The following is a 72,089-nucleotide window of genomic DNA, read 5'->3' on the forward strand; positions in this document are numbered from 1 at the left end:
AGAAGATCACCATAAATTGGCTGGTACGCTAAGCACCATTTGTCGCACTCTGCATATCGACTGTTGACAGGACTGGTACGGAATGCCCGACAAGACAGGCGAAGCCCTAAGTGAAGCACTGAGTCGAGCATTTTAAGTGGTGGTTTTGTGGCTAAGCCATACACAACACTTCCGTAGTCCAACCGTGACCCTACCAACGCGGCATAAAGTCGAAGCAAAAGTTGTTTGTCTGCACCTTATGATTGGTCAGATAAGCTTTTCAGAATATTCATTGTTTTGAGGCATTTTTGTTTGAGTCGTTTTATGTGAGGGATGAATGTGAGTTTCTCGTCAAGCACCACACCCAAGAACTCGGGTTCTTTTTTTAATCGAATTGAATCACCAAAGAGTTTTACGTCAGGATCGGGAAGGATGCCCCACCTTTTTGAGAATACAGCGTTGGTACTTTTAGAAAGGTTAAGTTAAAATTCATTTTTATATGCCCAGCGGGAAAGTTTGTTTACCCGAAGCTAAACCGAATGTTCACAAATAGATATGTTTTATGATTTAAAAGATATTTGAACATCATATACATACATCATGCAGTGCCGTATTAACAAAATTCGGGGCCCGGGGCTAACCGATTCCGTGTGGCCGAATAATGACAAGAATGCTGTTTTTTTCGTGTTTTTTCAGCTCACATTTTACGTTCACTAGTAAGCGATATAAAATGCACATCACTTTTATTTGTACGGTTGCTTTGGGAGAGTAATCTGTGTGCGTGATTCCTATTAATATTTCACGGTTATTACCTGACGTACAGGCTGGTTTGTTTCAATAGTCAGTTCATCACAAATTCACAGTTAATCGAATTGCTGTTGTGGCATGCAGAATTAGCCAGAAAATAGAAAACTATTTTCTTCAAAACAAGAAACATTTTTTTAAGCAGTCAAGCATGAAGTTAGAAACGCAAAAAGACACAAGCAAAAACGTAGGTACAGCCTCACCTTTCAACCCAGAAATAACCGTCGAATCAAACACAACGATTTCAGTATTAAAGCAATGTTTGCATTTCAATACAGCAGCGCAAAGCAATCATGTCCAACGCACTGTCTACATAAACACAACAGAAATCACGCGTGCTATACAGAACTCTCGCAATTATGCGTCAGACACAGGCCACATTTACACGGGCTCGCAGGCCGCACGCCGACAACTTCTCTGCAACCAACAAAATACAGAGAAATGCCTCAAAAATACTCAACAAATTCCTCGCTACATTCCAAATGTGCTACAAGGTGACCTGGATTGGGTACCTAAGCCCCACCTAAATCAGGGCGCACATGCACTCTCCCAGGCGTTAAACCACCGGGCGCCTGAGCATGCAGAGCAACCGTGAAATGATGAAGCAGTTGACACCGGACACCTGCTACGGACAACCATTCAAAACCGAGAAGTACCCAGCACTACACAAAACACTCACGCGCCGAGAACACCTGCATATACTAAGGCAGATTCAGACAAACATTCTACCCGCTGTGCAGCTCACGCACCGATTCCATCCATTACCAGGACCCCAGATGCCTCGAGCTGTGGTGACAACCCCAACATTTATCATACTCTCTAACGGGATGGCCACACACAACCCCAAACTTCACCCATATCCAATGCTACACCCTCTTTAGGCTGGCCGACTCCAGTGCGGAAGCGCAAACAGCATTGATTGAATGCGGAGAGATGGCCCGGTTGACTATCTCGGGAGCTCCTCACTAGGGGTTACTTTTACTTAAGGAAATCACGCTACTTTCTTCTTCTTCTTCACTACATCACTCATGACAAAATGGGAACAGAGCGACATTCCTCCTGCAGCACATTGACCAAAAACAATCAAGCGAGAGATACTAGAACTATATAAGTTAAACCATAGAAATTATAACATTCAAAATTTCATCCTAAACAGGCAAGCCACAGAAAGAGAGAGAGAGAGAACAGCTTTATTAAGATTCCTGCAGTAACCCGTACCCACCCTCTTCGGATGGAGTCTTTGGTCGACGATGCCGGACGTCTTCTTAGCAGGGAGAGTCGCTCCCGGTGGGCTTCGGCCTACTCGGGTTCCCCCTTTCTGCCTCCGTCTTGTCCGGTCGCTGCCGCTGGACCGCCGGTAGAAACTGCTGGACGGCCTTGCGTTGCACGTCGTACTTGTTGGATCTCTTCGCCTCCTCTATGTGGGAAGGGAGAACGTCGACATTGCTGGCATTGTTCGCGCTTATGCAGTCTTTCAGGATGTGGGCCAGCGTGGCCCGCTCCTTTCCGCACAGTCTGCAGACATCAGTCAAGTACACCTTCGGCAACAGGTATTTGGCTAGCACTGCGGTAATCACTGAGTTTGTCTCTAGTTGACGGAGCACTACCGCCTCTTCCCTAGTCAGCCCGGGGTGAGGCAGGGCCATCGTTCGCCTTCCTATTCTATACCATGTGATCACCTCACTGTAACTGGTCATGGTGTCCTTGTCAGGGCAATCCACTTCGTCGGCGACCGTCGTTCCGGTGGCAAAGATGGCGAGTGCCACCACCACTTCCTCAGCTACATTTTAAACGCCTATATTTGTTACTCTTTAGGCAGTCTCAGAATAGGGGAACACGGCGTTAGGTTGCTTTAGAAAATTTTGGGTGTATTGCGAACGGCGCTCGGAATGTACAAGGTTATAATCCGCGGTCGTCGTAGTTGATCAGGTGTATCGGGAAACGAGCGGAGGGTTTCGCTTAGGCCATGTTCATCCACGGACTTGCTGCATGAGAAAGCGACGCAAGGAGTGCAAGCTCCTCTTCGGACCAGCACTGGGGAGGGCAAACTTTCTGCAACAGTCTGATTGAATAATTTTATTTGAATAATTTTGTTTGAATAATTTTGACCACCTGAGGACCTCTAACGTGCGCCAAAATCTCGTTCACACGGGCGTTTTTGGTTTTCGCCTCCATGAGAAAAGCGGCCGCACTATTTTGGCAAAATAGCGTGCTCGCTAATCGCGTACCAAAACAAATTAAGCCATCTTCCCGTTGGGGAACACTGAGTATTATGCGAAAGCCATGGGGTCGACGGACGTTCTTATTAGCTTTCAGTTCGTCGTTTCCGTTGAAGGTCAGCTTCGCGCGCCTTTGTTGAATCTGTAGGTTCTCGACGCAGTTTAAATGAGCGAACGACATACGACGCGTTCGTATTAAATCCCCCGTCTCGGATTGTAGCGCAGTAGGAAGAGCGCCACGTACTTCCAGTTGCAGCCAGGAAGTCGTGGGATCGAAACCGGGCATAGCCTAAATATTTATTTTTATAGTGAGCTGCGAAGACGTCAGCCGAAATGCTGACGGTTCTGAAGAGACGCGCATGCGCAGTAGAGTGTGGACGGCGGAGAAGAAAGGGAGGGATACAGCCCGGACCATAGGATTCTCCGCATCTAAAATTCCGAGGATGGTTTGGGTGCTGCTCATGCGCAGCATGGTGCCCCAAGAGCCTGAAGAGACCAACAGCGTTTGGCTCATATTCTAAAACACTGTTATATCATCTGAAAGTCGTCTTCATCGGTCCCTTAGAGTACGTGCTTGATCTCGTCGGCCGCACTTACATGTGTCCCTCGTTGGCACTAGTCCACGACGTATTTTATATCATTTGTAAAATTGTCGAAAATTGTGGCACCGGCTGTCGAAAGCGTTGCCAGATGCAAAGTTTTACGGAATTATGGGTGACCAAAGCTTTCTGTAAAATATGTCTTAAACCCTTAAGACCGCTGCAAGTTGGCTTTGTCATCGCGCTAAAAGGTTTTAGCTACAGCCGTAAGGTAGAAGATAACATGGTTAATCTTCATAGCATACTTAAATTTCTTCTATGTTTTGACCCTATTATACGAGGTGAACTGATCCTTGAAGTCGTGATCATCACTACCCCGGAAGATGTTGTCGTCTGCCTCGAGAAATGCGCTGTAGCAGACGGCAGGCAACCAAAGGTAGAGTTACAGGCCCTCACTGGGCATGTTGCAGCGTTAGACGTTCCCAGCATGACAGTTCCCCTTCAAAATATTTCACAAGGCAGTATCACCATCATAATCATCAGCCTGTCTACGCCTAATGCAGGGGCAAAGGCCTCTCCCATAGATCTCCAACTATTCCAGCCCTTTGCTAACTGGGACCGATACATCCCCGCAAACACTTTAAGCCCATCTGCCCACTGCACTTTCTGCTTCCCCCTGCCACGCTTGCCTTCTCTAGGGATCATCTCTGTTACCCTTAAAGACCAACGGTAACCTCGCATCCACATAACATGCCCTGCCCACGCTCCTTTTTTCTTCTGAATGTCCCCTAATATGTCCATATCATCCGTTTTTCCTTGACCCAAACCGCTCTCTTGTATATTATCCTTACACCTATAACTCTTCCGTTCCGTTACTTGCTAATCGTGCTGAAGATAATTCTTTGGTGCCAAGAATTTTATTACTTTGCTTAAGCATGTGAGAAGGCGTGTGTGATCTAAAAGTAATCCCGTCATCACAAATATGAAAGCAACAAAAATATTTGGTTGATTAGGACGGACACTTGGACACACTGGGCACTGGGGGCCCATAGATCACTTGAAAAAGAGAGATAATTTGATAACCATTATTTATGGTTGAAATGAAGACAACGACGTAAAGATTGTATTGATATCATCTTCAATAACAACAAGAATACGCTATTTCGGTTTCCTGTCACTAGCCCACTGAGCCACCCGAGCTCGACGCAAGTTGGCACGCCTAAACAATATTTTTTAGCACACGGAAGTACGTGCCATCTTGTCTTTTAGCTTTCGAATGTCCGGGATTATTTGTCGGTGGATAGATTGTGTTGAATGTCGAAACAACGAGAAAGTGCGCGGTCAAAATAATATTGTTTGAGTTGTTGCTCCTGCGCAAGACTGGGCATGAAAGCGCTAAGTTGAACCCTTTTATTGAGCCTCAAGTTTGTGCCCTGTGAGTGAGTACCGGTGCGATGCAGCTTCTATGCTTTTTGCTTTTCTGGCTTATTAAAACAATGTCATGTATCTAATTCAAGACAAACAATGCAATATCATAATAACACGAATAAACTAATTCGTATTAGCGATGGCAATGATGATTAGTTGTTCCGAAGAGATCTGTACAGATCTGAGCAACTGATACAGATTTGAGCAACTATACAGATTTAAGCACTATACATATTCGAGCAACGCTAAGGTGATACTGAACAAGGGAGTAATTCACCCCAGTGAGACGTCCGGACAGTTACGACAGTAGAAATAAAGAAGGCTTTGTAAGAAACGCATGAGCAAAGAAAGTAGTAATGATCACTTAACAGCTGACATGTTGAAGAATGATGGGCTGTGTTACTAGAAATACTGCAATCCCGTATACATCATGCCTAAAGACAGTGACTGTACCGGATTGAATTGCAAAATTACAGGCCGATCAGCTTACTGTCAATCGTCTACAGGGTACTTACCAAGGTAATCGCTAACGCAATTTCAGCCACCCTGAACGTCTTCGTAAAGGCCATTCAAAAACGGATGATATAAACAAGATCAAGCAGGCGAAAGGCAAACAGCGCTGACTCAACGGTTATGTATTGCCTTCATTTATTATGAGAAAGCGTTTCACTATGTTGAAACCTCAGCAGCCATTCAGGCATTGAGGAAGCAGCGTGCCGATGTAGCATTACGTAAAAATACTAAAGGATATCTACTACGGGTGCGCAGCTACCATAGTCCCTTCAATGTGATTATAGCAATCATAAATCATTAAAACGAGAATAACGATGTTGCTTGCGCATACAAAGAATGGCAGCCTACCATGGTCTCAGAAGAGGAAGGTGAGAAACACTTCAGTATGAGTATATATATGTATATATATATAAATATATAAAAATATATACACAAAAAATAAAAGTACGCTCTTTGGAGACTTTATTTTCAATGGTTCGACCTACGACAGGTCTTCCGGAGGAATCGTATATATATATATATATATATATATATATATATATATATATATATATATATATATATATATATATATATATATATATATATATATATATATATATGTATATATGTATATCTTATTATATATAGGTCGGCTGTCTACAACGTCAAAGGAGGCATAGGGGTGTGGTTAGGCTCTTTTTTTACTACGGTTAATGAAGTTAACATTTTTTTAGATATACAGTAGAATTATTGTTCACTTGCGACATTCCTGGCAGACCCATAGTTTCGAATAACAATACCCCAACCGAAGTACTATCTCTGTTTCTGAATCATTACTTATCCGACATTCCGGCCCTTCTTTCTTCCTTCGTTCAGGACACCCCCCACTTCCTCCGCATAATAGAAGAGATAAATAAGGGTGTGCACCTAACCAGTACAAACCTCCTTGTTACTCTTGTCGTTGCCGTATTGTATAAAAACATTCCTTTCGTCGAAGGAATCGAAGCTATTTCAAAAGCTGTATCAGTGAACCCTCACCAACATGAGCCAGAATTTTACATAACTTTGTCAAAATTAGTTTTAACTCATACATTTTGAATTTGACTCGTCCTACTTTTTGCAAGTTTTTGGAACCAGCATGGGTACTCCACTCGCGCCAACCTATGCGAACATTTTCAAGGGGCAACTTGAAGCCACCCTATTAAGCTATTGGCCACATAAACCTGAGGTTTACTTCCGCTACATAAACGACATCTTCATGATTTGGGAACACGGTCGCGCGACTCTAGAAACGTTTACATCTCATCTCATTTCTTCGCATCCGACTAATATTTCTCCTGCCAGTATTCTGAAAAAGGAGTGAACTTCCTAGATACTACCGTAATTAAAGACAACGGCAAACTTAAAACCCCGGTTTTAGAACACCAACAGACATGCAGCAGTACCTAGATTATAAAAGCGATCACCCTGGACACTGCAAGCAAGGGATCTTTGTTTGACAAGTCACCTGCTTACAAGAGTATGCATTAGTGACAGTGACTACGTAGAGCACATAGACGAACTTAAGCCCACCCTTATGAACAGAAACCACCACAAAAGTTCGCTCGATCAGGCGTACCGACGTGCGTCTAATCTCAAAAGGGATGGCGTACTCAACAACAGCATCAAAACGAAAGCGCCAGGCCGCCTGCTTTAATAATTAAATTTTCAAACGCCTTCAAAATGTAAACAATATACTGCTGAAGTACTACCCCATTTCAGCCAGTAACGACCGACCTAAAAAGACTTTCACGGAAGCACCAAGGGTTACCTAACGGAGAAACAGGAATCAAAAAGATATTTTAGTGCATGCTAAAACAGGACCTTCAAAGCAACCAGTCATAGCCAGCTGCTCCCGTCCCAGATGCAAGACTTGTAGGCACCTTCAGACGGACCGTATTGTAAAACGAACAGCCAGTAATTATGCCCACAAGATTAATTAAAGTTTTACGTGCACTTCATCCAACATTGTGTATATGTTGGAATTTTAAATGTGGCACATACAGTATATAGGCGAAACAGCCTATATGAGCCTACGTGTTAATGGTCACCGGGAAGATACTCTTAGCAAATCTTCCATAGCTGTATCACAGCGTTTGAACCAATCATGCCGCAATTTTGATGACCTTAAGTTGTATATACTTCAGTCAAACTTTAAAGTCTCCTATGGACAGGAAATACCGAGAATCCTATTTAATTCACAAAATCAAATCCATCGAATCTGCTGGAAGTAATGCGTAAATGGGGCAACTTGGAATCCTTGCAATATTCACCGGGATACAGGATTAGGCATTGCCTTCCATATACCCTATGCAAAGACTATGAGCGCTCCCTCTGCTCTTTAACTGGTAACCTGATTCCTTTTGTTTTCATTTGTGAGCTTCCAGCTAACATGCGCCCGCATACCTCGAACCTTTGCTTTTGGAATTCCATTTTATTTCTTCTATTTTTCTTTTTTTGCTCCGCTTTGTCTTGTGCTCAGTACGTAACTCTAACCTTACCTTTTGTTTTTTAGTTTCTTGGACAGGCCTGTTCCCAGAATGTTGCCATGGGCGACACGTGCAATTTTAATTGTTGGGTTATAGCTTTTTTTTTGTGATTGGGTTTGTGTGGTTTCCCTCCCTGTTTTTTGCTGTCTTTTTTACTTTTATGTTTTTTTTCCTATACCTAGCTATTCCCCTCCCCTTCTCTACCTTCTCTTTTAACATGGGGCTTGCAGATAGTTTCTGATAAGGACCCCAATGTCACAACCTGGTCTGCTTCCAGCGGTTCTCAGAACCTTTCGATTTGCCGTACGGCGGTTCAACAAACACCCTCTTATCCTTTCTGTCCAAAAATTCCAGGAATATCAACCCACCGCCTGACTTCGCTATGACCTACCTCGCAGCTCTAACTATACAACCTTCTTTCCCCCTCAATATCTCCCTCGACATACTCCCAAACCAATCCGATTTCTCAATTTCACTTACTTTTTTCCTTCCCTTCTTTCACCTGGGGACCTATCCTTATATAAACCGTGCCAGCCAGGCGAGAGATTGCCCTCACGAAAGCAAGTCTCTTTTCTGAAACGTAGGCAACAATCGTGCTTTTACTTTGTTCGAAGTTTTGCTTTTCTTGTGTTCTCTACCATTTTCAAAGTTCCTCTGCTCCCTGTATATATATATATATATATATATATATATATATATATATATATATATATATATATATATATATATATATATATATATATATATATATATATATATATATATATATATATATATACATATATACTTATATATATATAGTGTAAAGGAGATATTTGAGAGCATGGTTCCGCGAGACCAGACGCCCAGCGTTCTTATGCTTCTTCTTCTTCTTACACCGATGCACCGCATACCCGCAAAGGCGGATAACGCTGCATTAGTTCGACTTGCTCTGAGGCGTCCGCTCATGCTCCTTCGTTACAATAAATATATAGCGAATAAGGGTCTTTGAAGCTGGTCACCAAGTAGAAATCATACTTTGGGGTCCGTGTGGTAGCTTTAGACCTCTGCCAACGTTTCGACAAGGGGACTTGTCTTTTTCAAGGCATCATTTCAAAATGAGAGAAGGGGCAGACGAAAAAAAAGGATACCTAGAAATCATAGCCACTTCCACTTCCACTCAGCCTAAGAGCCTCTTCCACTTTTCTCATTTTTTCTCTGCCGACCAAACATGATCTTATTCTACAAACTCTCCCTTCACTTGACCTACCCTCACGCTCGCTACAATTTCCGTACATAAATAAAACCCTAGCACCAACGTATTCTGTGCTTTGACGAAAGGAAGTCATCTTCCTAAAGCAACAGTAAACATTTAGGTAATGTTTTTCTCGTGTGTCTGTGTATCTACTTGCCTTATATATATGTGTGTATAAAAATATATATATATATATATATATATATATATATATATATATATATATATATATATATATATATATATATATATATATATATATATATAGGAAATGAGGGCTCCATGAAATAAGACAGAAAATAAGGGTTGGCAGTCAAGAAAACCTCGGATATATGTGTATATTATACAGAAACAAGGATTTGCAGTCAAGAAAGCCTCGGAAACTTCGCACCAGACCGGTATTCTGGAGGTCGTGGGTTCGGATCCCAACTGGCGGGCATTTTTTTCTCCACTTTCTTTATTTCTGAATTCTTTATCTGTTTCAACGCCATACCACATCCTCCCCCTTGCTTTCCGAGGTTTTCTTTACTGCCAATCCTTATATCTGTCTTATTACAACGAGCCCATCATTTGCTATTCTGATTCGCGACATGCATAGCGAGGGCTTCCTTTCTGACACTCTTGGTGCCATACGGAGCTTAAGAGGGCTCAACGCTGGTCGACCACACTCGACATGTCGTAAACACTCGATTCACGGCACTGGGGTTAAAAAAAAGGTTCCTTTCACCCTGAGAAGTCGGAATGGTTCTGGCTACCGCTCCCAAGTGCAGGAAAAAAATTGCATTCACATAAATAGCCCATAAAGTGGAGAGGACGATCACACCGCCAGTAGCCTAGTGGTCATCGCACCAGACCGGTATTCTGGAGGTCGTGGGTTCGGATCCCACCTGGCGGGCATATTTTCTCTACTTTCTTCTTAAATTGTTTATCTGTTTCAATGACCTACCACATCCTCCCCCTTGCTGTCCGAGGTTGTCTTGACTGCCAATCCTTATTTCTGTCTTATTACAACGAGTCCCTCATTTCCTATATATATTTTAAACATATATACATAAATATAGTAAGAGTCGGACACAAAGCAACAACAATGACAAGGTTCTCTTACATAGCGGCAAAGGGACGAGCCTTCACCAGAGTACAGTTGCATGATTTCGCTGTCACAAACATTTGAAATGCGTTTCTTACATACCTTTGCAGAAAACTGCGAGAAGGAGCGGGTTATGTTTCAGAAGTGGAGAGTATGCATGCAGTCAGGCTATGCCTAACTTACCACAACAACACAACGACGATAAAGGGGAAAGATATAGAGAGAGTGAGTGACAGAGAGTGAGAGAGCAGAGAGAGAGAGAAACAAAAAAATGGAGGGAAAAATGAGAGCTAAAACGTCATTAGAGATGTACAGGTCCAAGAAATTCAACAGCAGAAAGGAATATTTCTACGATAATTCACAAGGGAGTGCTTTGCATTTTTGAGACTAGAGCAGGTTGCCTGCAAACTAAAAGCTTTGTGGGGAAGTATTCAAAAAATGATGGAGTATGCGTGGTCTGCGGAAAAGAAACAGAAACTATGCGGCACATAGTTCTAGAATGTGAGGGTATCCATCCGACTTCCAGATGAATATTCAACTTCCAGAAGCGCTAGGACTTAAGCGTATCACAGAGGAAGTTACTTCAAGGCTGTCGGGGGGACGAAAAGAAGATTAGAATGCTGGAGGACGAAGAGTAGAGAGGGGAATATTGCCTAAAACAGTTACCACCTGTAAGAGAAAAAAATGTATTTTGTGCCTATTAAATTTTGTACCTGCCCAAGCAGATCTAGTCGGTGCCGTATTAACGAAGTTGGAGGCCCAGTGACAACCGAGTCCATGGGGCCCCAATAAAGACAAGAATGCTATCTTTTTTCGTGTTTTTTTTCCTCACATTTTACGTTCGCTAGTAAGTGATATAAAATGCACATCACTTTTATTGTTCTGGGTGCTTCGGGAGAGTAAATTGTGTGCGTGATTTAAATTAATATTTGACGGTTATTACCTGACGTAAACGCTGGTTTGTTTTAATAGTCAGTTCTTCACAATTTTACAGTTAATCAAATTGCTGCGGTGGCACGCAGAATTGGCAAAAAAACAAAAAATAATTTTCTTCAAAACAAGAAACATTTTATTAAGCAGTCAAGCATCAAGTTATAAACGCAAAAAAGACATCAGCGAAAACGTATGTACAGCCTCACCCTTTGAACCCAGAAATAACCGTCGAACCAAACACAATGATTTCAGTTTTTAAGGAATAATTGCATTTCAATACAGCAGCGCAAAGCAATCATGTCCAACTCACTGTCGACATAAATACAATTGAAATCGTGCGTGCTCAAAAGTGAAGTGAAGTGAAGTGAAGTGAAGTTTATTTCGTTTTCATAGAAAAGAGGGGACCGAGGCAAAAGGCGGTTAAGCCTGACGAGGCCTCGGTACCCTAAGCCTGTAAGTAGTACAGATGCAAACGCAAAAACACTTAATACATAGAATGGGCAGCAATCAAAATACAAAAGTAATATATAAGCAGTAACACTAACTAGAATACAAAACATGTGCACAATCATGGGCAAATAAAAATTGATACTTGTACGAGTTCAATTTCGTACATACGGATGAAATAAAGTAAATCATTCGACTTAAGTACTTGTGTGAAAACGATAAAACAATAGATATATACACCTACATCCATGTACACACGTACATACACATACGCACATATATCAAAGACGGTAAGCTGCATTTTTACATTAGAATTTCACCTTCAATCAAATGCTGTTTGGTCTTTTTTTTAACATGTTTCCGGACAGAAAAAAATTCATCAGGAAAGGAGAATTTGTTTAGCGCATTGGGTACTTGACAACTCAGTTTTTGTTCACCGTAATTTGTTCGCGTTCGCGGAACTCTTAATTTTACTACGCGAAGATTGTAACCTGTGTTGCTATCAGGAACAGAGTACAAGCGATTCTGGTGAATGTATTGAAGAAGCCGCAGATAATACACTTGGTCGGCTTTTAATATGGAGTGTTTTACAAACAATGGTTGCGTGCGTAAGTTTCGTGGTGCACCATGATATCCCTCAATAGCCCGCAAGGCTCTTTTTTGCAGGTCAAGTAATTTTTGGTAATTGGAAGACGTGGTCGTACCCCAAACAAGATTACCATAAGAAAGTCTTGAAAAAAACAGGGCATTATACAAAAACACTTTTAACAAAACAGGCAAACAGCCAACAATTCAATTTTACTTAGTTCAGAAGTAAGTTTGGAAATATGAACAGACCACAAAAGATTTTCATTAAACCACACACCAAGAAATTTGCTACACTGTCATAATGAATATGTATACAATTAGTTTCCACAGTTTTAATGGGCTTAAAAATAATATAAAAGAACTCTCGCAATTATGCGTCAGACCCAGTCCCCATTTACACAGGCTCGCAGGTCGCACGCCGAAAACTTCTCTGCAACCTAAAAAATACACAGAGATGCCTCAAAAATGCCTCAAAAATACTAAAAGTCCTCGCTACATTCCAAACGTGCTACAAGGTGACCTGGGTTAGGTACCTAAGCCCCATCTAAATCAGGGTGCACACGCACTCTCCCAGGCGTTAAACCACCAGGCGCCTGAGCATGCATAGCAACCGTGAAATGAAGAAGCAGTTGACACAGGACACCTGCTACGGACAACCATTCAAACAGAGAAGTACCCAGCACTACACAAAACACTCACGCGACGAGAACCCCTGCATGTACTAAGGCAGATTCAGACAAACATTCTACCCACTGTGCAGCTCACGCACCGATTCCATCCATTATCAGGACCCCCAGGTGTCCAGAGCTGCGGTGACAACCCCAACATGTATCATACTCTCTACTGAATGGGCACACAGAACCCCAAACTTCGCCCATATTCAATGCAACACCCTCTTCAGGCTGGCCGACTTCAGTGCGGAAGCGCAAAGGGCATTGATTGAATGCGGAGAGATGGCCCGGTTGACTATCTCGGGAGCTCTCACTAGGGGTTGCTTTTACTTAAGAAAATAACGCTACTTTCTTCTTCTTCTTCACTACATCACTAGTGACAAAATGGGAACAGAGTGACATTCCTCCCGTAGCACATTGACCAAAAACAATCAAGCGAGACATACTAGAAATATATAAGGTAAACCATAAAAAATATAACAATTAAAATTTCATCTTAAACAAGCAAGCCAGAAAAACTAGAAACAATGAACGCTTGAACAAACGCCACATTTAAAATGGCATCTTGCGGCTTTTCAGACTCGCAAAGTCATTATTGGCCTCATCAAAAGAAATGTCTTTCAAGAGGTCCCTTTTCTATTGACAGGATAGATAAAAAATTCAGCTTCCTCTCCCCGAGAGTGGACCGCAAGCAATTTAATCAAAGACAATTTTGAAAAAGAACACTCAGTCTCGCAGTTAGTCGCAGGAATGGTTATTCATAACCTAAGAGTAATGGAGACATTTGGAAAAACGCATACAATGTCTTGTTCCCCTAACATTTTCAGCAGACTACTCGCTCCACTATCATGGCAGCTGAAACTCTCCACGTAGTGAAAAAACTGGACTAGTTTAGGGGGAAAAATCGAGTCGAGATCGCGTTTGTAAGAGTCCACTAATACACTTGCTTGCTTAATTATATGGACATCACCATGAGCTTCCCTGAGAAGCGCTAAACAGAGGAAACTCTCGCAGAGGATGGGGTACGCAGATTTTCTAGCCTGTAATGCTGCGCTTAGTTGTCGATAATTACATTCAACGTCTCTATTTGGAAGTTTTTGCTGCCACATGTCCTGTCGTCTTCCGTAGAAATAGATCGAGTGCGTTCACACTAAAAACTCTTCATTAATCTCAATGCCTTTGCCCTTGCGATCGCAGGGATCGCAGGGACAAATTGCGATTGCAGGGACCTCACGAATGCTTCTGAAGAACTCATACAATTTACAGCCGTTGACAGGTCTAGACCAGGTTTCTGGAGGGCAAGATTCGCCTTGTCGAACCGCTCCAAAACCTCAAGCCACAATGTTGCCATGAATGCCGTTTCCAGCTTGGAAACCTTCTTTAGAAGAGACTAGGCTTCAATGCGGGTGTCAGAAGTCTCTGCCTCCCCGTACGCCAGTGTATGGAGACAAGTCTCGATGCATCTGAATTTGGCAACAATTTGGTTGCACGAATCTGCATGCCGTGACCACCTAGTGTTTCACAGGCTTTTCAAAACAGAAGGTTGTCCCCCTTGGTCGAGGCTATTGAGAAAGCAGCTCCAGCGCTTCGGCGATGCAGAAAAGAAAGCATATAGCTTCTGCGTTAGGCTGAAGAACTTCACTGCTTCAACACAGCAGTCTACGCTCCACCCTCCAACCAAGTTTAACAAGTGGGCACAGCACGGCACATAAACCGCCAACGGGATTTTATCCTTTATGTGAGCTTAAAGGCCCTTGTATTTCGTTGACATGTTTCTTGCATTGTCATAAGATTGACCCCGGCAGTTGTCAAGAGAAATACCGTTTTCATCAAGAATACATAACACGGTCGAGGCCACAAGGTCACCAGTATGCGATTCGATGGGAACAAATCCGAGGAATCTCTCATATACATTCCCTTCCAAGCAGTACCGAAGCACAACAGATAGCTGGTCCACATGGGCAATATCGGGTGTCGAATCTACAATTAAAGAACATTAGTTGGCCCGATGTACCTCTTCAACAACGCTCTTTCTGACCGTCTGCCCATCATGTCCACATACTCATCGCAGATTGTTTTCGAAAGATAGGAAGGGTGACGTTTACCCTTGTTTCCATGGCGCGCAATGTGATCGCTTAAAAACAGGTATAACTCTGCGATTACCTCAACGATTCCTAAGCAGTTACCGTTTCTGGAGGAACCAAATAAATCACCATTGCTTCTCAGCGCCAGCCCTCGCTCTGCCAGCAGCTTTAAACTGCCACGACGCACTTTAGTACCTCTCTCACGTCAGCTTTCTGAGTGGCAAATTGCAAGGCCACTCCTTTGTCGATAGTTTCTGCAGCAGCCGACCGGGCTAGCCAAGTAACTACAGAATTTCGGTGCTCAAGGCCATTTTCATGCGCTCGTGTTTTTTTCTTCCGCCTTTTTCCAGTCGGAAAAGCCATGGGTAGCAAAAGAGCTGCGGCTGCTTGATGCCGAGAACAATTTACACATTATGCAATATACGCATCTTTTCGACTGCGAGTACAAAATCCAGTGTCGCTCAAATGACTCCCCATTTGGAACCTTTTTCACAAAAAGTTTGGAAGACAGGTACCGTTTCTAGCCGGTGTATTGTCTCTCTGAAGCAGAAAAACATTCTGAACGAATTTGAAAGTACTGTGGGCCCTTCTCGACGCATATGGATTGAAATTTTCTGGAGATATGTGCGGGCCACATGGCCGGATCACCGTCAATGCAGGCAAATCCTACCTTGGGACTTCGTGGAGTTTCTCCGGGGCGCTCGTCGGCCGTAACTAGAGGAGGTTCCGATGCTTGGGGGGAAAGTTCACTTGCATGGGCCGCATCGGGCATCTGGGTCGTTGTTTGCAGAGCATATATGCAGCTTGTAGAACACTCCGGCACATGAGGACCTGCGGCTGCAAGGGATGCTGGGACAGTTGCTCGACGCTGGCGGTAGAGGAGTTCTCTTCTGTCTGTGGCTCACGTTCACACAATGGAGGAAGCGCACAAGGCATCTCAAATGCACTGTCTTCCTCGACAGTCTCTCCTACATGGCCGATAGAGCTCGAAGTTGAAGGCTCTTCGAAGTCACTCTTACCGCATTCTGCAGATCACGCTACCTTATCCTCCCGTGGTGACAACTCAGTGAAACTTTTGAAGTAATTAGTCAACTTTGGCATCTTTTTACTACTCTCTTTTCGCTCTATCTTTTGTCTTGTCTTGGATGCGCCACTCGCATACTTGCGGCCTGACATGTTCCTTTCGATCACATATACCTTTCAAAAAATGGCGTGCATCGTTATATAAGCAGCGTTTCCAGATTCAAATATGCAGTTAATTTGATTGGTGCTGACAGATGAGCTAAACCCGAAAACCCGACACTATGGTTTTGACCCGCAAAACCACGCCTCAAAAGGGGCGTCCAAGAAGGAGCAAAACTCCTTTTCAATATTATTCACATATGACCACTGATTGGCTACAAGAAACAATCTTAAACGTGTCTACACATGCGGTCAGGTGACCGAACACACTATCTCTCCCTTGGATCTCATAGTACGTTTCCCCTTTCACAAGTTACCACAACCAACAAGCCAAAACAAAAATAGCTGCCACAGTAAGTCCCTCACCGCGCTGAGCGGTCAAGCCATTAGCTTCAGTGGGCGGCACCTGCACAAAGCAGTAATGTCGAGAGCCGTCTTCCCGCGGGTAACATCCGGCTCTGTCCTCGCTTCCCGCATCGCTTTTGTCACCACGAAAAAAGGCCGCTAGGGGGCCCGAGCATGCACACGCATTCCACAACGGCTCGCAGTACTTTTGGCCATAAAACTGGATTATCAATATCCAAGACATCGTGGGTTGCACCCGGCAAACCAGCAAGGCTTCCGGTTCATCTGGGTACCAGCTACAAGGCCGTCGGAGCACCCAGCAGCCAAATAACAACGGCTGAAGACTCTGCCACATCCGCCCAGTAGCTAGGCCTAACCAGGCCTGGCGCGCCACCGACGCACTCGCCACCGCACGCCGGCGGGCCAGCTGCGGATCGCCACAGCTTCTGGGCCAGTACTATGGAAAATATCGTCGACGGTGAAGACATCGACCCGGCGGACCTAACCCAGCCTGGCTGGATAGCAGTACGCCAGAAACAACAAGCCCACCAGACTGCTGAGCAGAGTGTCATGCTGGCAAGTGCACAGCAAGGCCCATCGCGCTCTCTGCGAAACGGCAAGAAACGCCAGGCTCGGCGCCAGCCTCCGGCGGAACCTCTTCCCACTACTGACATCAAAATAATCCTGCGTCCGAGTGGCGGCCTGGCACTTACATCGGTCGCTCTAGCTACGCTAGCGGACATAATTCAAACACAGGCAGGACTGGGCCCTAACAATGAAGACCAAGTCCGCATACAGCAGCTATCCAACTTTATAATCATAAGCACTCCAACCGAAGAACGTGCTATGGAATACGCAAGCATAACTTCTCTCACGCTGAAGGGGAAGCAGTACGAGATTGCTGCGCACGTTGCCGCACCAGCGAACACAGTGATAGGAGTAATATTCAATATACCGGATGACGACACCCCGGAGCAGGTCCTCAACAGCGTCTGCCAGTACAACCCCGGCCTGAAGATACTGGACGCTCGGCGTCTCAATAACTCCAACATCGCTCAGATACTATTCGACGGTACCAAAGTCCCCTACTGGCTGCGCTACCGTGCATCTACCTATCGCTGCAAGCCGTTCCGCAGAAAGTCTGAGGCGTGCGCAGCGTGCTGGCAGCCAGGACACCGTCGCGATGTGTGCCCCAACGCACAAGCGTCTCCTCGCTGCCCTGTATGTGGGACTGTAAACGCGACCAAAAATCATTCGTGTATGCCGAAATGCATCCTGTGCGCCGGACCGCACCCAACAGGGGCTGTGGACTGCCCTAAGCGATATCAACCGCGCCGTAAGCCCGTCACCTACGCCCAAGCTGCGTCCCAAGCTCAAGATCCCAACAAGGACCCCTTCCCAGCCCTCCCAAACGCCGCACACCGTGACCCCAAGGGGCCTTCCGCAGGCAAACGAAACCATTCGAAAGAGTTCCAGCAGCAAGGGCCTCCTCAAGACAGCCGGAAAACACAGGTGAGCTGCCAAAGCGCACCTCCCAGCAGCTCGCTACAATGTTCCTCTCTTCCCCTCCCCATTCGCAACCCCCCAAACAGACATCCTAAAAGAGTTGCAATCGATTCGCGCCGAGATCAACTTATTGCGGCAAGAAAATGCTGCACTTAAACGTGAGAACCTCCTACTAAAACAGGCAACCTCCCCTCAGACAGATGTATCTGAGAACTCCACGCCACCGCCGCCAAAACGGAGGGCAACATCTGACGCTCCTGTCGCCCCAAAAGAATCTTCGAACATGGAGGAACGCCTAGCCTCCTTCGAAAATACGTGTAGATAGGCTCTCTCCGAGCAAAAAGAGGAGTACATTAACCTCCATCAAACCCTCATGAGCAATCAGGTTGCCATGCAGGCTACAATCGAAGCTATGCGAACCGCAATGCAAAATTACTTTCAGGGAATGACAACCACTTTCAACGCCCCTGTAGCTACTCAAGTAATCCCGCAACCAATGTATGATCAGGCGAATGGCCAAGCACAGTGAAACCCTCAAAGTCTGGCAGTGGAATTGCCGCGGTTTCGGCAGGAAACGTTCCAACCTACAAGTGCTGCTAACGACAGAAGCGGAAGCTCCCTCGGTAATTGCACTAGAGGAGGCAGGCCCTAACGTTAAACTTCTCGGATATCAATCGTTCCAAACTTCAAATAACCCATACACGGCTACCCTGGTCCAAAGAAACATTTCGGCAGACAGGTTTCAGTTCGACAGCGTTGACATACCACATGATCTGGTGGTTCTTTACCCCCCAAAGCGCACTGCCTCTCGACTATACGTCCTCAATATTTATAGCGGGCCCCGGGCTCACACCAACACCTTTAAGAATTTCTTTAGCTGGGCCGTACAAACAGCTCAACAATGCCCACTACTAATAGTAGGTGATTTTAATGCGCCCCATAATGCATGGGGCTATAACAAGAACACCAAAAAAGGACGTCTTCTCTGGGAACATGTGCAGTCCCTCCAGTTAACAGTTGAATCAGACCCCTCCATACCCACTCGAATTGGTAACAGCGTGCAGAAAGATACTGCACCAGACCTCACTCTCACTATCAGGGTAGGAAAGGCACAGTGGAGCTGCAGGGACCACTCATTAGGAAGCGACCACTACATCATTCAACTCAGTATCTCGCTTTCCTCAAACCTCAAACCGCGCTTGAGACAGCAGCATCTAACAAACTGGGATTAATTTAGGCAAACCCGCACTCAACGAGACCCTCCGGACATTAACGCGAATACACTACAGAGCTGGGTGACGAATTAATAGAGTATAAACGTAAGCACGACCAACCACTAGAACCCGAGATACCCGCAGAAATAGTAGACACCCGCCTGCACAATATGTGGGCTGCATACAAGAGTATGCAGCGCAGATGGAAATGCAATAAACGTAACCGCCGCCTCAGACGAAAACTAGCGGAACTTGAACAAGCAATCAAAACACACGCCGCAGAGCTTGCTCAAGCCCAATGGGGACAACTCTGTGACCAAATGAAAGGGAACCTGAGTATGCGCCGAACATGGTCCTTACTAAGACACTTGCTGGACCCTCTAAAATCCAAAACTGTGCAAAAAAATCGTCTCACACAAATAGTTCAGAGCTACCCGGGAACGAACCAACAGCTCCTAGAGCGAACCAAAACGTTTTACATAGCGAATGGTACCAGAATCACTCTACCTCCTTATCAGGGAAAAGAAAACACAGAATTAGACAAAGATGTAACAGAAGCGGAGGTTCGAGGTGCACTTCTTCACCTGCGCCCGGGGTCGGCACACGGCATGGATGGCATAACTAACAAAATGCTTCGCAATTTAGATGACCTATCAATTTGCACCCTCACTCAGTATTTCAACTATTATTGGACCAACGGTACGTTACCCGCATTGTGGAAGCACGCGAAAATTTCTCTTATTCCAAAACCGGGCAAGCCTCTTTCTCTCGACCATCTCCGTACAATTTCCCTTACCTCGTGTATGGGCAAAGTAATGGAGCATGTCATCCATGCACGATTGGTCAAGTACCTGGCCCAGACTGACGCCCTCCCCCATACCATGATAGGCTTCCGGGCGGGATTGACTACTCAAGATGTGCACCTGCAGTTATTTCATGATGTTATTACGCCACCCTCAAAGGTGGACGCGGCAGCCATTCTCACACTAGACCTTACGAAGGCATTCGATAGAGTGTCCCATACGGCCATACTGAATGGCTTGGAATCCATAGCTTCTGGCCACCGTACATGTAACTACGTCAGAAGTTTCTTAACATCCCGTACGGCCATACTCCAAATCGGTGACATCACGTCAGACGTAATTGAATTACCTTCAATAGGCACACCCCAGGGAGCAGTCCTCTCCCCGCTGCTATTTAATCTCGCTATGCTTAATATCCCACGCAAACTGGATCAGGTCCCAAATCTTCGATATAGCCTGTACGCCGATGACATAACCCTTTGGACGTCGAAAGGCAGTGACGCTCAAATAGAAAGTACCCTGCAGAGAGGAGCCCAAATTGTCATTGATGAGGCAAGAATGGCAGGTTTAGAATGCCCCCAGCTAAATCAGAAGTTCTCGTGCTCCCAGCCAAGCGAGTCTCCCAGCCACCCTCAAACATAACAATCCGTATTGGCGAAACGGATGTACCCAATGTACCCAGCATAAAGATATTGGGGTTAATTATTCAGAGCAATCGTGCCGACACTCGCTTCATGGCGCAACTCACGACTCAAGTGAACCAAACAATTGGACTATTACGGCGTGTATCAGCCCGGAATAAAGGACTCAAAGAAGCTGAAAGAATCCGTCTAATCCAAACATTTGTAATCAGCCGTATTACCTACTCGCTACCATACCTTAACCCATCCCCGATCGAACTGAACAAGGTAAATTGCCTCATTCGTAAAGTCTATAAGACCGCCTTACAAATACCCCACAGCGCTTCCACTGCCAGGTTGGATCAGTTGGGCGTCTACAATACAGCCGAGGAACTAATAGAGGCCCACAGGCTCAATCAGCTATCGCGACTGTCGGCATCCCCTACCTGCGAACAAATCATGCACAGACTGAATCTGCGAGCCCCGCTAACTGCCGATACCGGAGTCCCCATCCCCCATGAAATTCACGGACAACTTCTCATTCGCCCTCTCCAGCGAAACATGCACCCGATACACAATCAAAAGCGCAGGGAACAACGAGTCCGAACTCTAAGCGAGAAATACACAATACACCCAAGCACGGTATACGTGGAGCGGCCGAATACAGACATCACGACGCTTATGCTGTGACGGCTCTGTATGACCCCAACACCCCACCCATCAATTCCCTTACTGTATGCACCCGAAATCCTGCAACGGCAGAAGAGGCGGCTATTGCGCTGGCACTAGCTCACCGGCCGACCCCAGCAATCATAATTTCAGATTCGAAAACGGCCATCAAAAACTTCGCCAAAGGGACTATTTCCCCTCAGGCACTCAAAATTCTCGTACAAAATCCTCCTAACACCGAAGTGGAATTGATCTGGACTCCTGCCCATACAGGGTTGGGGGGTAACGAGGCGGTCAACCAAGCAGCTCGAGAGCTCACGACCCGAGCAGGACCAAGCCTCGTCCCCTTACATGGAGCCCGATCAGCCCGAGACAGTTTACTAAGCTATCAAGAAATCACCGCACACTACCGCCTCTCCCGCCGAATGTATCCGCCGCACATCGGGATCTTACTAATGCCGAAGAACGTCTGTGGCGCCTACTACAGACGAACACGCTGCCATGTCGCTCCATACTGCATCATATTCATCCGAATTTAAATCTGTCACCTAATTGCCCTGCCTGTGGTGCGAAGGACACAGTCGCCCATCTCATATGGGCATGCTCTGAAGACCCCTTTCCCTTGATCCCCTCAGAAGAACTCTGGGAGAAGGCGCTGGGCAGCTCGGACTTGCAGACCCAGAAGAGTCTCGCGGAAAGAGCTGCCGTGGTCACCGGCAGGCTGCGGCTGTCGGTCACCTAACGCACTTAACCGGGCTTTTGAATAAAGTGTTTTCTCTCTCTCTCTCTTGTCACCACGCGCGCTGACACAATGAGAAAGTCGCTTGCTAATCCCTTTTCTAGACAAAGTGACGCCGCTGCCGGCCGCGTGTCGAACCGAACCGCGAGACCCCAGTTCGGCAAGCCAAACTCAGTAGACTCACTCGCGGGGTGTGCTTTCAAACTCTTCTGGGCATTCCTGAGGCGAAGATCCTTCTCCCTGCTCAGACTCCCGGCTCTCCATAAACGAAAAGCACTTGAGCCAGCTTCGTAAAATCCCCAAAAGGTACGCCGCAAGCTTTTGCGACAGAAGAAAAAACGGTAACCTTTCGCATCTTGACCGCGGTCACTTTGATGAACTACCGATGCCCGCTCCAAACATCGAAAGCCGTAAAACCCGTGTGCACGTCGTCCGAGAGACAATATTACGCCGAAACTCTTCCCAATACTGGGCGCTCAGCCGGCTTTTGCTGAGACGGTCCGGTCGACCTGAACGCACAGCAAACCAACAGAAGTACACTGGCTAAGCGTTCGGATATTTTGCCACAGAAAACGACAGAACAATAAGGGTGCTTTCGGCGGCCCCGACTTCCCGCCCCTGCAACTGCATGAAAGGAAAGGAATATGGCAGTACAAGCCAGGCAAGGCCGCCACGCGAGCTGCTGGAGGTTTTCATTGATTAACTGAGGTGCCCGAACTTTACAGCTACACGGCACTTTCACTCCTACGCTATCGAAATCGGCCCATCCGAAAACAGAACACAGAGCGTTGCGATGGAAAGCTGTGATCATGCCTCAGTTACTAGAATGGTGGTCATTCATTACAAAAAAGGCGATTATTTTTCTTGAAATTTATTACAATTTACTGATGGATTGATTTGATTGATTGAGGGGTTTAATGCGCCGACGAAGTGCAGCCGATGAGGCGTGCCGCAGTGGAGGGCTCCGGATTAATTTCGACCACCTGGGGATCCTTAACATTCGCCGATATCTCGATCACACGGGCGTTTTTGCTTTTCGCCTCCATCAGAAAAGTGGCTGCCGCGCAGGGAATCGAACCCGCGTCCTCGTGCAACTCATAGAAACCTGATAGGGATCGAGCTCCCTAAAGTATAGCATTTTAGCACTAATATTTCAACTAATAAACGTTTTGTAAATGAGGCATCCGCCCCCTCCCAGACATCTCGCTCTCAAAAAAACCCATGCATGAAACATCCTGAAGTCCCTAAATCCCTTCCTTCTGCAGCTGCCGCCTCCTCCTTTCACATAAAGGTCATTGCAACGGGCCAAACGCATTTCCTCCCCTTTTTCTTCTGTTCTTCGTGTCTCCCTCACTGTTCGTCATGTGCTCGCAGCGTGGTCAGCACCAAACGGGCTTGCTCTTTTTCTTTGTAAGCTTTTTTTCTGTGTGCTCAGTGAACGTACAAACCCACCACAATCTGTAGAAAAAGCTGGGGTAAAAAATGCAACATTGGAAACCGTGGACCGCCTACAAGCAGCAAGCTCAGAAGGCGCCTATCTGTTTATTTGCTCGGAGCAACTACGAAGAATGGCTAGCGCGGCTGTAACCACAGTTATTGGAAAATAAATATTTTCTTCCGCAATCACAAGTTGATTCAGAGATTGTAGGGTTTAACGCGCCCACGCAACTCAGAGGATGATGCGCGCCGTAGTGGAGGGCTCCGGATTAATTTTCACCACCTCGGGATCTTTACGTGCGCCGAACGCAATCACACACACACACACCAGTTAAACGTAACAAAAATTGATTAAAGTCGGACCATGAAGCTTTTCTCCCCCACTTCTGAAAAAAAAAATGTTACAAAACTTAAGGTGGGGCCACTGTCGGTTGCTCGTTCATACACGTGCCGCACTGCCATGGTTTAGTCGGGTTCCATAGATAAATGGAGGTGAATGCCCCAGCCGTTGATTTTCGATGCCGACCTGGGTAACACGCACGCTCAGCAATTTTTTTCAAATGGTCGAGTGGGGCCCCTGAAAGATGGGGGCCCCTATAGCCCCCCCCCCCCCTCCCCTTAATCCGGCCCTGACATCAAGCAGGGTAGGTTGGCAGCTGTGCCTTTCGGAGAGAGCTCATCTTGCCTATAAACAAGGTGCAGCTCAATACGCCGCTTTGAGGCATGCCATTTTCCTGCACGTGAACGTTTGAATGTGCGGAACTGACTCTGACACAAAATATTCGTTCAGACAGGTAACTGGAAAGAGTACACAGCATGTTACCTAAAACACCATAGGATTTTAGGTCTACAAGAATGCCATAACACCATGCCGTATCATAAGCTTTCTCGATATCAAAAAGTACGGTGATGAAGTACTGTTTGTGCATCAAGGCATTCTTAATGTACGATTCCAGTGGAACTAATTGATCGTTTGTGGATCGCCCTTCCCGGAAGCCTGCCTGGCAGCTCTCGAGAAGATCATTGTACTCAAGGAAGTACACGAGCTTACGGTTTATCATCTTCTCGAGGATCGTGCACAGCCAGCTTGACAAAGCAATGAGCCGGTAACTGGCAGGAGAGAAAGGGTCCTACCCCTCTTTCAGGAATGCCACTGCTATGGCCTCCCACCATGAGCGAGGAATGTGCCCCGAAAGACCTATGTTATTGTATAGATGTAGAAGAGTTTCAACGCTCTATGAGTGTAGGTGATGTATCATGTTGTATGTGATTTTGTCTGCACCTGGCCCTGAAGGCTTACATGTGGCAAGGGCTGCCTTGAGCTCATGAATTAAAAAAGGAGAATTGTAAGAACTGTGCAACTTGTTATCACGCAGGGACTTCTGTTCTACAGAAGTTTTGTGTTTCACGAAAGTGTTTGTGTAGTGTGCTGAGCTGGACACATGTTTGAAGTGCTGTGCGAGTGTGTTAGCCTGGTCTTCCAGTGTGTCCTCAGTTGTTCAGGCCTACAGACCAGGGGCAGGCTGTTTGTCTATTGTCCTTTGAGTTTGCGTATACGTGTCCATACCTTGCGTGTGTCTGTGTATGAGTTTTTATTGTTATGAATGAGCACCAAATATCACTTTTTGCATCAGGGCGCACACGTTTTCTTAATGCATCGGTCCGTTTCAACACGAGGAGGTTTCCCGACGTGAGGTACCGACGGAGGATACCCCACGCCTTGTTCTGGGCGTCTCGCGCACGCATACAGACTTCATTCCACCACGGCTTCCACTGGGTGCACGGGCACCAGAGGCGTGGGGAATGGAGTGTTCTGCGGCGGCGAGGATGTGGGCAGTGAGGAGTTAAGCGGCTTCATTAACGTGTAGGTGTCTTACGGTTGTTTTGTTGAATTTCGATGTCTCTGAATGTGTTCTAGTTAGCTCGTACTTCATTGAACCTATTAAAAGAAGATGGTCTGCATGGGCCTTTACCTTGTGGTAATTACGGATGTCTACAATCTTCCTTATCTCTCTCTCGGCTCGCTTCGGAGGCGAGAGGGGGAGGTCCCTCTTTTTCCCGCGGCCTTCGCGTCCCCCGCCGCAAGAGGATGACGGCAGGGGTGCGGCCGACCCCCTCACGTGACCGGTTTCTCCGGAAGTTCTGGAGGCCTGGTCCGGGGCGGACGAGTTTGAGAGACTCTTTGGTTACCTGCCATCGTCGGTAGCGGCCGTAAGTACGACTTGCTCTTTTTTGGCCTCCCTTTGTCCGCCCTCGAGCCTGTTTCTCCCATTCTTGCTAAGGTAGACTTGGCGGTGGAGAGCGACGCGCCCGACATCCTATTTGAGTGCAATAAACGTCGGAGTTGCCGAATTCTGTCTCATGTGTTCCTTGCTGTTCGTTGCCACTACGCCAAGTTGGCGATCCGTGGCGGTGTTCAGCGGAGCTAGCCCTACCGCCGAATCTCGACAATCGAGCTAGGCCGCCGTAAGAACCTGGTCCCCACATTTTTGCCGCCGTTACGCGCAGTTATGCTGCCGCCGTTATGCTGCGTTACGCGCAGCGGACGAGTCGAGGACGGCTTTACGTTGATACCTAGCCAGCTAGAAATGCTCGGTCTCGGGGACCGAGCGCTGGACCCCTACTCGTATGGGTTGCACAACGTGGAGGTGATACGGCCGGAGGTCCCGCCTGCCCCGCGCGCAGTGCACACAACAAACCGGCCAGGTGATCGGCCGGTGAACACACTGCCCAGGTGGGCTTCCCTACAGGGGATTGGCGCTGCCGCAGTTGCATGCACACGCTCACAACTCACCCCCGCAGAACCGGATGCGGCCAGCTGGCCGTGGATCGTACGAGCAGCCTCGAATGGTGCACAAAGCAGCATGGAAGTCTGTTCGCTGTTTCAACTGTGGCCAAATTGGTCACATGATGCGAATGTGCCCAGGTGGCCAGGGACATTACCGTTCCCGACGCATTCAGAGTCGCAATCCCGGCCAGCGCTTCGGCGCCCCTTCTCGATCACGCAACTGTGGGGCGGAATTTTAAGGCACTGCTGGACACCGGGCCAAGCACTTCACTGATAGGGGACGAGGTCGTCTCCCATCTCAAGCGAAAAGCCGTTCGGCTGCCCACGCAGAGGTTGCTGCTCCAGCTTGCGTACGTCAAGATGTGACGTACGCCTCATTGTGGTTGGAGTCATCGTGTACGGCGAATGCATTTCGTCCACTTGCCCGGAGTGACGGTCCCAGTCATTCTGGGGAAAGACTTCATGTCCAAGGTTCGACTGGTCGTGGAAATCTCAACGAACCCAATCGGGAGGCCCTGTTTACGCCGCTAAAGCCGTTCGCCAAGCCACCGCGTGCAGCAAGGTCGCTGAGTGGGCGCGCCGCCGAAGCGTCCCGCGCGCTGAGGGAATCAAAGGATTCAGTCGCAGCCGATAGCCGTTCGCGCGCAGCACCCTCCGAGCTCGGTTGCTGCCGGCGTGGCTGATTTCTCCTGCACCGCTAGCCCTGCAGCCCGAAATCGGAGCGAGGATTTACGCGCGCTCCTTGCAGGTGCTAGTGAGCTGACAGCGGCACAGCCTAACCTCGTCGTGGACATCGGCAATGGAGGCTATCGGGAGGGCCCGTTTATGTCGCAGAAACCGTTTTTCGAGCTGCCGCCCGCAGAGAAGTCGCTGCATGGGCGCACCGCCGAAACGTTTCTCGCCCCGCAGGAAGCAAAAGCTTCAGGCGCTGCCGGTAGCCGGCGCTCACAGCAACCTCCGAGTTCCCCCGCACGGGGCACCTTGAGTATTCATGGTGACGGTGAGCAGCGACACCGCGGACCCCGAGCTCCCAACATAAGCCGTGTCCAACCGTGGCGAGGTGTTTAAAGGTGAAGGGTAGAAGCCGTAAACGGTGGCCGTCGGAGCCTTGGTCAAGCTCCGGCCGATGGGCTCCCTGCCTGTCTACCAGGCAGGGAGCTCCGGGACCTCTTTGACTACCAGGGTAAGGTCAAAGGAGAAAGTACCCCCGTCTCCCTGCTTTCCAATGTATCACATGGCATTTTCCAAACCCCCCTCCAAACGTGATCGGCCCCCGAAAAGGGGCCGCACCGAAGCTACATTCCCACCCTTGTTAACACTTGCACACCAAAAGCCAGATAACTATCCACGATTCTTGATTGTTGAATCTCTTAATAAGTCGAATCCTATCTCCTCCCATTCAGTGTTCTTTATCACCAAATTCCTTGAAGGTATCCTGGGCAAGTCTTTCAAAGCCAAGAAACTGAGAACCGGCGAAGTCCTGGTCGAAGTGAACACTCACCAGCAAGCCACAAGCCTCCTTACCCAGAATCGCATGGCAGATCTGGACATCAGAGTCACACCCCACCGTAGCCTCAATAGCTCTCAGGGTGTGATCTCTGAGCCAGATCTGATAAATGAGACAGAAGCCGATCTGCTCGAAGGTCTGAAAGGCGAGGGCGTGACGGCAGTGAGGCTCATCACCATGCGGCGAGATGATAAGCAAATCATGACAAAGCATATAATCTTAACATTTGACCGTTCCTCACTCCCCGAATCCATCAAAGCAGGTTTCATTCATTGTTCTGTCCGGCCGTACATCCCGAACCCGCGGCGCTGTTTCAAGTGCCAACGGTTCGGGCATGGCACCACCTCCTGTCGTGGAAAAACAACGTGTGCGAAATGTTCATCGCAAGATCATGAGACAGGTAACTGCCAGGCTGAACAATTAATGTGCAGCAACTGTCATGGACCTCATGCTGCGTACTCCCGCACGTGTGAAATGTTCCAGAGAGAAAAAAAGATAATCAACATCAAGGTAATGGAAAACATCACTTTCCCAGAGGCGCGGAAGAGGTTAGCCTCTTTCCCTCTGGGGAGGTACGCCGACGCAGCTCGCCGGAGGGCGGAGCGGCGTCTGGTTTCTGCGGGGACCCAGTACCGCGAATCGGACTTGGTCCCGCCCCCACCCCCCGCTGGGTTGCCTCACGCAGCCCAACCCGGCACCACGCCGCTTGCTGAGGCAGCAGCTGTTGTGGTGCAAACCACGTCTGTCGGGACCGGTGCCGCTCCCGCCTCTGTCTCCCCGTCCTCCAGTCCGTTGGAGGGTACCGAGGTGATGGACACCACTGGCCCCGCACCGGCTCCCACCGTCACCGCACCGCGCGTGCCACCTCTGGTGCCCCGGACGCCCTCGGCGGTGGCGGCTCAAACGAAGGGCTCCCGAGGGGGGGCCAAGTCCGGGGGGCCCGGTCCGTCGGGCACCCCTCGGACATCCGACGACGAGATGGATGTCGGGCCGTTCCTGCCTGCAACGCAGCGCAAGGAGCGGCCTCCGACGCCCAAGCCAGCAGCAGAAAGGCTCAAAAAGCCAAATCCTAGAGTAACAGCCCCGAAAGACACATGAACACACATACACACAGACTTCAGTAGCTTCTAAATCTTCATAATGGGAAGAGAAAATATTACTCAATGGAACTGTAGAGGCCTCATTAAAAATCTTGATGATGTCCATGAGATATTGCATTCAAACCAGCCAAGTGCTATGTGTCTTCAGGAGACGCATTAGAATCCCAATCACACAAATTTCTTAAATAGGTACATGGTATTCAGAAAGGATAGGGTTGGCTGCACACACTCTTCGGGCGGTGTAGCCATAATAGCCCGAAAATCCCTAGCATGCCATCCTATGACTCTCAACACCGTCCTTGAGGCTGTAGCAATACGCACAATAATTTTTAATAGGTTGGTAACGGTATGCTCAATTTACATTCGTCCTGATTATGCACTTTCCAGCTCTGACTTCGAGGCGCTGGTCGACCAGCTGCCCGAACCGTACATCCTAACAGGCGACCTTAATGCACACAACTCTCTTTGGGGCTCCTCCAGAACGGATGCCCGAGGTCGCCTGATAGAGAAATTTCTTACATCTTCAGGAGCATGCCTTTTCAACAAAAAGCAGCCTACATACCATAACTTAGGACATAATACATACTCACATCTCGACTTGGCTATTGGTTCTGCAATTCTCTTTCCATGTCTTGAGTGGGGCGTGGGCACTGACCCATATGGTAGTGACCATTTCCCCACTTCCCTAGCATATATAGGTAAAGGCCCATTCAGTCCATCTTCCCATAAAAGGGTTAATGAATCAAAAGCAAACTGGAGCACATTCACACAAACATCTCAACTACACCACACATCCATAAAACACCTACATGTGGAGGAAGCCGCCCAACTCGTCACAGCGCACATCCTCGACGCCGCCGAAAAGTCCATTCCCCACGCCTCTGGTGCCCCGCGCAACCAGAGGAGGGCGTGGTGGAATGAGGACTGCAGGCGGGCGCGAGAGGCCCAGAACAAGGCGTGGGGTGTCCTTCGCCGGTACCCCACATCAGATAATCTCATTTCGTTTAAACGGGCCAAGGCTTTTGGGAAGAGAGTGCGCCGTGAGGCGAAAAGGGAGAGTTGGCCCACCTTCCTCCCTTCCATCAACTCGTACACTGATACGCGAAAAGTATGGACACGAATACATAAACTAAAAGGACAACAGACACACAGCCTGCCCCTGGTTAGTACAGCAGGGGACACACTGGAAGACCAGGCTAACACACTCGCACAACACTTCCAACATGTGTCCAGTTCAGCACACTACACCAACGCTTTCATAAAACACAAAACATCCTGTGAGAAGAATTCCTTGAGAGACAGTAATAAGTCGACCTCATCTTATAACACCCCCTTCTCACTGCATGAGCTGAACGTAGCACTTAGTACTTGTAAACCTTCAGCTCCAGGCGCAGACAACATTACATACACTATGATTCAACACTTGCACACAGACACACTTGAAACCCTCCTTCACCTCTATAACATAATATTTCTTTCGGGGCACCTCCCAGGGTCATGGAGGGAGGCCATCGTAGTGGCCTTTCTGAAAGAAGGGAAGGACCCTTCCTCTCCCACAAGTTATCATCCCATCGCCATCACAAGCTGCCTGTGTAAGCTGTTCGAGAAGATGATCAATAGGAGACTCATGTACTTCTTAGAGTACAACGGTCTTCTCGACAGCTGCCAGGCTGGCTTCAGGGCTGGGAGATCAACCAATGATCAACTGGTTGCATTGGTAACATATCTAAAAGATGCCTTCATTCATAAGCAGTATTGTATAACAGTCTTCTTCGATATGGAGAAGGCCTCTGACACGGCCTGGCGGTATGGCATCTTGTGTGACCTCAAGTCGTTTGGTGTTTCCGGCAACATGCTGAACACGCTCAGTAGCTACATGTCGGAAAGGACCTTTCGAGTGAGGGTTGGCAGTGCCCTTTCGAATGTATACGTGCAGGAAAATGGCGTCCCTCAAGGCGGTGTCTTGAGCTGCACACTGTTTATTGTTAAGATGAACTCACTTCGAAAGGCATTGCCACCAACCATTTCCTGTTCTATGTATGTAGATGACGTTCAAATATCTTTTAAGTCCTGTAACTTCTCAGTTTGTGAACGCCAAGTCCAGCTTGGGGTGAACCAACTTTCTGGCTGGGCAGACACAAACGCTTTTAAACTGAACCCTGGAAAGAGTACTTGTGTTGTGTTCTCCCGCAAGCGCGGGATTAAGGCAGAGATCACCCTTCATCGCGCTTCTATCCCTGTAAAAAGGGAGCACAAGTTTTTAGGTGTCATATTTGATGAAAAACTCACGTTCATACCACACATCAAACAACTTAAACATAAATGCCTGAAAACACTAAACGTTCTCAAAGTCCTCTCCCACCAGTCGTATGGTGCAGACAAAGAACTCCTTCTTCGCGTCTTTACCGCCTTAGTCGGGTCTCGGCTAGACTACGGTAGTGTTGTGTATGGGTCGGCATCAAAAATAGCACTAAAAATGCTTGACCCAGTTCTCCATTTGGGCCTGCGCCTTGCGTGTGGTGCGTTCCGCACTAGCCCGGCCCAGAGTCTGTACGCTGAAAGTAACAAGTGGTGCCTGGAACATCAACGAATGTACATAGATTTATTATATGCTTTTAAGGTCTGATCATTCGATAACCATCCTTTTAAACCTGTCCTCAACGATACATCAACAACCCAGCTATTCTCAAATCGTCCATCTGTTCCTTTGCCCTACTCTCTGAGGGTGAGAGAGGAAGCTTCAGGTATTTCCGTTGGGTTTTTAGATGTCTGTACATCATCATCATTTTCTGACGTTATACCACCATGGCAACTGTAGCCTGTTTGTTGTGATGTTTCTTTCATGAAAATAGATAAAAACAGGGTTCCGAGAGCTGCGATTGTGCAGCATTTCTTGTCGCTTCAGGATAAATATAAATGTGCCGAATTCTATAGCGATGCCTCGAAAACTTCAACAACAGTGTCGTGCGCCGCTCATGGTCCCAACTTTATTGCTTGCAGAACCATGAGTGTACACACCACTATCTTCTCTGCAGAAGCATATGGCATCTTACTGATCGTTCAGCACATTCTTAAAAAACAAATTCCTAAGTCCGTCATCTTCACAGACTCTTTGAGCGTTGTGCGTACATTGTCTTCACACAGACCCAGGAAAAACCACATTGTCAATCTTGTATTTAATTTCATAATGTCAATATATGCAAATAATTTTCAACTGATCCTGTGCTGGGTTCCAGGCCATGCTGGAATCGCGTGGAATGAGACCGCAGATGAAATGGCCGCCACTGCTGCACTTGCAAACACAATGGACATAACAACAATACCCTACACTGACCTCAAGCCACACATCCGACAACACCTTCGCAAAACATGGCAAGCCGACTGGAATACACAGACAGTCAACAAGTTACACATAATAAAGCCACACTTAAGACAATACACTAGTGACTCACACAACAGATTCATCGAAGTTGCCATAGCTAGATTACGGATAGGCCACACTCACGCGACACACTCCCATCTGCTCACTGGATCTCCAAGACCCCTGTGTAGCAGGTGTGGGGAGGGCCTATCCATACTTCACATCCTCATTACATGCAAAACACTCCAGACAACAAGACGCAAGCACTTCCCTCAACTCTACAGACAACACATTCCACTACACCCAGCACTCTTTCTAGCGGATGATCCCGTGATTCCTGTGCAGCGCACTTTTAAGTTTCTCAGTGACATCAAGTTTTTACATCTCATTTCCTATCACGCGTAGTTTTTTAAAGCTTTATTTCGTACCACGCACCATCACAACCTGGCCCTCTACACCAGCCATCCTCACTGTCTTTTATTGATTTTACTTTTGTTCTTGCTTAGTGACTTCAGTGTCTACGTTTTCACCTCTCGTATTTAACCACTGTTTTGGCGCTCTTTGCCCCAGTTGGCCTTGCACCATTAACATCCAACCATCATCGTCATCATCAACCTCCGAGTTGGGGTGTTGCTGCGGCCGCGGCTGATTTTTGCGGTTCACGCTTTCCACACTGAGTTCAGGGCTGGGATTTACGCGCGCTCCTAGCAAGTGCTAGCGAGCTGCAAGCAGCGCAGCGTGACCGCGTCTTTGCGTTATTAGGTCACTTCGGTGAGATATTCACTGAGCAAGCTGGTTGCACAAGGTTGTTGCCGCACTGCATGGACACAGGCGATGCTCAACCATGGAAATGCAATTCCCGGCCCGTCAGCCCCACCAAGAGGCAGGCAACTGATGAGGTGCTGGAGGAACGGCTGAGAGCAGGCATTATCCGCCGCTCGACGAGCCCTTGGGGGATTAGCATTGGGGCTCGTTCGAAAGAAAGACGGTAGTTGGCGTCTATGCGTCGACTATCGGCGGCTAAAGGCGGTCACGAAAAAGGATGCGTACCCTTTTCCGAGCATTGACGAAATCGTCGCGAATCTCGGTGGCGCCAAATACTTTTCCATTTTGGACGCCAGAAAGGGGTATCTTCAGGTCGAGATGCGTCCCGGAGATGAATGCAAGACAGCGTTCACTTGCCATCGGCGGCTGTACGAGTTCGTACGCATGCCCTTCGGTTTGTGTGGATGTCCGAGCACATTCCAACGCTTGATCAACCAGGTGCTCGGTGAGGCAAAGTGGCTGGAAGACCTCGCCTATTTGGACGGCATCGTCGTCAAGAGCACCTCTGCCACCTGAGAGACGTCCTCGGAAGACTCAGGGCGGCTGGCATAACTATCAATCGTGCCAAGGTGCAAATATGCAGCACTCAAGTGATCCTGCTCCGCTATCGGATTGAACGCGGACAGGTGTACTCCGACCCTGAGAAACTTCGATCGCTATTGGAGGTTCCCACGCCGAAGGAGGTCACCGGAGTTCGGCGCTTTTTAGAGATGATGGACTACTACCGCCAGTTTATCCCCGTTGCGTGCGCCTGCAAGCACCATTGACAAAGTTGTTGAGGAAATCCACCCCTTGGGAGTGGGGAGAGGAGCAGTAAAGCAGCCTACGCCAACTGGCGAAAGCTGTTGTAGACACAGCATCGCTGAAACTGCCGGATCTGAACAATCCGTTCGTGATCAAAACGGACGCGAGTGACCTCCGCGTAGGGGCAGTGCTCCTCCAGGTGGATGGAGAACAACTGTGACCCGTGGCTTGTGCGAGCCGTGCGCTTACACATGCAGAGCGAAACTACTCGGTCACTGAGAAGGAGTGTCTGGCCATAATCTACGCACTTCGAAAGTTCGAAATGTACGTAGAGAGGGTCAAATTCACGATCGCGACAGACCACATGGCCCTCACATGGCTTTATCGCCTCCGTGAGCCCAGCGGTAGGCTCGCGCGATGAGCCCTGGCACTGCAACGCCTCGAATTCGAAGTTCGCTACCGCAAAGGCGCCATGAATGTGGTTGCGGACGCGCTGTCATATGTGCCGGTAAACGACACCCAACCGGCAGGAGAGGCCGAGGAGGACGCTGAAGGGTAGCGACCCTTTTTGGCGCGGGGAGAGCGCGGAACGGGAAAAGAACCAAGTTTCGAAAGCGCAGCGCAAGTGCCCCTCGTCGGGCGAGGACTTCCGCTCGACGTTGTGTTCAGTCGGGAAGAGCTAGTCGAGGCTCAACAGAAGGACTTGTTTTGTCGGGTGGTGATCGCCAGTCTTAGTGAAGAGATGACCCTCAGGCAAATAGAACACCGGAGAATGACGGGCGCCAGGAAGCTGCTGGTTTTGCGGCTGGCACGAGATCTCATCATCTGGTATTGCTGCGAGTGCGCTGCAGAGTTACCTGCGTGACGCCGATGGCGCTCTGAAGAAATACGTGCCCGGCGAAAATGACTCAAGTGAGTGTTTTAAAGCCTTTATCCCGAGCAAGCTCAGGTGTGATGCATTGGAGCACTACCACAACACAGACGGCCACGGTAGCGTGCCAAAAACATGTCGCAAGCTTTGTCGGTTTGCTACCTGGCCCGGCAGGACGCCACAAGTATGTATGTACGTACGCACATGCCACGTCGGCAAAGAGCGCAAACCGCCAGGCGGTAAGGCGCCGAGCTTGCTTCAGCCTACCGTGAGCACGAAGCCATGGGAGGTCCTGGCGTGCGATCTGAAGGGCCCGCTGCCGCGCAGAAAGAGAGGGTACAAGTTTGTACTCGTGGTGACATGCCAGTTCAGTGGGATCGATCAACTCTATCTGCTGCGCAAAGCAACAGACAGGTCCTGCAAAGCAACAGCTCCTGCAAAATCTGTCCGAGGGGTTCTGTCGCTACGGGTTTCCGGAGCCGCTGATTACCGACAACGCCATGTATTTCACATCAGGGTTGTTTCGTGAAGCGTGCTCGGGCATTGGTGTCTGGCAGCAAACAACATCCTGGTATCACCCCCAGTCTAACGTTACGGAGCGTCGAAATCGAGACGTAAAGCCACTGCTTCGGGCGTATGTAGGACAGTTGCAAGTTGGGCGAGTTGGTACGTGTTTATTAACCACAGGACAGCGCCTGTCCTGTGGTTAATCTTTCTGTCTGTCCCGTTCTTCGCGCTGTGATTAAGTTGCACGGGGATAACAAGACTGGGACGAGCACTTGAGCTCGATCTTCTTATCTCTGCGCACAAGCGTGAATCGGTGCACGGGCTTCACGCCTGCATTCCTGATGTTCGGCAGGGAGGTGAACACACCGACGTACCCGGGTCAGGCCAGGAGGTCGAACGCAGTCCCCGCAAAAGCAGCCGATGCGACTTACTCGCGGTGCTTGCGTGAGCGTTTGGCAGAAGACATCAAGGAGGCGAACCGCAGCCGCGGTAAAGCCAGGGTCGACCAAAATGCGCCCTATGACCTAGCTCATTTAGACGTGGCGTACCAAGTGGGCGACACTGTTTTGGAAACGTAACCACGCACTGAGCGAAGCCAGCGCGTGGTTCCCGGGTGGTCTCGCACCCAAGTGGGTAGGAGGCGCCGAAAAAACTCGCGGCTGCACTAAAAGCTGAAAGACCCGACGTCTGGTCGGATCAGCGGCCCCATTCACGTGGGCGAGCCGAAACAGTACTTTCCAAGGGGAGAAACTGCCGACGCTTCCACTTCGGACTCGCGAGGTCGCGAGCTCGAGGGAGGTGCGGAAGGAAGGCTGTCGACGCACCTCTACAAAAGCCGCAGTCGGCGACGTCGCTGACCGGTTGGGCCACCGTCTCCGTAGGGTCCAAGCCCGCACGACCAGGGTACAGGCGACCCCTCAACCACGACACCAACACGTAAGGTCTGCTTCGGGCCAGCCGGGCCAGTCGCCACCCGGGGAGAACGATAGCACAGCTGTTACGCCACGGCAGCACCCCGCCACCCGTACAGCGATTGAGCTGCGCGGCGGGCCGGCTCCCGCGGTCAGCTTATCGCGCACCCTTCTCCACGTTGGCGGAGGTGCTCGTCCGAGGTGCGCCGAGCGAAAGCCATCGTTGGCGCTCGGCTAAGTAGCCACCTAAGAGGCAGCACTACAATCGCGGCCATCAGCCCGGGTCCAGTCATCAGAGGTCGTCACTGCCGAACCCGTAAAGAGCGGAAGCCGGAGTGGGTGAAGCAAGCAAACGCACCGTCGGAGCGTGGCGAACCACTGTGGGAAGTGACCGCCTGGGAGCAGCATGCTGCTCGAGCCCTGTCCTCAACCGGCCCAGCCTACTTCACCAGCGGGGCCTGCGGACCTTCGGCCGGCCGACAGTGCACGCGGCGAGCCCTGTGTGCAAACTGACAATCAGGTCAACCGGCGGATTGTGGCGAACTAGGCGGTGATTCTAGCGAACATGTGGTTGTGGCGAACTATGTGGTGGCAGTGCGGTGCAGCGTGGACTGGCGCAGTTGCGCATGTTCGGAACTAGCTTTCTTGGACTTGCTCGAGAGGTGTGCTACGCAGCGAAATGAACGGTGAGGTCATCTTTGGCCGGTGTCTATCTATGTCAAGGGGCTTCGGTCTAAGGGGGGAGGGATGTGGGAATTACGGAGGTCTGCCATCTTCCCTATATCTCTTTCGGCTCGCCGCAGAGGCGAGAGAGGGGAAGGCCCTCTCTCCCACGCGGCCCACGCGTCCCCCGCCGTGAGAGGATGACGGTAGGGGCACGGCCGACCCCCACAAGTGACCGCTTTCTCAGGAAGTTCCGGCGGCATTGTCCTGGGCAGTGGAGGTTGAGAGACTCTTTGGATACCTTCCATTGTCGGGAGCGGACGTAACTACGACTTGCTCCTTTCTGGCCTCCCTTTCTCCGCCCTCGCGCCTGTTTCTCCCGTAATGGGTAAAATGGTCTTCATCGTGGAAAGCAACGCTCTGGACATCCTATTGCAGTGCAATAAACGTCGGAGTGGGCGAATTCTGTCCTGTGTTCCTTGCTGGTCGCTGCCGCTACGCCAAGTTGGTGATCCGTGGCGGTGTACAGCGGAGCTAGCCTTGCGGCCGAATCTCGAGAATCGACGTAGGCCGCCGTAAGAACCTGTTCCCCCCAACCTATATATGTTAGTGAGGTGGGGAAGTGGTCACTGCCAGTTGGGCAAGTGCCCACACACCAATCGAGAAGAGGAAAGAGAACTGCAGACCCATATACCCAAGTCAAGATATCAGTAGGTGTTGTGGCCTATGTTATGGTATGAGGGCTGTTTTTTTGTAGAAAAGGCATGTTCCAGAGGATGTAAGAAACCTCTCTATCAGGCGACCCCGGACATTTGTACGAGAAAAGCCCCATAGAGAATTGTGAGCATTAAGATGTATGTTAAGATGTATGGTTCGGGCAGCAGGCCAACCAGAGCCTCGAAGTCAGAGAACGGAACTGCATTATCAGGAGAAATATATCTGGAGCATACCGTTATCAACCTATTGAATATTATTGTTCGAATTGCTAAAGCCTCAGGGACAGTGTTCAGAGTGACAGGGTGGGAGGCTAACGATTTCCGGGAAATTATGGCCACACCACCAGAAGAGTGTGTGCAGCCATTCCGGCCCTCTCTGAAGACCATGTTACTATTCAAAAAATTTGTGTGCTTGGAATTCAATTGTGTTTCCTGAACACACGTTACACGTGGCTTAATAGCATGCAGTATTTAGTATACATCGTCAAGATTTTCAAGAAGGCCTCTACAGTTCTATGGAATTAGGTTTTCTCTTCCCATTGTTTAGTGTGAAAGCTACATGAGTGTCTATGTTAGTGTGTCGTCTTTCGGGGCTGTGACTCTCGTCTTTTTGAGCTAGTCGGGAGGCTTTGGCGCCGGGACGCGTTCCTTGTGGTGCACCGCTGACAGAACGGTCCGACATCTGTTTCGTCTTCTGATGTCCTCGGAGTGCCTGACTGATCAGTCTCCTTGTGACGCGCACCCTTTCGGGCGCGCTTTGACTGACCCACAATCACAGAGGGTTTGAGGAATGCCTCAGATGGCACTGGCGGTGCATTGGGGGTGGGACCTGCCGCTGTTTCCTCCTTCTCCTTTGCTCTGCGTCCTCGCGTTTGGTTTGGGACGCTGGAGCGGAAGTGGTTGCCACCTCAGCCGCTGCTGGTTCAACGAGCGGTGCGGAGGCGGGTTGGGCTGCCTGAGGCAACCTGGTTCGGGGCGGGGGCGGGACCAAGTCCGACTCACGGTACTGGGCCACAGCCGAAACCAGACTCCGCGCCACCCCCAGGCGAGCCGCGTCGACGTACCTGGCCAGGGGGTAAGAGGCGAACTTCATTCGCGCCTCCGGGAAGGTGATGTTCTCTGTGACCTTTATGTTTATTATTTTCTTTTCCAGTTGAAACTTCTGGTATTTTGTGGCGTACGCCGCGTGTTGGCCCTGACAGTTAATGCCGAGGAGTTGTTGAGGACTACAATTATCTGTGGGATAGTCATGTTGGGTGCATTTGGCACAGGTTATTTGGCCCCGGCACGAGTTAGTACCATGGCCATACCGCTAGCACTTGCAACAGCGCCGCGGGTTTGGGATGTACGCTAGGACGAAGCATCGAATGAAACCAGCATTGATGTGGTGTGGAAGGACAGAATGGCCAAATCTCAGGATGATATGTTTTATGGGTATTACCTTACCTTCTCTTGTTATGGTTATGCGCCTGATAGCCTTCACAACTTTACTTTTCAGGCCTTCAAGAAGATCGGCTTGTGTCTCGTATGCTAGATCTGGCTCCGAGATCTCGCCCTGCGAGATGTTGAGGCTGTGGTGGGGCATCACTTTGATGAAGAGATCGGCCATCCAGGTCTGTTTCAGAAAGTTTGTGGCCTGCTGGTCACTGTGTACCTCGACCAAGATCTCGCCGGTTCTTTGCTTCATAGCTCTATAGGATACCTCTATAAAACCGCTATATTACTTTCTAAGAACTTCAAAATCAGGAACACGGAATGTGAAGCAATAGGCATGGTTTTCTTCAAGAGGTGAAAGTACAAAGAAGTGTGGTTGATGCCAGATTTCGGAATTATCATTGTCGGAAGGGGTGGATAGGACACTTCGGCGCGGCCCCTTTTAGGGGGCCCATCATTGGTTTATGGCAATTGTGAAACCCCATACACCATGTATAAAAGCAGTTGACGGGGCTACTTTCTTCGTCAGCCTTACCCTCATAGCTGAACCGGTTCCGGAGCTCCCTGGCTGGTTAACAGACAGGGAGCCCATCCACCGTACCTCAACCTGGGCTCCGACGGCCACCGTTTTAGGGTTCTACGCTCCACCTTAAAACTCATTACCACCGTCGGTTACAGCGTGAGTAAGGGGGCTCGGGGTCCGCGGTGTCGCAACACCATCACCAAGATTGATCGAGGTGCCCCATGCGGGGAGATCCGCGAGATATCGTTTCATTCATTGCGGTCGCCATTTCAGAGTAATAAGTTTTGCTTGTTAGAAATATACGATGCAGCACCCCTCTAAGAGCCAGTGCTTTGTATTTTCTTTCAATGCTATTTTGTGTTTTAAGTGTTTTATTCAAAGTTGACCACATCACCAAACAAGAACAAGGGGGCTTTCCTGGCGTCATCTTAACTACTTTTTCAATTATTTGATTCTGGTAGGCGGAGTAATAAAAACGTTTTGCCCTCTTACATTTTTTTCATGGTTTCCATCATGCAGTTCAGTATTAAAAACCAACCTGAAACGTGTCAACAAGAACTTTAGTTCTTCACTCATCGAATTCCTGGAAACGTATTATATGCATTCCACATAAATGGTTGTTAAAATTTTGCATGCGCATATACGCAATCTTTTTGGAATAAATCCTGTTTATTCTAGGAGGAAAAAAATTCCGACGCGTACTTTTTGGATAAAAAAGCTTGAGTAGTAACCACATAATTATTTGAAATTGTGATTATCAACACTAACACTTTGCCTATATTTGAATTTAATATATAAAGGTAGAGGAGACAAAGCCAGTATTGATTCATAAAGACCACTCACAGTAACGTCAGTGGTGTATAGATTCATAATGCAGGCGATAAAATCAGAAATTCAAGCATGGATGGAAGAAAATGAAATATTTGGGGAACTGCAGAATGGATTTAGACAAGACAGGCGACTGGATGACAATCTGTTCGTGATAACGCAATGCATTGAAATTGCGAAAGCACAGAATGGACCACTATGGATTACGTTCTTGGACATTAAAGGGGCATATGACAACGTAAACAGAGAGCGGCTGTGGAGAATGCTGAAACTCCAGGGATTAGATGACGAGTTAGTACAGTTCCTTATAGCAATCTATAAAGACAATAGAGTGCACCTTACTTGGGAAGGACCGAAATGCGCCCAGCAGGTCAACATCCATCGGGGACTGAAACAGGGATGCCCTTTGAGCCCAATACTGTTCATGCTTTACATGGCAGGGTTAGAAAAGAAACTGGAAGAAAGTCAAGTAGTGTTTAGCCTGACCCATATGCTGCAAGGCGAAGTGGTACAACAGCATATTCCGGGAATGTTATACGCAGATGACATTGTTCTTTTAGCTGATAACCAAACCGATATGCAGCGGCTAATAAATATTTGCGGCAAGGAAGCCACTGACCTCGGTTTAAATTTCAGTGCAGAAAGATCAGGAATAATGGTTTTCAATGACGCTACCACCTACGTAGTGTCTATCCGGCAAGGCAAATTACCTAGAGTGAAGGAATATAAATATTTGGGAGTGTGGATAAACGAAGGGGATAACTACTTAAGTACTCACGAGGAGCAACTTAAGGTTAAGAGAAATCAAAACGCAGCTATAATGAAGCATAGAGCTCTGTGGGGGTATAACAAATATGAAGTAGTAAGAGGAATGTGTAAAGGAGTAATGGTTCCGGGCCTCACGTTTGCGAATGCTGTACTCTGCTTAAAATCAGACGTTCTATCAGGCCTTGAAGTAAACCAGAGAACGGTAGGACGTTTGGCCTTAGGCGCGCATGGAAAAACAACTAACGAAGCAGTTCAGGGAGATATGGGATGGGCGTCGTTTGAAGTTAGAGAAGCTCAAAGTAAAATATGCTTTGAGATGAGGCTGAGGGCAATGGATCAACGAAGGTCGGCAGCTAAGATTTTTAGGTACCTATACTTGAAAAGCGTGGACACGCAGTGGTTAAGGAAGACTAGACGGCTAACGATGAAATACGGAAAGAACAGTGGGGAATCCAAAACAGCCAAGGTAACGAAAAAAGAGGCAAGGCAGATTGAAACGAATAAATGGAGGGAAAAAATGGAAGCTAAAACGTCGTTAGAGATGTACAGGGCTTAGAAGATGAACATCAGAAAGGAAAATTTCTACGATAATTCCCAGGGCAGTGCTTTGCTTTTTGAGGCTAGAGCAGGTTGCCTGCGAACTAAGAGTTTTGTGGGGAAGTATTCACAAAATGATGGGGTATGTGTGGTCTGCGGAAAAGAAACAGAAACTATGCGGCACATAGTGTTAGAATGTGAGGGTATCCATCCAAATCTACATGAAGGGAATACTGGGCTTTCAGAAGCCCTAGGATTTAAGGGTATCAAAGAGGAAGTTAACTTCAAGGCTGTCGAGGGGACGAAAGAAGATTAGAATGCTGGTGGACGAAAAGCAGATAGGGGAATATTGCCTAGGAGAGTTACCACCTGTAACAGGGAAAAGAAAGTATTTCCGGCCTAATAAGCTTTAGGGCCTGCCATAAGCAGCGCTAGTATTAAACCAAGAGTGTAAAACATGGTTCTATTAGTCCTTTTTGGTAAGATGACATGTCATCACCCCGCTTCAAAGGGGAAGCCAATTGGAATCATCATCATCATCATCATCGTAGCCCCCTTTTGCACATATTTTGTAGTTTTTATGTGCGTTAAAACTTAGGTTTTCTGTAAATGCGTCGAATAAAGAGTATGACTTCTCCAAGATTTACCCATTGCATATATCTCACAAGGTAACATTGTTTTCCTCAAGAATACCAGATTTATTGTAGTTGAAAGCCTTATGATGCAACTACATTTTAGGCAATGTTGTATAAATATAAAACCGCTACAAGTTTTATTCAGTAGGTGTGAGATACGTTTCGGCTTGCACGAGATTCGATATCACACAACTTTCAGAACAATGTCTCGGCTCATCCGAGCATACATGGAAAACAACTTACATGGCACTAAAATCAAGAAACAGGTTGATTTTTTTAACCATAAACTTGTAAAAGTATTTTTTTACGATCATCTACCTAGCCAACAACCACCAAACATTTTCTGGGACCGTATCGTGGTTCGGACAACCAAACAAACTGCCTAATGCACTCAAAGCAGGATCAGGTACATTTTACAATGAATACTTTCACGGGCGTTCAAACACCTAAAGTGCCAGTAAATGATCGAATCAAGGTAAGTAAACTCAAAATACTAAAACAAAAATTGCCAGAGACACGTTCTCCAGTAGAGGCCAATAAAAGCACAGCTGGAGTATCGCATATTTTCGCTCATATAGCAATTACTCCCCTAAAAAATGCGTTAAACACGAATGTCTTTAAAAGACAACGAATATCTAAATTCGGCAGTGTTTAGAATGACAACACGCAGAAGTTGCTTTCTTCAGTGTCGTCAACGAACAAACTTGCTTGGAAATTACATTTCAATATGTTATTCACGCATAAGATTTAATACAATTGAAAAAGAAGAAAACTTCCAAGGGTTTGGAAAATTAGTTTGAGTTAAACCTACAGTGCATGCCAAGAACAATACCAATGACCCTCACGTAAGTATAGGCAAAAGTGGTATCTTCCGTGTGATCAAGGCTGGCTGAGGTGAAATTAGTAGTGAACGTTTTTGTTAGTGTTCTTTACGCGTGTATGCGTTTTCACTCAAGTGACAACAATAAAAGCTTTTGCGGATGCACCGCGAAAGGAGCTCCTCTAAGTAAAAATGAATGACAGTTCGGTACAAAGAAACTTAGCAACAAACACAGCGCAATGTAATTTGGTAGCAGTAGGCCGCACCTTCACTTTGATTACTGGTGATGGCCTGCCTCACTTTGTTATTGTCAAAGCAACAGACAGCTCTTTTCCTCTAACATATGAACGTAGGAAAAAAGTCTTAAATTTGTCTTCTTAAAAATTCAAGAAAACACACGCATCATTCTTTAGCCCATCACTTTAGAACGGACGACCGAACTATAATACGACCTCACCCTCACTGTCTTCATGGAAAGTAACCAGTGTTAAACTTCTTACCTGAGATATGTTCCACTCATCCATCAGCGCAGCGCACACAGCCCTTTACTCATGTTTTAATTGACGTAGTTCGGAAAGAGTACGTGTTTAAATAAAGTACACCATCTTCCCGTGGGGTACCATGAGAAGGATGCGAAGCATCATAGTAGTGGTTCCGCGTAGGCTGCATTGTGTTCCCGTTATGTTGTTTCATTTGTCAGAGCACTACTGGTAACGTAGGGTTAACCCCCTTGTAGTCACAGAGAAATGTAGAGAAATATAGAGGCAGCGAAGAAACCGACACCGGCGTTACCTGATCGAACAGCGCCTGGTTGTCGTCTTTTCTTATTGCGTGCTCACGCTCCTACCCCACCACCCGGCCTCTGCGTTCTCTTCTGTGGTTCAGCTGCAAGGCGCGTGGAGCTTCCTGCCTCAGCTTTCCCACGGGAAATTGAACATCCTCGTCTCAGGTTCCAGTTCGTCGTTTTCGTTGACGTTCAGCTTCGCGTGCCTCCATTGCATCAGTAGCATCTTGACGTAGTTTGCCCCTCACGGGACACCTTCAGCAATCTTGCTGATGGTATTGGCGAAACCGCGGACCCCGTGCCCCCGAACATACGCTGGATCCAACCGTGGTAATGTGTTTATAGGTGGAGGGTTAGAAACCACGAACGGTGGCCGTAGGAGCCCAGGTCAAACTCCGGTGGATGGGCTCCCTGTCTATCTACCAGACAGGGAGCTCCGAGACCTCTTTGACTAGCAGGGTAGGGTCAAAGAAGAAAGTACCCCCGTCTCCCTGCTTCCCAATGTATCATATGACATTTTCCAAACATCCCCAAAACGTGATCGTCCCCCGAAAAGGGGCCGCACGGAAGCTTCATTCCCACTATTGCTGATAATTGCACCCCAAAAGGCAGATAACTATCAGCGCTTCCTGATTGTTGAATCTCTAGACAAGTCAAATCCTTTTTCCTCCCAGTCAGTGTTTCTTATCACCAAATTCCTTGAACGCATCATGGGCAAGTCTTTCCAAGCAAAGAAACTGAGAGCCGGCGAAGTCCTGGTCGAGGTGAACACTCACCAGCAAGCCGCACACCTCCTGAACCAGAATCGCATGGCAGATCTAGACATCAGAGTCACACCCCACTGTAGCCTCAATAGCTCTCAGGCTGGAATTTCTGAGCCAGATCTGATAAATGAGACGGAAGCCGATCTGCTCGAAGGTCTGAAAGGCGAAGGCAAGACGGCAGTGAGGCGCATCACCATTCGGCGAGATGATAAGCAAATCATGACAAAGCATATAATCCTGACATTTGATCGTTCCACACTCCCCGAATCCATCAAAGCAGGTTTCATTCATTGTTCTGTGCGGCCGTACATCCCGAACCCGCGGCGCTGTTTCAAGTGCCAACGGTTCGAGCATGGCACTGCCTCCTGTCGTGGCAAAACAACGTGTGCGAAATGTTCATCTCAAGATGGTGAGACAGATAACTGCCAGGCTCAACAATTATTGGTGCTGCAACTGTTATGGACCTCATGCTGCGTACTCCCGCAAGTGTGAAATGTTCCAGACGGAAAAGAAAATAATCAACCTCAAAATCACGGAAAACATCAGCTTCCCTGAGGCACGGAAGAGGTTCGCCTCTTTCCCCCTGAGGAGGTACGCCGACGCAGCTCGCCGACGGGCGGAGAGGCGTCTGGTTTTGGCGGGAACGCAGTACCGCGAGTCGAACCTGGCCCCGCCTCCCTGTCCCTGGGTTGCCTCTGGCAGCCCAACCCGCCACTGCTCCGCCGACTGTGGTGGCATCCACATTCATTTGGGATGCTGCGGCACTCCCTGTTTCCTCCTCTCTACTGGCCCGAAGCACACGCGACGGACCGGAGGAGATGGAGACGGAGGAAACCGCAGCAGTTCCCACCGCCGCACCACCTGTGCCACCCGGGGCGCTCCTGACGCCCTCAGCGGTCACGGCCACAACGAAGGGCACCGCAAAGGGTGCCAAGTTCGGTGGGTCTGGAACGCTGGGTGCCCCTTGCAAATCTGATGATGAGGTGAATGTGCGATCTTTCCTGTCTGCTTTGCAGCAGACGGAGCGGGTCCCTCCATCTAAACCTCCAGAGAAGGTAAAGAAACCCCTACACGAGAGTGCAAGCCCCGAAAGACCCTACATAAATAGTCACACCCCAGTAGCTCTAAAGCATCATAATGGGAAGAGAAAATATTGTTCAATGGAACTGCAGAGGCCTTCTGAATATTCTTGACGACGGGTATGAGATTCTGCATGCCAATCAGCCAAGTTTAATGTGTGTCCAGGAAACACATCTGAATTCCAAACACACACATTTCTTGAATAGTTACCTATTATACAGAAAAAGACAGGGATGGCTGCTCACACTCTTCTGGTGGTGTGGCCATAATCGCCCGCAAATCCTTAGCATGCCAACTTGTCACCTTGAACACCAACCTTGCGGCTGTAGCCATCCGCACAATAATATTTAATAGGCAGATAACGGTATGCTCCATATACATTCCTCCTGATGTAGCACTTAAGAGCGCTGACTTCGAGGCGCTGGTTGACCAGCTGCCCGAACCATACATCCTTACAGGCGACCTTAATGCTCACAACTCCTTTGGGGCTCTTCTCGAGTGGATGCCCCAGGTCGCCTGATAGAGAAATGCCTTACATCTTCAGGAGCACGCCTTTTCAACAATAAAAAGCCTACATACCATAACGTAGGACACAACACATACTTATATCTTGACTTGGCTATTGGTTCTGCAATTCTCTTTCCATGTCTTGAGTGCGGTGTGGGCACGGACCCATAAGGTAGTGACCATTTCCCCACTTCAATACCGTACATAGGCACAGGCGCGAGCAGTTCATCTTCCCTAAAAGGTTTAATGAAGCAAGAGCTAAGTGGAACTCATTTACAGAGACTTCCAAACTACACCACACATCCATAGGACCCAACACGTTGAAGAAGCTACCCAACTGCTTACGGCGAACATCCTCGATGCGGCGAAAAGTCCATTCCCCACGCCTCTGGTGCTCCTCGCAACCAGTGGAGGCCGTGTTGGAATGAGGACTGTAGGCGGGCGAGAGAAGCCCAGACCAAGGCGTGGGGTATCCTTCGTCGGTACCCCACGTCGGTTAACCTCATTTTGTTCACACGGGCCAAGGCGTTTGGAAAAGTGTGCGCCGTGAGGCAAAAATAGAGAGTTAGCGTTCCTTCATAATATTAATAAACTCCTACACATACGCACGGAAAGTATGGACAAGAATACGCAAACTCAAAGGACAACAAACACACAGCCTGCCTCTGGTTAGCACAACAAGGAACACACTCTAAGACCAGCCTGACACACTCGCACAACACTTCCAACACGTGTCCAGTTCAGCACACTACACCAACACTTTCATAAAACACAAACACAAACAAACGGCCGAAAAGAAGCCAATACTAGATAACAATAGGTCAACGACTTCTTATATCTCAGAGTTTTCACTGCATGAGCTGAGGGCCGCTTTGAGCACGTGTAAACCCTCAGCTCCAGGCCCAGTTATTGTCACATATACAATGATACAACACCTACACGCAGACACACTTGAAGCACTTCTAAATCAATATAATAAAATATGGCTTTCGGGGCACATCCCACATTTTTGGAGGGAGGCCATAGTAGTGGCTTTCTTGAAGAAGGTAAAGGACCCATCGTCCCACTCAAGCTACGTCCTATAGCCTTGATGAGCTGCCTGCGCAAGCTCATCGAGAAAATGATCATCGCAGGCTTGTGTACTTCCTTGAGTACAACGGTCTTTTCGAGAGCTACCAGGCAGGCTTCAGGGTGGGTCGATAGACGAACGCTCAACTGGTAGCACCTGACTCATACATCAAAGATGCCTTCGTGCATATGCAGTACTGTTTATGTGTCTTTTCGACGTGGAGAAGGCCTGCGGCACCGCTTTGCGTTATGGGATCCTAAGTGACCTCAAGTCATTTGGTGTTTCGGGTAACATGTTGAACACCCTTGTTAGTTACTTGACAGAGAGAACGTTTCGAGTAAGAGTTGGCTGTGCACTCTCAAAGGTTCATGTCCAACAAAATGGCATTCCGCAAGGTGGCGTGTTTAGTTGCAGTAAAGATGATCTCTCTTGGAAAGGCACTGCCACCAACATTCTCTTATTCCATGTATGTAGATGACGTGCAGATAACTTTTAAATCACGTAATACGTCAATATGCGAACGTCAAGTCCAGCTCGGCGTCAAGAAACTTCCCGGCTGGGCAGACAAGAAGGGTTTTAAATACAATCATGTAAAATGCTCCTGCGTTTAGTTTTCCAGGAAGCGCGGGGTCTATATGGACCCAGACATTACTCTTAATGGCGTGTCGCTTCCTGTGAACAAGCAGCACAAGTTTTTAGGTGTGGTGTTCGACCGCAACTTCACATTCATCCCACATATCAAGAAACTTAAGCCTAAATGTCTGAAAACAATCAATGTTTCTAAGGTTCTGTCCCACCAATCCTATGGAAGTGACAAAGAACTCCTACTACGGCTCTATACTGCTTTGGTTGGTTCTCCTTTAAACTATGGCAGTATGGTATATGGGTAGGCGACTAAAACCGCGTTGCGAATGCTTGACCCAGTGCTGCACTTGGGGCTACGGCTTGCGTCGGGTGCTTTCCACACTAGCCCTGTCGACAGTCTGTATGTCGAGTGTAATAAGTGGAGCCTTGAGAACCAACGAACGGACATGGATTTGCTTTATGCTTTTAAAATTTCGTCGCTGAGTAACCGTCCTTTTTATTCTGTTTTTAACGATACATCCGCTTCTCTGCTCTTTATAAATCACCCACCTGTACCTCAACATTTTTCACTTAGAGAGAGAGAGCGAGCCTCGGATCTGAGGGCTTCGTTTTTAGATGTGTACAGCTTATCCTTTTCAAACATTTTACCGCCTTGGCAAGTTCTCCCTGTGTCGTGCGACCTTTCTTTTATGAGACTTGACAAAAATCGGGTACCGCGAGCTGCAATACTGCAGCACTTTCTGTCTTTGGAGTTTAAATACACATGTGCAGAATTTTATAGTGACGCTTCTTAAACTTCTATTATGGTGTCGTGCGCTGTTCATGGTCCAAATGTCAATGCAGCCAGAACCATGAGAGTGTCTACAAAAATTTTTTTCAGCAGAAGCGTATGGAGTTCTACTGATTGTACGACACATTCTTGACAATCAAATTATAAATTCCATCATCTACACAGATTCTTTGAGTGTTGTTCGCGCACTATCATCACATACACCCCCCCAAAAACCACACAGTCTTGTATGCAACACTATCATGTCGGTGTATACGCAGAAACATCAGCTGCTCCTCTGCTGGGTCCGAGGACACGCAGGGATCACTGGGGACGAGATTGCAGACGAGAGGCCCGCTGCTGCTGCACTCAGGAACACTCTAGACATTACAACGATACCCTACACAGACCTGAAGCCACACATAAGACAGCACTTGCGCTGAACATGGCAAACACACTGGGATGGACAGGCAGACAACAAACTACATGTAATAAAGCCACACTTGGGACGGTACACAGCTGACTCACAGAACAGACACACGGAAGTCGCCTTGGGTACGCTGCGGATAGGGCACACCCATACAACGCACTCTTATTTGCTGGCGGGATCTTCTAGACCTCAGTGCAGCCGGTGCGGAGAGGCCCTATCCATAGTGCACATACTAATCACATGCAAGGCACTTCACACAACACGACACAAACACTTCAGAGAACTCTGCAGAAAAGATATCCCACTACATCCATCAGTGTTTCTAGGTGACGATGCCATTGTTTCCGTGAAACGTGTGTTTGAGTATTTGTCAGACGTTAATTTTTTAAACCTCATTTCCTATCACGCATAATCAAATCTGGGTCTATACTCCAGCCATCGCCATTAGCTTTTATTGATTTTAGTATGTCTGGTTTCTACGGTTTATACATACCTTTTGTGGTAATCACTTGTCTTGAATCAATAACTTCTTCTCTGGCGCTCTTTGCCCTCGCTGGCCTTGCGCCATGAAACGCCCATCATCATCATCATCATTGACGTAGTTTGAATGGGTCAAAGACTTCAGGCGTGTTCGTAGCACTTGCTGCTGTCTCGGTTTTGTACCGCAGTTGGAAGAGCGCCGCGCACCTAGAGTTGCGGAAAGAGAGCCGTTGGATCGAAACCGGGCGCCGCTAACAACTTTTTTTATAGTGTAGGGGAGAAGTGCGGATGATGGGCGGACGCAGAACAAAGCCCCAAGAAAGAGATGCTTTGCATCTAAAATGTTCGCCGTGAGGTATTGCCATATTTTGCCTTCGTTGTACGAAGCCTTGTGTGTAAGGGCAGGGTCTGTTTCCGTGTTAATGTTGGAGGCGCTAAGGCGGTGTTGCGGTGGAATGCAGTTCGAATTTTCTGTTGCAGAAACCATTCGACTTTGAAATTACGGGCTTTTTATCCCAGCCTTCTGAGAAGACATTACAGGAGTTGGGGCTAGAGTTGCAATTATTAATAAATTGGAAATATTCTACTTCGAAATAGTGATGTTGAATTGTATTCATACACACACCCAAAACCAAAAAACACACACACGCACAAACCCATATATATATATATATATATATATATATATATATATATATATATATATATATATATATATATATATATATATATATATATATATATATATATATATATATATATATATATATATATATATATATATATATATATTGTAGCGTTGATTAGGGACGCGATTCATGTAATTGTCACAGGCGTTCATGCAAGAACAACTCCCCCTTGGAGATATTCGGCTTGGTGCACGCCTGACGACGAGGAGTCAGAAGCATCGCTGGGCGCACGGGCCGATTGAGTATCGCGTCGGACATAGCTTGCTAAGTACGAAGAACCTCGGCTTCTCAGCAGCTCTAACTGATCGTTAGTGGTTCAATAAACCACGCTTCACTTTGTTGGAGTGTGCGAGTTCGTTCCCAGCATGACTCTACATTCGCATCGCAAGAGTCCGATACCACATCCTGGAGTTACGGAGGAGACGGCTACAGCCCGTGATGCAGCTGAACACCGACCGGGACATGACACCTTCATCACTGCAGCCATCATGTGTTCGAGTGTGCTTCGCCAGCGAGACCCCCCTAACTTCAATGGAACAGATGACAACGACGTGTAGGAGTGGGTGTCGCAGTACGAGCGAGTGAGCACGCACAACAGATGGGACGATCGCATGAAGCTCAATAACGTCGAGTTTCATTTGAACCACCTAGCGAAAAAGTGGTTCCACAACAGCGCAGCCACCATGGCTACCTGGGCTGAATTCAAAAACCGTATTGTCGAGGTCTTCGCCGTCCCACCATACGGAAGCTTCTTGCTGAGCAGTGTCTCCGCACACGAGCACAGCGTCCTTGATAGAACTGAAGCGTGGTTTATTGGACCACTAACGAGCAGTTAGAGCTGCGGAGAAGCCGAGGTTCTTCGTACTTAGCAAGCTATGTCCGACGCGATACTCGATCGGCCCATGCGCCCAGCGATGCTTCTGCCTACTCGTCGTCGGGCGTGCACCAAGCCGAACATCCCCAACTGGGAATGGTCCTTGCATGAACGCCTGTCACAATTACATCATTCGCGTCCATAATAAACGCTACAATCTTCGTCCCCGGTGGAAATGGGGCCATCCTGGCGACTCAAGGTCATGACGAGACCACAGGATCGTAATACTCTTTCAGCCGGTTGATGTGAACTATCTCGCGCCACAGTGTCGACGGTCGGGTGCAGGCGCAACCGGTTCGATGAGGTAATTCACTGGTGAAGTTTGCTTCACGACTCTGTAGGAACCATAATATTTTGCAACAAGCTTCGGTGAGAGACCGGGTGTAGATCATGGGACCCAAAGCCAGATAAGTGAATCAGGCCTATAGGTGGCAGCCGCGGTGGACGCGCCAAGATTATGCTTCTGGTGTTGCTGGTGTTCTGATGTGAGCGAGCGGGCGAGCTGACGGCACTCTTCGGCATGCTTGACTATTTCCGAAATGGGTGCAAAGTCCGTCTGACTGATCTGGGCGATACGGCAAAATTGTTTCAAGAGTATCCGTCCGTTGAGCAGGAAAGAAGCTTATAATCCCATCGTCGTCTGCGTGGCCGTGTTATAGGCGTACGTGACAAAGGGAAGTATCACGTCCCAGTCAGAATGGTCCGACGCCACGTACATCGAAAGCATATCGCTCAAGGTGCAGTTAAATCGTTCTGTGAGACCATTCGTCTGCGGGTGGTAGACGACGAAGTTCGGTGAACCATTAGACATTCCCGCAGGAGGGCTTCGATGACTTCCGACAGGAAGACGTGACTTCAGTCACTGAGCAGCTCTCGAGGAGCATCATGGCGAAGTATGAAGCGGCGTAACAGGAGGAACAAGACGTCACGTGCCGTGGCAATTGCTAGAGCAGCAGTTTCTGCATAGCGCGTAAGGTGATCCACTGCCACAATGACCCAACGGTAGCCAGCAGCGGTGCACGGTAGGGGACCATAAAGGTCTATACTAATGCGATCGAACGGTCTTTCTGGGCAAGGCAATGGCTGCAGCGGGCCCGCCTTAGGAGTAGGAGGGCATTTGCGCCGCTGACAGTTAATGCATGACCGGATGTACTTGCGGATGAACGTGTACATTCCCCGCCAGTTATACCGTAGGCGAAGCCGCTCATGCGTTTTTAACACACCGGCGTGAGCGCAGCTGGGTTCAGCGTGGAAGGATGCGCTTATGCCCGTTCGCAAATTGCGAGGTATTACCTATTACCAGTAACCATTTGCGACCTCCTGATTGGTATTTGCGCCTGAACAGCATTTCGTCGCGGACTCCAAAGTGGCCACTTGTCGGCACAGCGCACGCGAATATTGAGCAGAGGGCACGCCAGAGAGGAAGTCAAAAAGCGAAGCAATCCAGGAGTCCTTGCGCTGCTCGGCTGGCATGTCCGTGATGTCGAAGGATGACAGGTCGGAATTCACAGAAACGGAACACGAGCCTCCCACCGGTAGGAGGGAGCGGGACAGAGCGTCAGCGTCTGAATGCTTCCAGCCGGAACGGTACAGCACACGGATGTCATGCTCTTGAAGTCGCAGAGCCCAGCGACCAAGGCGGTCAGACGGGTCTTTGAGCGACGACAACCACTACAATGCGTGGTGATCCGTCACAACGTCAAAACGACGACAGTACAAATATGGTCGTAATTTTGCAAGCGCTCATACGATGGCCAAGCACTCCCTTTCCGTGACCGAATAATTAACCCCCGCTTTTGTGAGCGTACGACTGGCATAGGCGACGATATAATCGTCAAAACCAGCTTTTCGTTGGGCAAGCACTGCACCAATTCCAGCGCCGCTGGCATCCGTGTGGATTTCTGTTGGCGCGGTCAAGTAAAAGTGTCGCAGAATAGGCGAAGTAAAGGGTCGCCGTAACTTTGCGAATGCTTAATCGCAATCCCTAGACCAAGCGCCAATACCGCTTTCCTTGCCGAGAAGCGCCGTCAAGGGCGCAACAATGGCGGCAAAGTTGCGAATGAAGTGGCGGAAATACGAACACAGTGCGAGAAAGCTCCGTAGAGCCTTCATGGTGGTCGGTTTAGGGAACTCGGCGACCGCGCGAAGTTTGGTGGCGTCGGGAAGAATTCCCTCCTTTGACACGACGTGGCCCAGTATGGTCAACTTTCGCGCCGCAAAGTGGAATTTCTTTATGTTGAGTTGCAATCTCGCATTGGGAAGTCAAGTCAAAACCTGCTCCAGGTGCCTCAAATGAGTGTAGAAGTCGGAAGAAAAAACTACTGTGTCATCGAAATAACCTATACACGTTTTCCACTTCAGGCCGCACAAAATGGTGTCCACCATCCTCTCAAACTTGGCAGGAGCGTTGCACAGGCCAAACGGCATGACGCTAAATTCATAATAGGCCGTCAGGAGTGATGAATGCCGTTTTCGCGCGATCGGCCTTCGCCATGGGTACCTGCCAATATCCAGACCGCAGATCAAGAGAAGAAAAACACTGGGCGCCTTGTAAACTGTCAAGGGCATCGTCTATCAGAGGTAAAGGATAGACATCCTTCCACGTTATGCTGTTCAGACGGCAATAATCTACGCAAAAGCGGATGGAACCGTCCTTTTTCGTTACTATATATATATATATATATATATATATATATATATATATATATATATATATATATATATATATATATATATAAATACATATATACACACAGATATATTGTAAAGGAGATACTCGACGTTCCCGTAAAAGGATCGGCTCGTTTATTCATGGACGAGGCGTCAACGCAGGAGGAGCGAGCCGAAACGACCAGGTTTACGCGAGGCTGAGCATGAACGAAAGCGTCCTCTTCTTCGTCGTCATCCGGCGCATACCCACATACGGAGAATATCCCGTTATGACTGATGCTGGTCACACTTGCTCGTACATTTGCGCTACTTTCATACTTGCTACAATACCCCCGGCGAAAAGGGGAAGCCATCCTGGCCACCTAAGGGGTACACGGCATGAGCGGGTCATAGTAGGGCTTGAGCCGCGCGACATGAACTGTCTCACGCTCCCGACTGCGTTGATCTGAAGTGGGCGTTACAGGCTCAACAACATAATTGACCGGCGATGTTCGCTCTACAACCCGGTAGGGGCCGTGGTATTGCGAACCAAGTTTCGGTGACAGTCCGGGCATCGGGCACAGTATGTAGAGCAAGACGAGGGATCCTGTTCGGGAAAGTTGGAGCTGAGACCGAAACGTCGTGACGTGCCTTCTGGCGCTGCTGGTCTTCCGATGTAAAGCGACGAGCAAGCTGGCGACATTCCTCGGCGCGTAGAGCGACGTCTGAAACTGGCATAAATTCGGAGGCGTCCGGTCGGTACGTAAGTATACTGTCCAGCATGCATGAACGCTCACGATCGTAGAGAAAAAAGAACGGCGAAAATCCTGTGGTTGCCTGCTTAGCGGTGTTGTAAGCATACGTCACGAAAGGAAGAACGAGGTCACAATTCGAATGGTCAGAGGAAATGTACATTGCGATCATATCCCCCAGTGTGCGGTTAAGCCGCTCTGTCAGTCCATCGGTCTCTGGGTGGTATGATGTGGTTTTGCGGTGAACAACGTTGCATTCAGCTAGACGGGTCTCCACGACGTAGGATAAAAACACGTGACCTCGATCACTGAGTAGCTCGCGAGGTGCGCCGTGGCAGAGAATGAACCGCTGAAGGAGAAATGACGCTACTTCTCCAGCCGTGGCCGCCGGTAGCGCAGCTGTTTCGGCGTAACGCGTTCGATGATCAATGGCGACGATGATCCAGCGGTTACTGGCAGCTGTGCTGCGAAGTGGGCCACACAGATCAATGCCCACTCGGTCGAAGGGACCCGCTAGACAGGGGAACGGCTGAAGTGGAGAAATGGTGTGCTGAGCAGGAGTCTAGCGCCGTTGACAGTCTGGGCAGGATTTAACAAACCTTTTCACAAATGTATACACCCCACGCCAGTAGTAGCGAAGTCTAAGGAGCTCGTACGTTTTCAGGACTCCAGCGTGAGCACACTGCGCGTCATCGGGAAACGAGGAGCACATTTCCTTGCGTAGGTTGCGAGGAATCACTAGCAGCCTTCTTCGACCGTCGTTGTGGTAGTTGCGGCGGTATAGAAGGCCGTCGCGAACGGTGCAGTGGGCAGCTTGTCGGCGCAGTGATCTTGGAGCAGCGTTTCCAGGCGGGAATGAGAGATATTCGAGAATCGAGGTGATCGACGGGTCCTTACGCTGCTCAGCGGCAATGTCCACTATGGCGAGAGGCACTCGGGTGTTATTTGCCGTCGACAAGCTCACGACGTCCGATGGAATCGGAGAGCGAGAAAGGGCGTCAGCGTCGTTATGCTTGCGTCCTGACCTGTACACAACATGGATATCATGTTCTTGAAGGTGAAAGGCTTAGCGGGCGAGGCGACTGGAGGGATCCTTTAGTGAAGACAACCAACAAAGAGCATGCTGATCCGTCACGACGTCGAACGGTCGTCCGTACAGGTAGGGGCGAAACTTGCTGATGGCCCAAACGATAGCCAAACATTCCTTCACTGTTACAGAGTAGTTCGCATCCCCCTTCGTCAATGTACGACTCGCATAACTGAATACGTATTCCTCATAGCCGTCCTGTCGTTGGGCGAGGACTGCACCCAATCCCACACCGCTGGCATTGGTGTGGAGTCATCTAAGTAGCAAAGGCATGTTTTCCTATTCAGACCGCGCAATACGTTGTCCATCATTCATTCGAATGTCGCGGGCGCTTTGCACAGTCCGAATGGCATGACATTGAACTCGTAGAGTTCATCTGCTGTTACAAATGCCGTTTTAGAGCGATCGGCGTCGGCCATGGGCACTTGCCAGTAGCCGGACCTCAAATCCAATGATGAGAAGTACTCGGCCCCTTGCAAGCAGTCAAGACTTTCATCAATGCGGGGCAGCGGGTAAACGTCCTTGCGATTTATTTTGTTGAGACGTCTATAATCCACGAAGAACCGGATGGATCCACCTTTTTTCTTGACAAGGACCACAGGAGAAGCCCAAGGACTCATCGATGGTCGAATGACATCGCGTTTTAGCATGTCCTCCATGTCTTCCTCAATAACACGAAGCTCGGTGGTGGACACAAAGTACGGGTGCTGTCGCAGTTGTGCGTGGGTGCCAGTGTCGATCTGATGCGAAACAGTCAAAAGTTGGTCACGTTGGGTCGAAGTAAGGGCGTCGTCAATGGTGTTGAGCAACATAAGGTCTCCTCGATTTGGCTACACTTTCTGCACTAGTTCACAAAAGTGCCATGCAAATGCAGCGCCAGTTCTTTCAGTGCGAGTGCAGCCGTACACTAGCGCTTTCCGTGCAGCGGCCGAATCAAGAGCAAAAGTGCACAAACGTCGTCCGCTGCGGTCGCGTTTGCGCGCGCACGTTGTTTTTTTTTATTCGAAATGGCGTGAATTTTGGCTTCGGCCATGGAAATTGTGGACTCGGACAGCGACGAGGAACTTGACCGTGCCCTTTTTATTGCTTTGTGCAAAGTGGCACGGGTCGACCATCACCGAGTGAACGGGTACTTCGAACAGGTGACAACCAAATACTTAGACTTCGAATTCAAGAGGCTGTTCCGGTCGTCGCGCGAGACGTTTCACAATTTCTGCGCGCGGTTCAGGCTGTTGCCGTTCTTCCAAAAAAGTGTCTCCGGTCGTCCACAAATCACAGCAGAAAAGAGTTGCCTGATAACACTGAGCTACCTTGGATGCCAAACCAGCATGTACTCAGTAGCCGATAGATTTGACGTTTCGGAATGATCGGTTGTGGTGTGCATGCGGAGGGTGCTGAACTTCTTGCAAGCGGTAAGCGCTGAAGTGATATGCTGGCCAAGCGCTACCAACATGGCCCGCAGCAAAATGGCCCTCCTGGCAAAAAGCGGCGGGAAAGGGCCCCGCAACACCATGGGGTGCATTGATGGCTCGCACATCGAGATCCTGAAGCCAGACGAGTCCACTGCATCGTATATCAACCGGAAGAAGTGGCCGTCAATTTCTCTACAGGCAGTTTGCAACGACCACAAGAAGTTTTTGGATGTCTTCATTGGCTTCCCTGGTTCTGCTCATGATGCCCGGGTGTTGAGAGAGAGCCCTTTCTTCGAAGAGGCTGCAGCCAAGTGTGGCGATTTTTATATACTTGGAGATTCTGCGTACCCCATGCTACCTTGGCTTTTGCCACCATACAAAGACAATGGCTCCAGTTTTTTTTGTCGTGGAAAAAAAGATTCAACAAGCACCACAGCCAGCAGAGGGTGGTCATCGAAAACTGCTTTGGCCTTTTGAAGCAACGCTCCAGAAGAATATACCTTGTCGATGCCAAGACAATTATGCAGTGCTGTCGCATTGTTATGGGAGCATGCGTGCTTCACAACTTGAGCAATTCTGAGAGGGATTTCATTGAAGATGTTGCAGACGTGCCTGCTCATGATGACATTGGCAATAATGCAGAATCTTGTGAAAGCGACGCATCTGCTGCACAGTGTGAAACCCGAAGAAGACAAATAGCCCAGCATCAATGCTGAACAACATGCAAATCATCGGAAGAAACTGACGGAATTCTTTTATTTTCCTCGACTGCACACGAGAAAGCACGCGTGATTATATTTTTGCCTCGACAGCAGACACAATACGCTCAAGAAGGGGCATTTTTTCTTCATGCTGATTTTGCTTTGCAGCCATCGCATCCTGCTTTACTCTAATCAGGCTGCCGATGGTTGTGTTCCCCTGCCGACTGCCGCCTCTCGTCGGTGCTGTAGCTTCTCTGCTGCGGGGTGCTGGTGTCTCCTCAGCTGGTGCTTCCTCATCACCAGCTTCACCCACAGGCTCATTTTCTGGAAGCATGTTCTCTCCATCCCGGTAGCTTTCGAAATAATAAAAATTGTCAACAAACGTCACGCAAAGTGTGGGCATTTGTGCAGTGGATCGGTCAATTCACAGTAAAGAGAATTTCATTTCAAATGAAGGGATCGAATCCCCATGGTTATCCGGCTGGCCACGCTTGATATATGATGATTCAACCATACTGCCATACTAATGGAAAGTTTACCACAGAAACATGCATGCATATAGCAATTGTGCCAGCTAACAATTCTGTAGAAATGCACCTTAGGCGCAGTTTAAATGTACCGCCAGGAAAATTAGGACAAATAGCGGGATGACATTTTACTAGGATTTTTTTCGAAAATAACGTGGTGCTGGAAACTTACGTAACAATCCTTCCTGCCGCGAGCAGTGCAACAGGAGCAATATGGTGCTCACGCTCCAAAACATCTGCAAATTCCCTGCCAAGAAAACGCATATTTAAATATGATCCTCAGTCAGAAAATGAGCAAAAAAGTGAAAGGTCTGCTGCTCACGCTCTTCCAACTCGCACGCTGCAGGGGGGCGACCGGTGGAGCCATTCCTTATTTTAGTTTTTTTGTAGGAGCGCTCCATAGTCTTCCATTTATTCTCCACTTGGAGTGCACTCATGGGACATCGGAACGCTGAGCTGATTTCGTGGGCTATTTTTTCCCACATGGCCTTGTTTGTCCTGTGAAAATAATTTACCGTATATTAGCACCACAAGTGTGGGTACGATATATATGATGGGCTTACTTAAATCCTTCCGAGATTGCAATCTTTTCCGTCAGTTCCTTGTATTTGCAAATGAGGAACTTCGCCTTGTTGGCGCTCCACACACCGCTCGTTGCACTGTCGGCGGACGGTTGTGACGCCGGGGTTTAAAGCTGACCAGGCGGCGAAGGCGAAGCTGCAGGTTGGGTCGCAGGCGGGAGTGTAGAGTGAATGGCGGCAGGAGGTGAGACCTGCAGCTGACTAGCGACAGCGGCTACCGGGAGCGTAGGGCTGGCTGGCGCTTCTTCGTGCCGGATGCTGATGTAAAGGCCGTCTATAGCACAAGAAAGAGGTTGCAGCGAGTTATCACAAGTGTTTCTATCCGCTCTGTCGGTTCTGCCTAAGGCTTCTTAGACTGATCGATCAAGCTTCAATAAAAGCTCATCTCTTGGTCAAAATAAAAGTTAATTCTCTCTATCTCGGTTTCACTCACCTTGCGTTTTGTACAAAAACGCGCTATCTTGTCGCAAGTGACCACCATTCTCATCTAAAAAGGGAACGCTGTCGCTTTCACTCCGTTGACAGACACAACTATCATGGTGAAGTCGGAGGAATCGTCTGCTACGATGCGTACCAAAAAACGCTCCTAGGCGCGCTGCACTGGCTGCACCTTGCACGAGAACTCACACAGGGGCTAGTGCAGGAGTGTAGAAGAACTGGTGCAGCACGGCGTCAAATCGAGGGCCGAAGTGCAGGTGGCGCTAGCTGCACTGGCAAATCGAGTGCGCGAGTGCTGCACCGGCTCAACTGGTGCAGAATGTGTAGCCAAATCGAGGAGACTAATAGTCCCAACACGTGAGACATAACGTGGGCAACCGGAGCTAAGCGCAGTAATATCGACAGGAGAAACGTCTTCGGCTACGTCGATAACAACGTAAGGGTCACCTTCTTCTATAAGGCCAACGCATTCACGGCGAAAAAGTTTGATGGGGAACAGATTACGGTTTGAGACAGGCACACAACAGGAACCGGATTTGATCTCGAGGACAGCGAACGGCAGTGGAAAACGTTTGCGAAGCGAAAGAAGACCAGAAGGAGCGAATGTGACGGCGGCGTCCGAAACACTGCTGCAAGACAACGGCACAAGCACAGATGAATCCGGTGAAATGTCCATGTCGGCAGTAACAAGCAACTTTGCGGCGCCTTTTCCGCAATCGTTTTCAAGCGCCAGAAACAGCTCTACATGAGCGCGCACGAGGTGAATGATGGCATGATGGCGTGACAAGAAGTCCCATCTGATACTGTGATTGTGAGAGCACGTAGGCAGGACGATGAGCTCGATGATATAGACGACATCTTGAATTTTAATCCGAGTGGTGCATGCGGCCAGTGGTTCCAGGGGTTGCGCATTGGCGGTGCGCAGAGTAACACCATATATAGGTGTCGTCACCTTTCGTAACGATCGGCAAAATTTGTAGTCAATAACAGAAACAGCTGCTCCAGTATCAATCAGCGCTAGGGTAGAAACACCATCCACATACAATTTGATTAAATTAGGCGGCGAAGAAGGAGGGCTTTGGCATTTCGACAGTGACGCAGTTTTTGCCTCGGAAACGGCGGCGTCTAGTTTTCCGTCTGACTAGCCGTAGAGCGACGGCGCATCGGACACAGTGAGCGGCGTCGTGGAGACTGCGAGCGGCGGATGGCGAAGTCACCGTCATCGGACGAGATAATTGTCGTCTGAAAGGGGGCTGAGGCGTGCGTCATGGGCGGTGAGGGCGCATAGGGAAAGCACCACGATAAGTTGCGCGTATTCTTCATGACACGACGGCAGTAGCGTGCCACATGTCCCGCAATCCCACACGAATAACAGATAGGGCGATTATCGGGCGTCCGCCAAGGATTTGCGAATGGAGATTGCGGATGCGGCACGGCACGCGTGGGCCGTGGTTCGTTGAACCCTGGCAGTGGCATGAGTACCAGAGCTTGCCGCAGTCGCAAGGTAGGGTCGAGGTACGGTTCCAGTAAAAGATCGCGCCGCGGTCTCGGCATATGTTAGCGGCATATGTGGCATTGGGTCGGCTAAAGTCAAAGGAGCGGCCATTGGCATTTGCGGGGTGATGTCGGCGTAAGCCACTGGAGCTACCGCGAGATTGGGCTGCCTGGTCAGGGAAGCACGTCAGCGAATTGTTGTTGTATAACGTTCTTGAGGGTTGGGGTTAAATCGGACTGAGGTGGATTCGCTATGTCGCTAACGACGGAAAGCTGACGAGCCACTTCTTCGCGGACAAACTGCTGAATCTGGGCGAAGAGGACACCCCTATCAACAGCGGCTAAGCTGCAAATAAATGGTCTTGTACCGCTGGTTTACGTGTGAGAGCACTCTCTCTGCGGAGTTCATCGAACTCTTGGCAAGCGTTGATGAGTTCAGCAACAGTGCGAGGGTTTTTCGCGAGCAACATTTGGAAGGCATCCTCGTCTATGCCTTTAAGGATATGCTTGATCTTTCCCACTTCGGTAATTGTGTTATTTGCCCTTTTACATAGGTCAAGAATGTCCTCGATGTAAGATGTAAAGCTTTCGTTCGTGCGCTGAGCGCGTTCGCGCATGTGCTATTCAGCACGTAGTTTCCAAAATGCGCGCTGTTCAGCACGCAGTTTCGGAAATTCGGTCTTGAAGTCGGACCTTGTGCGGAGATCAGACCCGTGGTTCTTATACCACGTCTTTGCAACACCGTTAAAGGAGAGACTGACCTTGTTCTGCTTCAGTTTATCGTCCTAGTTGTTATGGGTGCTCACCCGTTCGAAGGAGGATGAGCCAGTCCTCACCATCATGGTTATCAGTGCCATTGAAGACGGGGGGATCCTGTTGACGGACCGTGCCAGGGCAGAATATAGGTGCCAAAGGGGGTATGGACTTGTGGTGGTTACCGTGAGACATCGTCGAGGGAAGTGTCCGACTGCGCAGCTCCAGGGTAGAGAGATGGGTACCAGAGCAGGACGGCAACCTCCATCAAAAATTGTAAAGGAGATACTCGACGTTCCCGTAGAAGGATCGGCTCGTTTATTCGTGGAGGAGCCAGCCGAACACAAGAGGAGCCAGCCGAAACGACGAGGTTTACGCGAGGCTGAGCATGAGCGAGAGCGTCCTCGTCTTCGTCATCTGGCGCATACCCACATACGGAGAATTGCCCATTATGACTGATGCTGGTCACAATTGCTCGGACAGTTGCGCTACATACATACTTGCTACAATATATATATATATATACATATAAATTTATATATATATATATATATAGAGAGAGAGAGAGAGACGTACGGGACGAGGTATTCCGTAAGGACGCATATCAAAGTTGCAGTCTTTATTGCAAGTGCTGTTCGGCGTTTTAACAGTGTTTTATAGTGCCGAATGAGGTATGATTGCCTTTTTTAATGCAGGAAAAATATTTGAAAATTCAGGTCGAGAAAAAATGCGCCGTTTTTTTTGAAGCGGGAATCAAACCCACAACCTCCCGATAACGCGTGCGGTGCTCTACCATTGAGCTAGTTCCGCGGTGACTCCTCTCTCGACTATACCGCGGGGTTTTGTATTTACGACTGCTCAGAGCCCTGTCAACTAGCGCCACCCCTCGACCACCGCGGGAAGACGTAGAACGTCTTTTTCCAGCGGCCGCACGTAAGACGTGGTCCGAAGTCGGGGATAGCCAAAGGCCATTAGGACTGCTGAAGCCAGAACCCTCGTAATGCATTTTGTAGAACAGATACGTACGGGACGAGGGATTGCGTAAGGACGCATATCAAAGTTGCAGTCCTTATTCTCAGTGCTGTTCGTAGTTTAGACCGTGTTTTATAGTGCCGAATGAGGTATGATTGCCTTTTTTTATGCAGGAATAAATAATTGAAAATTGAAGTTGAGAAAAAATTGCCGTTTTTTTTTCGGAAGCGGGAATCTAACCCACAACCTCCGCATAACTCGTGCGGTGCTCTACCATTGAGCTAGTTCCGCGGCGACTCCTCTCTAGACTATACCGCGGGGTTTTGTATTTACGACTGCTCAGAGCCCTGTCAACTAGCGCCACCCCTCGACGACCGCGGGAAGACCTACAACGTCTTTTCCCAGCGGCCGCACGTAAGACGTGGTCGGCCGCTATGTTATTACAACGAGCCCCTCTTTTGCTATTCTGATTCGCTACATATATATATATATATATATATATGTGTGTGTGTGTGTGTGTGTGTGTGTGTGTGTGTGTGTGTGTGTGTGTGTAGCGAATCAGAATAGGAAATGAGGGGCTCGTTGTAATAACATAGAAATAAGAATCGGCAGTCAGAAAACCTCGGAAAGCAAAGGGGAGGATGCGATAGGTCTTTGAAACAGATAAAGAATTTAGAAAACAAGAAAGTGGAGAAGAAGTGTTCGCCAGGTGGTATCCGACCCCGTGACCTCCAGAATACCGGTCTGGGGCGACGACCTTTACGCTACCATGGGGGCGATATTCGACTCCACTTTCAGGGGTATTTATGTCGATATAGTTTTTTTCCTGTGCTTGGAGGTGGTAGCCATAACAGAGTCGCAGTGGCGCTGGCTACCACCCCCAAGCATAGGAAAAAAATTACATTGACATAAATACCTCAAAGTGGAGGGGAATATCGCCTCGCCAGTAGCATACTGGTCATCGCACCAGACCGGTATTCTGGAGGTAGTCGGTTCGGAACCCACCTGGCAGGCATTTTTTGTTCACTTCCTTTCTAAATTCTTTACGTGTTTCAATGACCTATCACCTCCTTCTCTTTGCTCTCTGATGTTTTCTTGACTGCCAATACTTATCGGTCTTGTATATATATATATATATACATACAGAAATGTCGGAAGTCTAGAACGCCACAGAAGGCGTAGAGGAATGGTTAGACTATTTTTTTTTCATTAGAGACGTCACATTATTTTTTTATTATTTTTATTACGTGAGAAACAAAGAAAAACACGCGCCCAAAGTGGGGACCGAACCCACGCGTTTCGATTAGATCTTGAATGCTTTACCATTTCGGCTATCTGGGCGACTTTGGTCTACTTCACTTTCTGGCCTATTTATATTTACTACAACTGTGTCTGACGCTTGAGGATGGTAGCCAGACCACTCAGACTACACGGGGAGAAGGGGACCTTCTTTTCAACTCCCGGGGCGTGACGCGAACGTCTACAGCCTGTCATAAGCGGGCAACTTGCGGGAAACCCTCTTATGCTACCTTGGCATCAAGACTGCCAGAACAGAGGCCCTCGCTAAGCTTTCGCACGATAAACGGGTTTGGGAATAAGGGGCTTGTTAGGAAATGCCGAAAGAAATGCCGGCAGTCTACAACGCCAAAGAAGGCATAGGGGAAGAAGCATAGGCGCGATATATATATATATATATATATATATATATATATATATATATATATATATATATATATATATATATATATATATATATATTGCACCAGATTGGCATTCTGGAGGTCGTGGGTTCGGGTCCCACCTGGCGGGCAATTTTTCTCCACTTTCATTTCAAATTCTTTATCATTTTCCGTGACCTACCATACCCTCACCTTTGCTTTCCAAGGTTTTCCTGACTGCCAACACTGATGTATGTCTTATTTTGAAAGGGCGCTTCCTTTCCTATTCTGATTCGCTACATGTATAGCGAGGGCCTCTGTTCTGGCAGTCTTGGTGCCATAGGGAGCCTAAGAGGGTTCAACGCTGGTCGACCACTCTCGACATGTCGTAGACACTCGAGTCACGGCCCGGGGGTAAAAACAAGGTCCCCTTCACCCTAAGAAGTCGGAGTGGCGCTGGCTACCACCCGCAAGCACAGGAAAAAATTACATTCACCTGAATACCCCAGAAAGTGGAAGGGAAAACTATCCCTGCCAGCAGCGTAGTGGTTATCGCACTTGGTCGCGATTCTTGAAGTCGCTGCTTTGGACCCCACCTGCCGGTCGTTTTTTCTCAACTTTTTTCCCAATTCTTTATCTGTTTTCATGACCTACCTTGACCTCACCTTTGCTTTGTGAGGTTTTCCTGACTGCCAACCTTTATTTATGTCTTATTTTGAAGGAGCGCCTCATTTCCTATTCTGATTTACTACATGTATAGTGAGAGCGTCTGTTCTGGTAGTATTGGTGCCAGTGGGAGCTTAAAAAGGTTCAACGCTGGTTGTCCAGTCTCAAAATATCGTAGACACTCGAATCACGGCCCGGGTGTTAAAAAAAAGTCACCTTTACCCCCACAAGTCGTAGTGGCGCTGGCTACAACCGGCAAGCACAGGAAAAAAATACATTGACAAAAATACCCCAGAAAGTGGGGGGAAAACTAGCCCCGTCGGTAGCGTAGTGGTTATCGCAAGAGACCGTGTATTCTGGAGGTCGTGGGTTTCGATCCCAGCTGGTGGGCATTTTTTCTCCACCTTCTGTCTTTCCAAATTTCCTATCTGTTTCCATGTCCTACCATAACCTCCCGTTCGCTTTCAGAGGTTTTCTGACTGCCAACCCCTATTTTTTTCTGTCTTATTTTCAACGAGCTCTCATGATGTGAAAACGAAGGCGGCGACAACGGACCAGACATGCTCTGCGAGTATGTTTCGAAACCCGAGACACCATTATCATCGTCGTCTTGCAGAGTGAGCTACCCAGCACTCATGGGCCGTCCAATCGGAACGCGCCAGCGACAGCGGCCGGTGGCGGTAATGGCGATCTCGTGCTGAAGAACAGGGAAGGAGCCGGAGTTTTGAGCGAGACCGGGATGCCGGCGGTCGGGCGACCAGACCCATGCCGCGCCCCAAAAGGTCCTCCTCAACTGCTACCTCCACAACTTCACCACCGCAAGAAAGTCGTCTCGCCGTGCGTCGGTAGGAGACAGCGACGCCTCAAGAGGGCTGCGTTCGCCACAAAGGTGCAAGGGGAGCTCGGTGGGCGCGCTACAACCTCGGCCTCGACACGCCACCTCGACCATTTAACATCGAAGCATCACGACTGCGCCTCCACGACGAGAGGTAGGGCAACTCCGTTCCAGCAGCGGACACATGTTGCAGACTTTTTCGTTACCGTACCTTGTCCTCGCCCGTCATTCCCGGACCACCGCCTCGCCTCTGAGATTGCGGTGGAGAGCGCCCCTGACATGGAGCCTAGTCTCAACTACAGCGAGGTCCTGGCCTGGCATAGAGTGGAAAGGGCGCAACTACCCCCGCCCCACCCAAGATTGAACAGAAGAGAGGGGGTGCTGGTGCGACATTTGCAGACGAGGACAGTCCTCACACCGGCCCTGGCTCGACACATGTGTCCCAAACTCTATGGGGAAGTGCTGTGCAGTATGTGCGCGGACGAACCTGGAACTCTAGTCCACATTATGTGGGGGTGTGGTGCGAGTGACTACAGTGCAGTGTCGGACCCACTGCCACCGGACATTGTGGACTACGGTAGTTCCTCCAACCCGAAGGAACAGCTCATCGCCGTCCAGCGGCTCAAGGACGCCCTTGCCCAGCAGGTGCGAACGAGCGACCCACCATCCCCTTGTGGGAGAAAGCGGGCTCGCCAAGTAGCCAAAGTTCCCCGAGGTCTAGCCTCCCGATAGGGGGCGGTGAAGCCCTGCGTGGGCTGACCCGCCCCTGCACGCCGGACACAAATATATGTCATTTTCTCTCTCTCTCTCCCGGACCTTGAATGTATCCCGTGTAATTGAACTTGTTACCGTGTCCTATACCACTTTGTTGCCTTTCCCCACTGTTTAGTAGTTCCCCACTGTTCTTCGGTTTATCTCTGTTTGTTGTGTGTATTCGTTTGGGTTTTGGGTCACATAAACAGAAAGTCATGTTTCCATAGTTTATTAGATTTTTATTATTGTCCCCCGAACTTGACAATAATTGGCGTCCGCGACAAGATGAAACCACTTTTTTTGGTGTACCCTTAAAAACCCGGAATGGACACAGAGGAATTATTCGAAGTAGGTACGCGCTTAGGACTAAGCGACGACGATCTTGAAGAGTGGGTGCTTGAGGAGCAGAGATACTGGCGGGAGGAAAAAGAGTTAGAGCTAGAATCGCTCAAAATATTTGCCGGAATGGAGAAAGTGAACGAGCGAGAGAACGAGCGGGAAGAGCCAGTGCGAGCACGTATGGAAATTGAAAAACAAACCTTGCAACTCAGTCTACAGCTCGCGGAATTAGAGGGGACGCAAAAGGAGCCGCCTCAGCCAAAGAATGATAGAGGATTATGTGAAAAAGCCCAAACTTGCTCACCGCCGAGCTCTAGCGCAGATAAGTTTCTGCTACATTTTGAACAGACACGAGATGCCAGCACGGCATGGGAACTTGACGTAGCCACAAAACTTCAGGTGGTGCCTCATGCTAACCAAAATGCAAAAACTATTGGAAAAGCGCAGGCACTGACATCACATTTCACTTTTCCCGCGTCTGCTGGGTTCGAGGTTGATGGTGTCGTTACAGCTAGTATGGAGGTCACCCTGCCTCCGGAGCGCCGCTCTATAACAAAAGAGAGTCCTCTTAGAGACCCTAAGTTCTCACTGCCCCACATTTCAGTCCGAGACGAGCAGATAGGGTCCAAATGAAAGCACCCTCCTCTAGGCTAAGGAGACGTTACTCTAGTTGGGCGAAAGAGCGCAAGCCAAAAGAAAAGAGGAAGGGCTACAGGATCGTAGAAGGAGCTGCTTCTCAACTCATCAGGTGCTCAGGAAATCGCAAAGCCACCACCAGAGGTATTTCCCAGCGTGTGACAGGCTCACAATATGGCAGAGAGTTTGCAGGTGCGGCAGAACCATGTGATTTAAAGGGAAAGAACCTTAGCTACGTGGCCAGACGCGTGTACCAAAAAGGCAAAGGGTGGCACCGTAGCCATTGTCGGAAAAGGTACAAATTATCTGCCTGATTGCATCTTTAATCGCTTTCGGGCCCGCCATTTCACTTCATCGTCGTGTCTAAATATGTTGCTGTTCTGACTCATTATGTACTCTGATCAGTGTATGGTGAACTCGTGTTTTCTCTTTGGGACATTTCAAGTGCATTTGTGAGGACTACAGCCTGTGTGCATGGCGTCGTCGTAATGCGAAAGGACATTTTTCGTGGAAAAATGCGCAAGTGGGGGGATGTTTTCATGATGCGAAAACGAAGGCGGCGACAATGGACCAGACATGCCCTGCGGGTATGTTTCGAAACCCAAGACACTCTCATCATCTTCGTCTTGCGGAGTGAGCTACCCCGCACTCACAGGCCGGCCAATCGCAACGCGCCAGCCAGAGCGGCCGGTGGCGGGAATGGTGATCTCGTGGTGAAGAACAGGGAAGCAGCCGGAGTGTGGAGCGAGACCGGGATGCGCGGCGGTCGGGCGACCAGACCTGTGCCGCGCCCCAAATTGTGAGTGAGAAAATGACCTTTATTGAGGAGTCCGGCGTGCAGGGTCGGATCAGGCCATGCACGGCTTCACCGCCCCTTGTCTAGTATCTAGACCTCGAAGAACACTAGGCCAGTGTCCCGGCGTTGGCTGCTTGGCGGGACCGCTTCCCCCCGCTAGGAGGAGGACGGTCTCCCGTTCGCACCTGCCGGGCCAGGGCGTCCCCGAGCCGCTGGACGGCCATTACCTGTGCCTCCGAGTCGGAGGAGCTTATGTGAGCTACAATGTCCGGCGGTAGTGAGTCCTGCACGGTATCGTCTTGTATCACACTGCACCCCCACATGATGTGGGCCAAGGTTGCAGTTCCTTTCACGCACATACTGCACTGCTCACTCACAAAAAGGTCCGGACACACGTATCGGGTGAGGGCGGGCGTAAGCACCGTCTGGGTCTGTAGTTGCCGCAGGAGGACGCCCTCGCGTCTGGCCAGCTTCCCGTGAGGTGGGGGCAGTGTTCCACATTCTTCCCTGTGCCATGCCTGGATGTCGCCGTACTTCATCAGTGGCTCCACGTGGGGGACTGTGCCGTCCGCATTCGGGGGTAGGGGGGCGCCGCACGGTGCGGGAGCTCGCGTGCGACGGCGTCCGCCCTCTCGTTACGGGTGGCCGTGCCTCCGCTGATGGGTCCGACGTGAGCTGGGAACCATCTGATGGTGGTAGTAGTGGTCTTCAGCGTTGGCAGTATACGGGCCACTGTCTCGCCAATGTCACATCTGGCAAAGCTGGCGATCGCCGAACGGGAGTCGCTCAAGACTGTAGTGTTGTTGTGATCGCTCCGCAGTGCTAGAGCGATTGCGGCCTCCTCTGCTTGTGTCGCGCTGGGTGCGCGAAGGCTGCAGGCGTTTATCGTGTCCCCGTTCGCGGCGCGGATCACTAGAGCCACAAAGGTGTCCGGCCTGACGGGTACCTGCGCGACATCCACGTACACTGCAGTGTGGTCCGTATCATACGTTTCAGCGAGTGTTCGTGCCCTTGCCATTCTTCGCTCCTTATAGCGCTCCGGGTGGATGTTGCGCGGGAGCGGTGAGACCACCAGATGTCTGGCGATGGCAGTGGGGATCTTCTTTCCGTGTCTTTCGGTGTCTTCCTCGAGTGGTGGTCTGAGGCCGACTCGTGGTAGGATCTGCCGGCCCGCACTTGTGGTGCCAAGGCGGACGACCTGTGCGGTGCGCTGGGCCTCGCATATTTCCTCCAGAGTGTTATGCACTCCGAGCGACTCCAGGGCCCGGTTGCTCATGCACTGCAGGAGTCCCAAGGCTGTCTTGTGTGATTTTCGGATTGCTGCGTTTATCTTGTTTCGCTCGTGCTGCAACCATCGGTGGAACGAGCCACGTACGATGCGTGGCTCACCACGAACGACCGCAGCAGTCGCAGAAGGTTAGGTTGGCGCATGCCTTCACCTTCACGTCTCGTGGACACTCTCTTCGGGAGGCAGGTTGCGATGCCCATCTTCGTCAGGAGCTTTTCCAGGGCCGTGTGATTAGTGTTGCCAGTGTCTATGTGGAAGCCCAGTACCCTGATACTTCGGACATGTGGGATGGTCGTCCCGTCCTCGGTGTGGAGGGTAATGTTGTGCATTTCGCGTTCGGCCTCCTTTCTTCAGTGACCAGGAGGTGGCAGGATCAGCAGCTCCGAATTTTGTTGGGAGCAGCGGAGTCCGGTGTGTTTCAAGCAGGCCTCGACCTCGTTGATGGCTTCTTGGAGTGATTCTTCAATGTGTCCGTTTGCGCCTCTCAACATCCAGAGCGTAATGTCATCGGCGTATATTGTGTGGTGCACCTGCGGTAGCCGGGCAAGTCGCACGGCCACCGGTATCATCACGACGTTGAATAAGAAGGGGGAGATGACGAACACCTGCGGTGTGCCGACGCTGCCCCATTCTCTCTCTTCGAGTTGCAGGTGTGCCACTTGGATGTTTGCCATTCTGTATATCAGAAACGCTCGGATGTAATTATACGTCCGCTCACCCAGGCCTAATCTATTGACTTGTTCCAGGATGGCGGAGTGGGGTACATTGTCAAAGGCACTTTTGAGGTCGAGGCCCAGGATCGCTCTGCAGTCGGTTCTGCTGGGGTGCTCGAGAAAATCGTGCTGCAGGAGTAACATTGCATCCTGCGTGCAAAGCTTGGCCCTGAAACCCAGCATTCTTGCAGGGTATATGTTGTGGTCTTCGAGGTAGCTCTGCCACCGGTTGTTCAGGACATGCTCGAGGACCTGGCCTGCCCACGATGTTAGTGATATTGTCCGTAGATATTCGAAGCCGGGTGGCTTATTCGGTTTCGGAATCAGGATCGTCCGGGGTGTCTTCCATTTCTTTGGAAGCGATCCCGCTCGCCAGCACTCGTTGTAGAATTTTGTCAGTGCTTTGATTGCGGTGTCATTTAGGTTGCGAAGGGTCTTATTATGAATGGTGTCCGGTCCTGCCGCTGACTTGCAATTTAACTCTTGCATTGCTCTGCGCACCTCCCATTCTTCTATATCTCCATCGAGTTCGGGTTTGCTGTCCCGCGGTAGTCCGGGTGATCGATGCTAGGGGTGACTGGTAGGTAGTGGTCGTTGAGCCTCCTCTCCAGCTCTTTATCACCAAGAGTTTTGGCTGCCGTGTGTATTATTTGCGCTAGTCTGTGTTGTTGGTATGTCTTGTCTTGTGTTTCATCCTTTAGGTGGCGGAACAGTCTCCACGTCTTGCTTGCGTGCAGCTGTCCGTCAGCCTCGTTGCATATTGCATGCCACTGTTGGGCGCAAAGCTGACGACGGTACTGTTCGATTTCATGACCGAGGCGCGCAATCCGTTTGCGTAGGTTGCGGTGATGACGGTGCTTCTTCCATCGTCTTTGCAGGGACTGTCGTGCCTCGATCATGTGTGCCAAACGCGGGTCGACGCTCTGTATGTGATCGTCCGTCTCGACCTCCGTGGAGCCTTGTTTGTTAGCTTCCACCAGTTGCGCCGTCCACTGTTCGATGTCTTCTATGGTTGGTGTGACTTCATGCCGACGGAAGGCGTTCCAGTCTGTCAGCTTGTGTTTGCGCTTGTTGGTGGCTGCCGAGGCTTCCGGTATTCGCAAGGGGATTTCTACTTCAATTATGTAATGATCGCTCCCTAAATTGTGGCCCATGTTTCGCCAGTTTGCGGTCCTACCGTCGGGTAGGTGCACGAAGGCGATGTCGGGGTTGGTGTCCCGGGAGGTGGAGTTGCCTATTCTGGACGGTTGTTGTGGGTCCGTGATGAGCTCGAATCCGGCCTCCGTAGCTTCCTCGAGTAGATTCCTGCCCTTGGCCGTGGTAAATCCGTATCCGAGCTCCTTGTGGTGTGCATTAAAGTCCCCAGCGATTACGGTAGGGTGGCTTGTGACTTTGCGCAGGGTCTTGTGAAACATTGCCCTGAATCTCTGGCTGCGGTGCTGCGGGTTGCTGTATACATTGACTATGTAGAGCGCTTCTTGCTTCTTTCTTCCGTTTCACTACCTCGGTCGCGCATAGCTCAACGGCCGTGTCTTGATCGAGCAAGCGGTCGTGTGGGATGTAGGTGATATCGTTCCGGACGAATGTGCATACCCCTTGTGCCGCTCCCTTGGAGCTGGTGCGTGTGCTGGGGGGTACGGCATGCGTCCGGTAGCCGGGGAGTGTCGGTGTACGTTCCTAAGGGGTCTCTTGTACCATAATTATGTTCGGTGGAGCGTTCAGGGATTTTATGTGCTGTTGTAGTAGCGGTCTTCGACATTGGAGGCTATTGGCATTCTATTGCCAGATCTTGAGCTTTGCTCGGGAGCTCCTAGCCATGTTGTTGTTTTTGTTGTTGTTGGGTTGTTCCGGCGTTGTGTCCGACGTGCCGGGGTTTGGGGCTCCTAGCTTTACGTATAAGAATTGTTCGAGTCCGTCCA

The sequence above is a fragment of the Haemaphysalis longicornis genome, unplaced genomic scaffold (genome assembly GCF_048455015.1).
Source record: "Haemaphysalis longicornis isolate Haplotype H1 unplaced genomic scaffold, Haemaphysalis longicornis Haplotype H1 scaffold_11, whole genome shotgun sequence".
In the NCBI taxonomy this organism is placed as follows: Eukaryota; Metazoa; Arthropoda; class Arachnida; order Ixodida; family Ixodidae; genus Haemaphysalis; species Haemaphysalis longicornis.